The 55,217-nt window shown below is 36.6% G+C and overlaps 1 pseudogene; it reads left to right on the top strand.

Annotated features, from left to right (window-relative positions):
- Nucleotides 1-10,819: 10,819 nt before the first annotated feature.
- LOC138153332 (small ribosomal subunit protein uS5 pseudogene) lies at nt 10,820-11,683 on the top strand (annotated as a pseudogene).
- The last annotated feature ends 43,534 nt before the right edge of the window (nt 11,684-55,217 follow it).

A 55,217-nucleotide genomic window follows, 5' to 3' on the forward strand; every position in this document is an offset into this window, starting at 1 on the left:
TCTCTCTCTCTCTCTCTCTCTCTCTCTCTCTCTCTCTCTCTCTCTCTGTGTCTGTCTCTCTTTTATTTTTTTAACAAATGAGGAAAATGAGGTCTGTAGAGGTTAAATGACTGCAGTTCCCATACATGTTGTATACTACCCCCAGCAAAATATGAGACTATTGAGTAGAGGGACAATGGAGTTTTGTTTTGTTTTTTGTCTTCACATCCCTAGTTCTCAGCATAGTAACTAGTAAGTAGTAGGTGTTTAATAAATATTTTGAATAGAATTGACTCCACTTTCTCACAGGAATTACTATAGCTTTGTTATAGGAATGCTATTTCATTATTTCCTTTGGAAAGCTGATTTATCTAATCACTATGAAAATCAGGATAAGTTTTTTTCTTTCATCCTTATAATTAATTCAATTCTACCCAATTCTACTGGGTCAACTATGTACAAGGTTCTATGCCAGGCATAGAACATAAAGAGACAAAAACAAACAAACAAAAAACTATCTCCACCTTCAAAGAACTTATATAATAATAGCCAGCAATGGTTCAGTGGATAGAGTAAGGTGGGCCTTGATTGAGGAAGATCTGAGTTCAAATGTGGTCTCAAACTCTTACTAGCTATGTGACCATGGGCAAATCACCTAACCCTATTTATGTAAGTTTCCTCATATATGAAATGAGCTGGAAAAGGAAATGGCAAACCATTACAGTAACTTTGCCTAGAAAACCCCACAACTGAAACTACTGAACAACAAAGTACTCATATGATGCTTTAAGGTTTGAAAAGTGCTTTAGAAATATATTTTTTAAAATTTGGTCCTCAAAACAACCCTTTGAAGGAGGTGCTATTACCATCACTATTTTTAAAGTAGGAACATTGAGGCAAACAGAGATTAAGTGACTTGCCCAGGATCACATAATTTCTGAAGCCAGATTTGAACTAAGATCTTCCTGACTCTGAGCCTAGCACTTTATCCACTCTTCTACTTAGCTTTCTATTGAATGAATACAACACCTACACAAATACATAAATGCATTGTACCAAACAATAAGAAGTCATTTCTTGAGGGAAAGAGAATTAGTAGAAGGGATAAAAAGAAAAAGCTATGTACAGGAGGTGGTACCCAAGCTGAAAGAAAGTATTGAAAGAGGCCAGGGATTCAAGAGGAAGGAGAGCATTTCAGACACAGGGGGACCACTTTACAAAGAAATTGAAATTAGAGATGAAATGTCATGTATGAGGAACACTGAAAAGGGCCTGAAAAGCTTGGTAGAAATGAAGTTTAAAATGATCACTGCAAACGGGCAATCTGGTACCTCCTCTTAACCTCCTCCTCTCCAAGGTAAATAACCATATTTGTTATTTGTTTGTCATCTTCAAGATGATCACTCTCTATTATCCCAGTCTCTATTATATACAAAGTATTAATATAATAGGTATTATACAAAATTATATTAAAATGGCAAGAATTATATCTATTAGGACTTTATAATCTCATTACAGAAAATAAGTAACAAGCCTAACATAATCAGCACATATATTATCAAGAATTGATCCTATCTTAATTTCCACAGTTCATTCCCCCCCCCCTTTGTTTCCTGGAGTTCACAATGACTTTATATCTATTATCTTATTTAGTCTCAGTAAATCTTTACTAATCCAATATGGGTAGATATAATTTTCATTATTCTGATGCATAAACAAAGGCATGAAGGATTATTTGTTCAAAGGGGCACAAATAGGTGAACAACCTACATGACTATGCTGTCCAAAACTTGTTACTTAAGCATTAAAAAGAAATGCTTGTGTAAAATTACAATTATAAATATTTATTAGCCAATTAAATTTGGGCCCCAATGGAAAGGTAAGAATAGTTATTTGACATTACAGTAAAGCAGGGCTTTTTCTTCACAATTTTTGGTAAAGCTATTATTAAGGTAGAGAGACCAAAGTCTTGTCCCATGGTGCTGGAATTCAGAAGGGATCTGACAGCATTTTCAATCTTTCAGCATTATAGAAAAATTACCTAAAATAGAAAGCTGATAATGTTTTCTCCTCCCAATAACAGCTGTACCCAAGGTGAGCTTCTAGTTGTCCTGTCCATGTTCAGTATTCTGAGTTTAGGCCTTTTATATCTTGGGGAATTTACCTACCCTTCCTTACCAACTGAATTGAAACACTTTTCACACCATTTGTCAAGGAAATAAAAATTTCTGGTTATGGTTCTGATTTTTTGTAGCACAAAAGTCACTCAATGATCTGGGGGAGATTTGCAGTAAATGTTGATAATGAATTTTTAAAACCAACATATAAGCAAGCTGGCTCTGTCAGTGCTATTATTTTGATGTTTTTGACAAGTTAGTTTCTGATTTGTCATACAAAACAGCTTACTTAGGAATAAGAGGAATGCCAAATTTTCTTTCAGCAGTTTAGAAGCAATTATGGCATAGTGGATAGAGTGCTGGGCCTGGAATCAGAAAGACTCATCTTTGTGAGTTCAAATTTGGCTTCAGACATGCGCTAGCTGTGTGACCCTGAGCACGTCACTTAAATGACAGGTTTGCCTCAATTTCCTCATCTATAAAAATGAGCTGGAGAAGGAAATGTTAAACCATTCCAATATCTTTGTTAAGAAAACCCCAAATGGAATCACATTCAGACATGACCAACCAACAATAAAAGAAGCAACTATAGATAAAGCTTTTGAGGAGTCAAAGTGAAGTCAAGTCAATTAGCATTTATTGAGTAATTATTATGTGTTAGGTACTGTGTTAAGAACTGGAGTGAGTCATTGGATGATGAAGGACCTCTGTCATACAGTTAGTGTCTGAAGTTGGATTGGAATTTAGGTCTTCCTAATTCTAGGCCCAGAATTCTAGCCATTGTGCTATCTAACTGCCTAGCTTAAATAACTAGAGGGAAATTCAGTACTCATAACTAAGTTATACCAATAGAATCACAATTACAAAACTATCTAAATAAAATTTTCAATTTTAGTGTTATACTAATCAAACCACCAAGAAACTATAATAGAGAACCAGATAAAATATTATTAGCATCCATTTGGAGGGAAAATGAATAATCTCAAGAAAAACAATGAAAAAATAATAATAAAGCATGAATGTGATAGGAGCAACATCTACCCACATACTTAGCTCATTTTTAACTAAAAGATAACAGAATTGTCTTCCAGACTCAATTAGTACAGAAGACTAAACATCAATCAAGTGAAATAATTTTCTGGTTGCCTCTGTGTAAAAGTCTAGAACAGGAAGGCCTAGAGTTGTAGAGGGTTGGATGGGTGTAGCAGCAAGCACCCCAAGCATCCTCAGGGTGGCTGCCAACACAGGTTCTTGGATCTGCTTTGTTAAAGGAAAGCAACTCAAAATGGGTTAACAAGCTTACTTTAATCAGTCAAATATGTATCGTTTACCTAGTTCAGGGGAAAAAGGTCAGCACCCCGAACTTCAGAGTATACAGACAGAATTATCAAGACAGAGAGAGATCAAGTAGGCAGTTTCCAAACTGTCCAACCATTACATCCATACCAAATCAACATCTGGGTTTCATCAATATCTGGGTTTTTCAAAGCGGGGGGAGGAGGGGGGGCTCTCAACAACAGCTTCCCAGAGTCCAGATCAAATCACACAACACTTCTCAAAGTGAGCCCCAAAACAAAGCTACACATCAGGGCTTATATAGCCTTCTCCTGGCTCAGAGAATGTAACAACCTTATTGACTCACTGGCCAATCAAGAAGTGTCTACTGAAAAACAAGCCTCCCACCCCAGGCTCCAGGGGCACTTTAGCCTAGGGGCAGGGAAGATCTTAAAAATTTACATTCCCATTACAATGGGGGATGGGAGTAAGTGTTGAAGAGGTGGTCAGATGATCCATGTTACGGATCAGGCAACAATATGGCTAAGTTGAGCCATAAGAGCTCATCCTCATGTGAATCATTCTGGTATCCTTGCTGAATGTCATTTTCATTCTCTTGTTAAGTTTTTGTTTTGTTTTGGGGTTTTTTGCTCATGTTATATACTCATTCCATTTTAATCTTGATCCTGAATCACAATACTAATTGGAGTCAGGTTTGGTCAAGAATGGGAAAATAGCTCTTTAAGATTTCAACCATAGTCATCAAACCTTATGGTACTGGATAAAAAATAGAAAACTACATCAATCAATAAACATTTATTGTTGCTTAGTCATTTCAGTTGTATGTATCCAACTTTTTGTTACCCCTTTTAGAGTTTTCTTGGCAGAGGTACTGGAGTGGTTTAGCTATTTCCTTCTCCAGATCATTTTACAGATAAGGAAACTGAAGCAAACAGGATATAAGTGAATTGTCCAGGGTCACATAACTAGCAAGTATCTGAGGTTGGATTTGAACTCAGGTCCTCCAGATTCCAGACCCAGCACTCTATCTACTGAGCCACTTAGACCTACCATGTGCCATGTACTGTGCTAAGTGCTGGGGATACAAAAGGAGACAAAAGACAGTCTTTCCCATCAAGGAATTTACAGTGTAATGGTGGAAATAAATATACACAGACCAAGGTATATACAGGATAAATAGGAAATAATTAACAGAGAGAAGGAACTAGAATTAAGAGGGGTTGGGGAAGGCTTCCTACAGAAGATGGAATTTTGGGGGTCACTTTTAAAGGAAGTCAGAGGGTAGTCAGTAGTTGGAGTGGAGGAGGGAAAGTGTTCCAAATATTGAGGACAGCCAGAGAAAATGCCTACATAAATGAAACAGACTGGATAAGGCATAATCAGAAATAATTTAACTCAGTAACTTAGTGTTTGATAAATCTGAGGATATAAATGACTTGCGGAGGAGTTCCCTATATGATAAGATTAGCTGGTGAAACTGGAAAGTAGTTTGGCAGAAATTAGGTTAAGATGAGCATTTTATTCCATATATCACAATAAACTCCAAATGGAGATGTGAACTGAATATTAGAGGGATTTCTATAACCCCCCCAAATTAGAAGAGAAACGGAATAAATGCCTTTCTTATTCCATATATCACAATAAACTCCAAATGGAGATGTGAACTGAATATTAGAGGGATTTCTATAACCCCCCCAAATTAGAAGAGAAACGGAATAGATGACTTTCATAGCTATGGCAAGAGTAAAACTTCTTAACCAATGAAGAAACAGAAGCAATCACAAAAGAAAATAGATTCAATTACATGAAGTTGAAAAGCTTTTACATGAAAAAAATGAGACTAAGATAAGAAAGGACTTGGTCAAGGAGGAAAAATGTTTATAAAAATGTATTTGGTAAGAGTCTGATATCTAACATATATAGGTAAATTACACAAATATTTAATAACAAAAGTCTTTCCCATTATAATGGATAAGTGGCCAAAGAATATAATCAAACAACTTTCAACAGAAGATTTGTACACTATTAATTACTATATGAAGATTGTTCAAAATCATTATTAATAAAATAAATACAAATTAAAACAACTCTGAGGTTTCACCTTACACCTAGCAAATTGATGATAAAAAAGATGATAAAAATATACAAATGGTAGCACTGTAAGTATTGTGAAGACAGATATATTATTGGTGGAGCTGCATCCAATCACTCTGAAAAGCAAATTCAAATTATGCTATGAAAATGAGTAAGATATTCATACTTTTTGACCCAAAGATTCTACTGCTAGGCATTTATCCCAAGCAGGTAAATGATTTTTGTTTAAGACAACTTGGAGGCCTTTCCCAAAAGATCAATGGTAAAGCAAGGATTCCCATTATCACCATAACTATCTAACATAATGCTAGAAATGCTAACCCTAGAAATAAAAAAATGGAAATTAAGGGAGTAAGTACAAAGAACGTTATAATTCTTTTTTACAAATAATAATGTAATTTACTTAGAAATCCTCAAAAGGTAACCAAAAATTAATTTAAACAATAAATTCATCAAAGTTGCAGGAAATAAAATAAATCCAAATAAATCATAATCATTCCTGTATGTTAGCAAACCCAGAAGAAAGAGCTAGAAAACAGCTATGATATATTTGGCACTCTATCTATGAAGGTACACCCAGGAACTATATAAATCCAACTATAAAACACTCTTTACAAAAATACAGACCTAATATTTGTAGAAACATTAAATTTTTCATGACTAGGTCGAGCTAATGTTATCTAAATTAACTTAATAATTTAGTGCTGAAGCAATCAAAATGCCAAAGGAACATTTTAGAGAGCTAGGGAAAAAACAAACAAACAAACTTTACAATAAAGGAGTAATCATTAAAACAATTTGTTACTGGCTTATTTTTTTGTCTTTTGTTTTTTGGAGGAGGGAAGGCAGAGGAATTGGGGTTAAGTGACTTGCCCAAGGTCACACAGCTAGTAAGTGTTACATGTCTGAGGCTGGATTTGAACTCAGGTCCTCCTGAGGCTGGTACTCTATTCACTGCACCACCTAGCTGCCCCCTTTGTACTGTTTTAAAACTGGAAAGGTCAATCAATGGAATAAATTATGTGCATAACATAGAGAGAAAGCAAACATTAAAAATGGTGTTCAATAAGTCCAAGTTATTATATATATATAGAGAAAGGGCTGACTGACAAAAACTACTGTAAAGTTTAGACACCAGTCTAGCAGCAATTTGATTTATACTAATACCTCATATCACATACTACAATAAACTCCAGATGGATATATGACCTATATATAAAAGGTCACATCATAAACAAGTTAGTGGAGTAGGGAAGAATTACCTTTCAGATTTATGAATTTAGAAAACTTTTATGATAAAAACATGATAGAATTGCACAAGATAGAGTGGACAATTTTGATTATATCAGATTTATAAATTTTGCACAAACAAATTTAATGTAGCTAAAATTAGAAGGGAAAAGGATGAAAAACTTTGAACAATCTTTAAAAGGTGAAATTTTGTAGCAAGTTTCTCCAGTGAAGGTTTCATATCAAATATGAACACACACACACACACACACACACACACATATGGAACTTAACCAATTTGATGACTAAGAGACATTCCCCAATAGATAAATGATCAAAGAATATGAACAGGCAGTTTTCAAAGGAAGAAATTCCAGCTATTCAGAACTATATTTTAAAAAAATACTCTAAATCACTAATAATTAGAAAAATGCTAATCAAAGTAACTCTGTGATTTCTCTTTCAAATACATCAGACTAACAAAGATTACCAAAGAGGAAATTGTAATTAGTGAAAGAACTGTAGGAAAACAAACACACTGATGCATTATCATCAGACAATTTGGTGTTACGCTCAAGAAGTTACAAAATTATGCATACTTTTTGACTCAGCTATAACACTAGTAGGCCTACACTGCCAAAGAGATCAAAGAAAGAGGAAAAGGACCTAAGTGTACACAAATATTTATAGGACCATAGTAGCCAAAAATTGGGAAACTAACGGAATGTCCTGTATTTGGCAATAGCTAAATGAATTCAAATATTTGAAATGTGAATATTATTGTGCTGTAAGAAATGACAAAATGGACAGAAGAAACTGGGAAGACCTCTATGAATTGTTATAGAACAAAGACAGCAGAACAAAAAACAATTCATACAATGACAATATCAAAGAGATATATGACTTTGAAAAACTTCAGGACTCTGATCAATGAAATGATCAACCAAATGTCCAGAAGACTGAAGAGGAAACGTGCCACTCACCTCTTACCAGAGAAGTGAGGGATTTAAAATGCAGAAAGATTTTTATTTGGGGTATATCCAAGGAGAGAATTTCTTTTGCTAAACTATGCATATTTATGATGAGAGTTTCATATTTTTTTTTTGGATCTTGTTTGTTTTGCATTTGTTTAATGGAGGGAAATGAGAGGAAGTGATTGTAAATGTGAATAAATAACTCTTTTAAAAGATCTCATATACACTCAAACAGGTACAGCATCACTTTTTGTAATAGCAAAGAAACTAGAAACAAAGTGGATAGCTTTCAACAATGTAATGTTGAAATAAGATGTATTACATGAATATTATGGGATATTTCTTTACTGTAAAAAAGAATGTGTTTAATAAATTTTGAGACACACTGGAAGATTTATATGAACTGATACAAAGTGGACTAAGCAGAACCAGGAAAACGATATATACAGCTTCAATGATGTAAATGTAAAGAACAACAATCAAAATCAATGCTATTAAATTGTAATGATCCAATTTGGCTGCAAAGATAAGTCAAATGAATTTACCTCCCTCTCATCTCTGCATAGGTAGTTACTATCTGCATATAATATTAGGCTTTGATGTGTTAGTAAAAAAATCTTTTTAATTCTTTGTTAAAAGCTGTTTCTTTGGGAGAGGAGTGTGACACATATTGGAAAATAAAACTTATAAAAAAACAAAAAAAGAATATTTTTCAAAAGCAAAAAATTATTGACATCAATATTTGGGGTTAGAATTACCTTTTATCTTCAGCCTTCAAAGGGATATATGCCATTAGAGGGATATTTGAGCCGAAAATATGAACTAGTTACTTTTTCTTGAAAAAATTCCTTGACTTTTTTTTTAAAAGCAATCGGGGTTAAGTAACTTGCTCAAGGTTACATGGCCAGTTATTTCTGGGTGTGGTGCTGAGTGTCTGAGCCTGGGATTTGGTCCACAGGTCATCCCGGCACTGGAGCCAGTGCTCTTACTTGCTGAGCCACCTGGCTGCCCTCCTTAAGACTTTTTAGAATCATTTGAACTAATTCACAGCTCCATCAACTGAGTCAGATTTCCTATTGTAATGCAAAAATAAAAATTGCTATAGTAAATTTAAGGGACTTTCAAAATCTAGTTTTTGGGTAGCTTATTTATAACAAATCAAAACATCATTAAATTAAATATCATTAATATCATGTATGATATCATATCATATAAAAAATATTATCAGGACCTGGGATATCCTCAATAAAGGGAATTCTTAGTGAGGAAACTCCCTCCACCCCAGATTTGTAATTTATAATCTTAGGGAGTTTTCTGCTACTTTGAGATATTAAGTCATTTGCCCAGGGTCACACAGCCTAAATGTTTCTGAGATGAAATTTAAAGCCAGGTCTTACTGATTTGGAGGCCAGCCCTCTCTTTATTATTCTATTATCACTCAGATACATAGAAAGATTTGATGAATTTGATAAGCATACCCAAAGTTAACTAAAAGTGAAGGACATGTGATTTGTAAAGGAAATATTTAAAAAAGTGTAATACTGCTAGTAATGGAAAAGCTTACAAACAATATCAATGTGTAATGATCAATTTTATAATTAAGCATGTTATGAATTAGAAATGAATAGGTCATTTATTTAATACTCTTTCCAGGGTCTGAATATTTTTTGACCTACTTCAAAGTCAAAGAAATTATTTGCCTTGGAAAGTTGCCACTGAAATATCTCTTTACTTCTGAACAAAGAAATATTTTTTTTCACTGAAAAACTTCTATCATTTCTTTCCTTTTGGAAATTCATATTCTCCTCAAGTCAAAATACTCACTTGTGAGATGGGTACTGAAATAACAATAATGAAAAAATTCATGGCTTTGATAAAATATTATTACATTAAAAAAATAATAGTAATAACTATTATCCTCTATCATATCCCCAAGAATCTCTTCATTCATACCTCATACCTCAGAAGTACCCTCTGCCCTTGAGGCCCTTTCTTTTGATTAGAGGGTGGAGGGCTACTACCAAGACCTCAGTTTAAGGATGGTGCACAGGTCAGCTATCTCTTCCTTCCAAACTGGATGCATTTCTCTGAACTTTTCCATCATCACAACCTGGCCAGCTACCTTCATCCCTTGCCCAGCCACTTTTCAGTTTCTTTTTATGGTATTTATTATCTCCCCTTTTCTTGAGGGCAGAAACTATCTACCTTTTTGCTTGTTATTAATGTTCCCAGCTCTAAGCACATTGTAGGTACTTAATAAATGCTTGTTGACTAGCTAGTAATAGCTTTCATTTATATAGTACTTTAAGGTTTGCAAAGCACTTTCCATATTTCATCACAATAACCCACAAAGGGCAGGTGTTATTATCCCTATTTTCAGATTAAGAAAATGAGGTTCAAGCAAGTTCTGTGACTTTCCCAGAGTCAGGTAGATAGTGAGTATCTGAAATGGGATCGGAACTCTGGTATCCTGATGTTAAGTCCAGCACTCTAACCTGCTACTACTTCATAGGACCTCTCTCAGTGATACCCTAATGGAATGCAAGCTCCATCACTTCCTACCAAGTTAGAAAGATTTACATGTGTAGGTCTAGCCATGGGCTGGGTACAGGTCATTGGAAGACCAGACTGCTTAATTTGGAGATTCCCATCCCCAGACAGCTGATCACCAAGTGATACATTTTTGGGGTCATAACAATTCATGAAGATTGTCTCCTAAAACATTGGACATGTTATAATCTGTGCTGTTGGGAAAATTATTCACACCACTGAAATCACAGAACTTTAGAAATATTGGAGTTTGTTCTGCAGACAGTAATTTCACAGTTAGTTTCTGCTAAATGCTAAAAAGCCTTAGGAAAATAAGCCCTAAATTATAGATAGACTATTAAAAAAAACATCAAATAGCTACAAATAGTTGTGTTCACTTTTTTTTTCATTTTAGAGAATGGGTCTACTGAAACTATACAGAAAGGACATATCTCTGCTTAGAGTTTTTATGTACCTTTTGTCACCTCAAATTAATCATTTCCTGCTAGAAAGCCAAAGAAAAGATTCAGCCCCATGGGATTACTAAAACTAATGCTTGCTATAAAATGTATTGTACCTTCTACTTCTAGTGAACACCAAATGGTGGACGATGCTGGTGCTGCAGGAGGGGCTGGAGGCCCTGGGGGCCCCAGCGTCAGAGGCTGGGGTGGCTTCCACGGTGGCTTTGGCAGTGGGGGCCAATGTCGAGGCTGAGGCCGTGGTCAAGGTCGAGGCTGGGGCCGTAGCCGCAGGGCCCGGGGAGGAAAGGCCAAAGACAAGGAGTAGGCTCCTGTCACTAATCTGGGCCGGCTAGTCAAGGACTTCTTTTCTCCCTTCCTATCAAGGAGTCTGAGCTCATAGATTTCTTCCTGGGATCTTCATTGAAAGATGAGGTTCTGAAGATCATGCCTGTTCAGAAACAAACTAGAGCTAGACAACGTACCAGGTTCAAGGCTTTTGTGGCCATTGGTGACTACAATGGCCATGTTGGTCTGGGTGTCAAGTGCTCCAAGGAAGTGGCCACAGCTATTCGTGATACTATCATTCTGGCCGAGCTGTCCATTGTTCCTGTGAGACATGGCTATTGGGGGAAGAAGATTGGCAAGCCTCACACAGTACCCTGCAAGGTCATTGGGCAATGTGGGTCGGTTCTGGTGAGCCTGATCCCCGCCCCTAGAGGTACTGGCATTGTCTCAGCTCCTGTGCCTAAGAAGCTCCTGATGATGGCTGTAATTGATGACTGCTACACTTCTGTGAAAGGCTGTACTACCACTCTGGGCAACTTTGCTAAAGCTACCTTTGATGCCATCTCCAAAACATATAGCTATCTAACCCCAGACCTGTGGAAGGAGACTATGTTCACTAAGTAAGTCCCCTTATCAGGAATTCACCAACGGTCTTGTGAAGACTCATACTTGAGTATCTATCCAGATGACCCAGGCAGCTGCTGTGGCAACCACATAGATTTTTTTTTATAAACAAATAAATTGAACTATGCCTGCTAAAAAAATTAAAAAAAAATAAAATGTATTGTATTATGCAAAGAAGTCAGAACAAACATATATCTAACCAATAATGAAGTAATAAAATGTTGATGAATGGGAGGGTTCTTTTGTTTTTAACACTTTAATTTAAAGTTTAGAGTTCCAAATTTTATCCCTTCCCTCCCTTTATGCCCTTCCCCCCTCCCTGAGATGGCAAGCAATTAAGTAAAGTTTTTTTTAAATGCTTTATTAACTTCTGATTTACATCGTTTGTTTCCGCCAGATTTTGAGTTACAAATTTTCTCCCCGTTTTTCCCCCACCCATCCCCCCAAAACAGCAGTCCCACAGGATATCCCCACCTCTGATCTGCTCTCTCCCATATTTTCTCCCATACCCGTTTCAACTTTTCCAGTGGATCTCTATGCCTCAGTGCCTGTATATCTTTTTTTGTTCTTAATAACATGTAAAATGGTATTAATAATAGTATATATATATATACAGACACACACACACACACACACACACATATATATATATATATACATATATTTGAATATTTGATTTTAAAACTTTCAATTCCAGATTCATTCCCTTCCCCCCCTGCCACCCACCCCCACTGGGGAGACAAGCAGTTCAGTATGGGTTGTACATGTGCGGCTAATGCAAAACAATAACATAGTAGATGTACTATAAAAGACTGACTATATTTCCCTCCCTCCTATCCCACATCCCACTTGTTCTATTCTCTACTTTGATCCTGTCCCTTTTCAAAAGTGCGTGCTTCCAACTTCCCTCCCCCCCAGCCTGCCCTCCCTTCCATCATCCCCCCTCACATCCCCTTCCCCCCCTATTCTCCTGGAGGGTGAGATCCCCTATTTAGTGTGTATTTCCCTCCCTCCTCAAGCCAGATTCAATAGGAATAAGGTTGACCCATTCCCTTTTGCCTTCCTATTCTTCCCCTCCATTGTAACCATTTTCCCTTGCCTCATCTGTATGAGATAGTTGCCCCACTCTGTCTCTCCCCATCTCCTCTCATTATATTCCTCTCACCTCTTAATTTCACCTTTAAGTATCATCCCTTCCTGTTAATTTGGTCCCGTGCCCTCTATCTATGTATACCTGTAAACATATATACACACATTCACATATGTATTCATATGCCCGCATACCCTCATATAAAGACATATATATATATATTTCTAATCCCTTCAACTACTGAGAAAAGTTTCATAAGTTACAATTATTGTTTTTCCATGTAGGAATGTTAATAGTTCAACTTTGGCCAGGTGGCTCAGCAAGCAAGAGCACCGGCCCCAGTGCCAGGACGACCCGGATCAAATCCGGGCCCAGACACTCAGCACCACACCCAGAAACAACAACTGGCCGTGCAACCCCGAGCAAGCTACTCAACCCCGATTGCTTTAAAAAAAAATAGTTCAACTTTGATAAATTCCTTATGATTTCTTTTCCCTGTTTACCTTCTCATGCTTCTCTTGCTTCTTGTATCTGAATGTCAAATTTTCTATTCAACTCTGGTTTTTTCAGCAAGAATGCTTGAAAGTCCTGTATTCCACTGAATGACCATATTTTCCCCTGAAACAGGATACTCAGTTTTGCTGGGTAGGTGACTCTTGGTTTTAATCCCAACTCCCTTGACCTCTGGAATATCACATTCCAGGCCCTTCGATCCCTCAGTGTAGAAGCTGCCAGATCCTGGATTATCCTGATTGTGTTTCCACAATATTCAAATTGTTTCTTCCTGGCTGCTTGTAATATTCTCTCCTTAATCTGGGAATTCTGGAACCTGGCTATAATATTCCTAGGAGTTTTCTTTTTGGGATCTTTTTCAGGAGGTGATCGGTGGATTCTTTCAACCTCTATTTTGCCCTCTCGTTCTAAAACATCAGGGCAGTTTTCTTTGAGAACTTCCTGGAGGATGCTTTCCAGGCTCTTACTTTGGTCATGGCTCTCAGGCAGTCCAATAATTTTTAAATTATCTCTCCTGGATCTATTTTCCAGGTCAGTGGTTTTTCCCATGAGATATTTCACATTGCCTTCTATTCTTTCATTTGTTTGGATCTGTTTAACAGCATCTTGATTTCTCATAAAGTCATTAGCTTCCATTTGCTCCAATCTAATTCTGAAGCAATGATTCTCCTCAGTGAGCTTTTGAGATTCTTTTTCCATCTGGCAAATTCGACTTTTTAAGGCATTCTTCTCCTCATTGCCTTTCTGAGCCTCCTTTGCCATTTGAGTCAGTCTGTTTTTTAAGGTATGATTGTCCTCAGTCAGGCTGTTGACTCTCATTTCATAATTTTCTTGCATTGTTCTCATTTCTCTTCCCAATTTTTCCTCCACTTCTCTTATCTGCTTCTTAAGGTCCTCTATGGCCTGGAACCAGCTTGTATTTTCCTTTGAAGCTTTTGGTGCAGGAGTTCTTACTTCACTGATTTCCTCCTGTTCCATGCCTTGCTCCTTCTTATCCCCAAAATAGGAGTGTAATGTTGGAATCTTCTGTCTGCTTTGTTTCCTTTGCCTGCTCATTTTGCCACTCAATGATTTGACTTTTGGGCTTTTTGCCACAGTAGGACTCTGCCACCAGACAGGGGAGTTTTCGTCCCAAACGCTGGGTTTTTCTCAGCTGCTGGAGGTATTAGATGGGTGCCCTCTCTGAGGTCTCCACACGCTCTGGCAAGCTGGACACACACCCCAGGACCTCCACCCTAGACTGCAATCCAGATCCAAGCAGGTTAAAGCAAGAGCGATTACCCCTCAGACTGGTGCTTGGTCCCCTTACACTCTGCAGGCCAGGAGCTGAAGCTGCCACGTGGCGCTGGCAGGCCAGCATCTCAGCAGTTTCTCGCCCCGGGGGTAAAAGCCACGCACTCCCACTTACTGGGTCCCAAAGTCCAGAATGTACTGGCCTCTCACCTTGTCCTTCGCATCTATGTATTGATAAATCTGGAAATGTCCACAGCTGCTGCTGATCTGGAGTCCCTCTGGCTGGCGGCTGGTCAGGCCCGCCCTGGGGCTAAAGCCTCGGTGCGGTGCTGGGCTCGACTCCCAGAGCATTGCGCTGGCCGATTCCTGCCGGCCTGCCGGGCTGTTCTCAGCGGGAGGTTAGCTTCTCTGTGTCATTTTGTGGGTTCTGCAGCTCTAAGTAAAGTTATACATGTGTAATTATGTAAAACTAATTTTTTCATATTAGTCATTTTATACAAGAAGACCTGAATAAAAGAAAAAAGAAAGAAAGTAAAAAATAGCATGCTTCAGTCTGTATTCAAGCAATGTCAGTTCTTTCTCTGGAGGCAGATGGTATGCTTCATCATTAATCTTTTAGGATTGTCTTAGATCATTGTATTGCTGAGAATAGCTAAGTCATTCACAATTCTTCATCAAACAATATTGTGGTCATTGGGTACAACATTCTCCTAGTTCTGTTCACTTCACTATGCATCAGTTCATGTACGCCTTTCCAGGTTTTTCTGAAATCATCCTGGTTCTCATTTCTTCTAGCATAATAATATTCCATTATAATAATATATCACAGCTTTTTTAGCTATTCCCCAGTTGATGGGCATCTTTTCAATTTCCAATTCTTAGCCCCTACAAAAAGAGCTACTATAAATACTTTTGTAAAAATCGGTCCTTTTTCCTTTTTATGTCTTTGGGATATAGACCTAGCAGTGGTATTTCTGGATCAAAGGATATGCACAGTTTTATATAAAACAATATTTTTATACTTTTATTCGTAGTTCCAAATTGCTCTCCAGAATGGATGAAACACTTCACAACTCCATTAGCAATGCATTAGTGTCACAGTTCTCCTATATCCCCTCCAACATTCAACATTTTCCTTTTTTTTGTCATATTAGCCAATTTGATAGGTATGAGGTAGAACCTAAGAGTTGTTTTAATTTGCATTTTTCTAATCAATAGTGATTAAGAGTATCTTTTGATAGACTGTGGACAGCTTTGATTTCTTTGTGTGAAAATTGCCTGTTCATATCCTTTGATCATTTATCAATTGGAGAGTGACTTGTATTTTTTTTAAAGCAATTGGGGTTAAGTAACTTGCTCAAGGTTACACGGCCAGTTATTTTGTGTGGGTGCCAAGCATCTGAGGCTGGAACCGATCCCGGGTCTCCCAATGCCGGGGCCGGCGCTCTTACTCACTGCGCCACCTGGCTGCCCCCAAGTGACTAGTATTTTTTTATAAATTTGATTCAGTTTTCTACATATTTGAGAAATGAGACCTTTGTCAGATATATTTGGTGCAAATTTCCCCCCAGTTTTCTGCTTTCCTTATAACTTTGGTTGCATTGGTTTTGTTTGTACAAAAACTTTGAATTCACCAGAGTGAAAGCTGTGAATTCACACCTTTAATTTTTTTTGAGGGGCAATTAGGGTTAAGTGACTTGCCTAAGGTCACACAGCTAGTAATTATTAAGTGTCTGAGGTCATATTTGAATTCAGGTCCTCCTGACTCCAGGGTTGGTGCTCTATTCACTGCACCACCTAGCCACCCCCACACCTTTCATTTTTAATGCTAGTAATTTGGTTTATCTTTTTTATTGTTTTTTTTTCATAAAACCAGTTTCTAGTTTTATTTATTAATCCAATGGTTTTCTTACTTTCAATTTTATTAATTCCTCCTTTGATTTTCAGGATTTGCAATTTGGTATTTAATTGGGTAGTTTTAATTTGTTCTTTTTCTACTTTGTTTTAGTTGCACACCCAATTCATTGATCTGTTTTTATCCCTCTGTTTTATTGAGGTAAGTAATTAGATATATATTTTCCCCTAAGTACCACTTTAATTTCATCCCATAAATTTTGTTAAGTTGCCTCACTGTTGTGATTTTCTTTATGAAATTAGATTTTGTTTCTATGATTTGTTCTTTGACCACTTAATTTTTATGATTAGATTATTTAATTTCCAATTAATTTTTAATCTCTTACCATTACCCATTATTGAATATGATTTTATTGCATTATGATCTGAAAAGGATGCATTTACTATGTCTACTCTTCTGCATCTGGTTGTGAGTTTTTTATGTCCTAATACATGGTCAATTTTTATTTATTTATTTATTTATTTATTTGCTTTTTGGAGGCAGAAGGCAGGGCAATTGTAGTTAAGTGACTTGCCCAAGGTCACACAGCTAGTGTTACATGTCTGAGGCTGGATTTTAACTCAGGTGCTCCTGTATCCACGGACAGTGTTCTATTCACTGTGCCACCTAGCCACCCCTACATCATCAATTTTTGTGTAGGTGCCATGTACTACTGAGAAAAAGGCATATTCCTTTCTACTTATTCAATTTTCTTCAGTGATCTATCATATCTAACTTTTCCAGAATTTTATTCACCTCTTTAACTTTAACCTTCTTGTTTACTTTTTGGTTAGATTTAACTAGTTCCGAGAGGTGAAAGTTGATGTCCCCCAATAGTATAGTTTTTTTTAATTATGTTTCTTCCTGTAACTCATTCAATTTCTCCTTCAAAAATTTAGATACTATACCATTTGGTGCATACGTGTTTAATGCTGACATGACTTCATTGTCCATGATACCTTTCAGCAAGCTATAATTTCCTTCTTTATCTCTTTTAATTAGATCTACTTTTGCTTTTGCATTGTCTGAGATCATTATTGCTACTCCTGCTTTCTTTGCTTCAGATGAAGCATAATAAATTCTGCACTATCCCCTTACCTTTATCTTCTGTGTATCTCTCTGCTTCAAATGTGTTTCTTGTAAACAACATATATTAGGATTCTGGTTTTTAATCCATTCTGCTATCTGCTTCCATTTTATGGATGAGTTCATCCCATTAATATTTATAGTTATGATAATTTTATATTTTCCTCCATGATATTTTCCCCTTCTTTCTCCTCCTCTCTTTTACTCCCCTCGCTCTTTCCCTACTCCTAAGTGTTTTACTTCTGATCACCATCTTCTTCAATATACCCTCCCTTTTTTCAGTCCCCTCTTCCTCTTCTATTATCCCCATCCCCTTTTACTTCCTTATGGGGTCAGATAGATTTCTGTAGCTAACTGAATGTGTTTGTTATTTCCTCTTTTGGTCAATTTTGATGACACTTTCCCCTCCATTATGACAGCTCTTTTATACCTCTTTTATGTGGGATAGGTTACCCCATTCAATCTCTCCCCCTCCTTTTTATTTCAGTGCAATTTTCTTCTTCACCCATTTATTTTGTTTTTGGAGGTATCATTTCATCAAAGTCAACTTATGTCCATACCTTCTATCTGCATGTACTTCTTCTAATTGCTCTGGAGTAATAAAGTTCTTAAGAGTTACAAATATTATCTTGCCATATGGAAATATAAACAGTTTAATTTTGTTGAGTTTTTTATGTTTTCTCTGTCTTTTTTCTTCATTACCCTTTTATGTTTCCCTTGAGTATTGTATTTGGAGGTCAAAAATTTTTTTTTTTATTCAGCTCTGGCCTTTTAATTAGGAATGCTTGAAAGTCCTCTATTTCAATAAATACTCTTTTTTTTTTTTTGCCCTGATAGGTTATATTCAATTTTGCTGGGTAGATTATTCTTGGTTGTAATCCTAACTCCTTTGCTTTCCAGTATATTGTATTCTAAGCCCTCCCATTCTTTATTGTGGAAGCTGCCAAATCCTGTGTAATCCTGACTGTACCTCTACAATGTTTGCTTTGTTTCTTTTTGGCTGCTTGCAGTACTTTCTCCTTGATCCGTGAGCTCTGGAATTTGGCTATGATCTTTCTGGGAGTTTTTATTCGGAGATCTTTTTCAGGCAGTGAATGGTGGATTCTTTCAATTTATATTTTGTCCTCTGGTTCTAATATATCAAAGTAGTTTTCTTTGGTAATTTCTTGAAAGATGTTGTCCAGACTTTCTTTTATCATGGCTTTCAGGAAATCCAATAATTCCTATATTATTTCTTCTGTGTCTATTTTCTAGGTGAGTTGTTTTTCCAGTGAGAAATTCCACATTTTCTTCCATTTAAATTTTTTTTTAAATTTTTGTTTGATCGTATCTTGATATCTCATAGTCATTAGCTTCTACTTGCTCAATTCTAATTTTTAAGGAATTATTTTCTTCAGTGAACTTTTGTACTTCCTTCTCCATATGGTCAATTCTATTTTTTAGGTAGTTATTTTCCTTGGCAAATTTTTGTATATCTTTTCCCATGCTATTGACTCTTTTTTTTATGATTCCCTTGCATTACTCTCATTTCTATTCCCAATTTTTCTTCTGCTTCTCTAATTGGCTTTGTCTAAAATGAGATTCCATTTTTCTTTGAGGCTTTACATGTAGCAATTTTGACACTACTGCCCTTTTCTAAGTTTATACCTTGATCCTCTCTGACAGCATAGTAACTTTCTATAGTCAAGTTCTTTTTTTGCTTTTTGGTCATTTTTTTCTGCATTTTTTGGTGGCTTGGTGTTTTTATGTGAGAGTTGGGCTCTGGTCCTACACTGACCCAAGTTTTTTGTGCTGAGGCTCAAGGTCTTACTGCTTACTTTCACTGGAGGATAGGTTACACCTCTGACTTGTATAGAGGGGTGGGGTCTCCCTGTTGGCCTCCCCTGAGTGTACAGTTTAGCTACTGGCCTGGCTCAGAGGTGGGGCTGTTGCTAGGTTGCTATGGAAATGGGACTTCTTTACTAACAGGTTCTGGGAGGGAAATCTCATTGCTGAGGGAGAGTTTTTGACTGAGGAAGGGATAGAGAGGATAAGGAGATATCAAATGGACAACTTTGATTATGTAAAATTGAAAATGTGCAAACAAATGTAATTTAAATTATAAGGGAAATAGCTAACTAGAAAAAAGTTTGCAGTAATTTTTTTTTGATAATGGTCTGATATCTAAGATATAAATGACACATTTTATTTTTTAATTTTATTTTAATAATTTAAATCTACATTTTAATTTTATATTGCATAGATTTCTCCTTGTATCCTTTTATCTCTACAACCAGAAAGCCATCTTTATAACAAAGATTTTTTTTAAAAGAGAGAATAAAAAAGAAGAGGAAGAGAAAAAAGAGTAAAATTGATGAATACATAGAAAAAAAAATATGATGTAGTATGTCATGTTCTACACACAAAGCCCAACTGCTGCAAAGGAATTTATCTCTCTTCTTTATGACCAAGTTCATTCTTTGTAATTTCACAATATGTATTTCAATTATTTTGAAGTTGTTACATTTTTCATTTCCATTTTTGTAGACGTGTATATTGTGTTGCTGGCTCTTACATCATATAAGTCTTTCAATGTTTCCTTATATTTATTATGCTTGTGGTTTCTTGCAGTACAGTAATATTCCATATTCATGCACCAAATTTGTTTAACTGTTCCTTCAACTGATGGGCATCTATTTTGTTTCTAGTTAGTTCTTAGCTACCAACAAAAAATTACTACTATCAATATTATAGTGTATATGGAGCCTTTTTTTGTTGTTCAATGACTTCCTTGGAGTATACTACAAACAGTGGAATCTCTGAATCAAAAGGTATTGAAATTTTGGTCACTTTATTTGCATAATTCCAAATTGCTTTCTAGAACTGAAGTACCAAAATAATACAAATATACAAGAACAATTGAAAGGAGAGAAATAGGCAATTTTCAAAAGAAGGAAGACTAACTTAATAATTATCTGAAATGCTAAAATCATTAATAATAAGAAAAATACAAACAAAAAAGACCCTGACTATCTACCTCAAACCCCCTATATTGGAAGAGATGATAGAAGAAAATGATAATGGAAGGGGGAGAATTTTGGTAGGACAGACACAATAATATGAAGGATTATTTAATTGACCAGAACCAGTTACAGAATGTCTATTCATGCTCCAGTGTCTCCAAGATACTTCCTTCACATATTATCAAAATTCTTCAGGAATCAAGCTCCTTAGTATCCTCCATATGGACAGATACCACTTGAGGCACTTTGCACAGGAACTAGATGCCCCCCATTATAATCTCTTTTTTTTTTTTTTTTTGGAGAAGGGAAGTTAAGGCAATTAGGGTTAAGTGACTTGCTCAAGGTCACACAGCTAGTAAGTGTCATGCATAGAGGCCAGATGTAAACTCAGGTTTTTCTGACTGTAGGGCCGGTGCTCTAAGCACTGTGTCACTTAGATGCCCCACCCCCATTACAATCTTAAGTAAGATCAATGTAATGATCGATCAAAGTTCCAGAAGACAGTGATGAAGTATCTTTGTTACCACTTGGTAGAGAGGTGATAGAATATAAATGCAGAATAAGACAGAATGCCTGGCACATAGTAGGTGCTTAACAAATGCTTGAGGTTAACTGAAATTTGACCCATGTGTGAATTTGTTTAGTCTGATTAGTTATAAGGGAAAGTTTTTTTTAATTTTTTATTAAATTAATATATAATGGTTTATCTCTATATATTTGTACAAGACTTTCTATAAATCTTTCAATTTTATTTTCCTGTATGATATTGTTGTTATCACTTAAATTGTTCTTCTTAATCTGTCCTATTCATTCTGCATTAGTCATACAAGTCCTCTTATGTTTCTCTGAATTTGTCCCCTGTGTTTTTTTTAATAGCATAATAATACTGTCACAGCATATACCATAATTTATTTAGCAGCTCTCCAGTGAATAAGTGCTCATTTTATTTTTGGTTATTTGATACAATAAAAAGTAGTATTATGAATATTTTTGTACTATGGGTTCTTTCCTTCTTCCTTTGATTTCTTTGGAATTTTGTCAAGTGGTATATTACTGGGTCAAAGTATGGGTGAGATGGGGAGTTAAGGGGGGGAAGATATCTATACCAAGTCATACATAATAGAGGTTTGTGGTTTCATTTTAAAAAATACCCTTTCTCTATTATTTCTGTTAGGGAAAAATTCTTGTATTTTGATGTTTTTCAAAGTTATAAGAAAAAAAGGAAAACTTTCTTCAAAAAAACTTTCTTTAAAAGAAAGAATGACAGTTAACAGGTAGAGAAAGAACATCTTGGTAATAAATAGATTAATTTTTAACATTCTCTAGATAAAAAGTAAAATGCTCATGAGCATAGCTAACAATGTGATTACATTAGAATTCTATTAGAAGAATGGCAGTTGGAGTTTGTGCTTTGAAGAGAGAACATTTTTAAAAAAATTCCCATTCCAAGATTACAGAAAGATAATACCTCCAGCTCAATAAGTGCTTATAAAGATGCTAGATTATAAGAACTTGTTACTTTTGTAGCTTTCAAAAGCTATGATTTTGATTTTAAAATTAATATTTAACATATTTTTAAAAGTCTCTTTTTATGAATTGGTTTCACTTGTCAGTCTTTTTAATTTCATATTATAATTAATAATCCTGGATTATCTTTAACCAAAAGTTTAATATTTTGTTATAATAAAGACGTATGCAGCATTTGATTTGTAATCTTTTATTAACCAGTTTACAAATTCCAGTTGTTATATTAACAAATACCTAGCACTTCCTTTTACCTGGTGACAATAAACTGAGAAGCAAGTAAAATTTTATTTGGAACCTTAAAACCCTGGTTAAAAAAATTAGATCCTTCCATGCCATTTTACAATGGAAATGTGAAGGAAAAAGAGGGAGAAAAAATTGTTCTTAGCAGTTATAGTTGAGAGAGAGGGATAGAGATAGACAGACACAGAGAGACAGAGACAGAGAGGGGAGAGAGACAGAGAGGGGAGAGAGACTGAGAGAGACAAAGAGGCAGAGACAGAGAGACAAAAAGAGGCAGAGAAAGCAAGTGGTACATTCCTACAGATAGGACAGTATGCTGAATTAGTTAAAGTTCTGGACTAAGAGTCAAAAAGACCTAGATTCAAATCTTGTCTCTAACATTTAGTAGCTTTGTGATCACAAGCAAGTTTTAACCCCTCAGAGCATAGTTTTCTAATCTATAAAGAGAAGAGGTAAAACTAGATGACCCCTCTAATGTCCCTCTCGCTTAAAGTTTATGAACTCAAATTAAAATGAAAACTTAAAATTCCCGAAGAGAAATTTACCTAGCAGTCCAGAATAATTTTTTAATCTGCTTGATAATTCTATAGAAAATATGCATCTTTTCAATACAGTGAACCTTCATAGAAATTTATTTTGCTTGTTTTTCAAACCTAGTTAGTATTTTAAGTGTTGTTTGTACAGTTTTGAAAGAACAGATCACCTTCTGTTTATAGAACTCCTTAAGATTTTCTAAGTATTTTATTCACAACAACTCTGTGAGGCAGGCAATTTCAGTGATATTCCCATTTTACAGATGTAGGAACTAGTATTCAGACAGGTCAAGAAATTTGCCAAGGGTCATGTAGGCAATAAGTGTTAAAACTGACTCTCAAACCCAAGTCTTCTGGCTCTAAGGCCTTTCTTCTTTCTTTTATTTATTATTATTATTTTTTAATTTTGAACTTAAACACTAAATAAAATGGGCAATTTCATAAAGAAAGTAGAACAAAAAAGGATTATAACTGAAACCACAAATCTTTATTACATACAGCTTTCTCCTATGTTCTTTTCACTATACCACATTAACTATAAGTTCAATGTGGACATAAACTATAAAAATAAATAAATAAGTCAATAGCATGTATAAAAGAATTGAGGAAGTATAATGAAAAATAAAGGAATTAACATATCAGTTGACAGTTGCTATTTGAGATTAGAAAGTTGCAATCCTCATTGGGTAGTCCATTATTTCAAATGCTAGGACACATTCTGATGTAATCAAAAGAGTATGATTGGTCTTGAAGTCACAGAGCCTCAGTACAAAGCTTCAACTTTAACACCTACAAACTATATGACATTGGCCATGACACTTAATTTCTCTGTGCCACAATTTTTTCACCTATAAAAGGAGTTAGCAACACAGGTATTGCCTTCCCCATAGGCTTGTTTATAAGGCACTGTAGGAATATGCATTGTCATTACTCTATGTTAGATTCCTGGTTTTTGAAGCCTCAGTTTTCTAAAAGACCAAAAGGTCAAAAGATAACTTGAGCTGTGTCCAGAACTAGTTCCAACAGTTAGTCTGAAACAATTAAGCAAGAGGTTAACTCAGAAAATTCACTCAGGTACTGGAAAGTATAAGAATTTGAGTGCTAATTGCAAAATATTACACACTATTGTATGATGAGGGACAGAGAAGAGGCAAACACCTATAGAAGTTTATGGTCTATGAGAGTGGTTTTGCTTGTCCATGATTTACTTTGAGAACTAATTTAATTGATCACATTGGCAAATTATTTTCATAAATTCTTATTCTTATTAATTTATAATTTATATAATAATTTTAAATAATTAAAATTTTATTTATATATTTATATAATTTTATATAATACAACATATAATATTTATATAATTTATAAATTTAAATAATTATAAAATAATACATTTTATATTATAAAGAATTTATAATTCTTATTTATAAATATATTTATTATATATAATATAATATATAATGTAATATATAATATTTATAATAATTTATAATTCTTATAAATTCATAAAAAGTTGGAAGACCCCAAGAGGTCATCTATTTCAACTAAAACATTCTACTTTTGAAGAGCCCCAGTTTTTAAGTATATCTTCCTTATATTGAGCACAAATCTCTCTTCCCTTTGGGGCAAAACATAAGATATTTAATTCATTTTGAACATGAAAATCCCTCAAATGTCTGAAGCTAGACCTATACATAAATCATACATTCTCTCTATAGAAAATATATCCAGATCCTTCAACCAGTCCTTATGTGAAATGATTTCAAATCCACTCATCATTATAGCTAAATTCCTTTGAAAATACACAAGCATTTAATATCCTTTCTAAAATGTGGTTCCCAGAAATGAACATAATACTCAAGATGTGGTATCACTAGGGCAGAATACATTAGGTCAATAGCCTCTCTGCACATTTAGAAGGGAAAAAATTGAGGTTCTTTTTGAAGAGGAGGGAGCTATTTGTTCTGAGGAAAAAGAAGTTACCCGTCTCCCCCAGGACATAAAAGTACAAATTAGAAGGGCAAGTACAGCCATAGAAGCTGTCAGAGAAAAAAGAGTTGAGTCATGATGGATGGTGACTCCATGCTTAAGGATACTGGAGGTGGTAATTTATCAATCTGATATCAATAATAGAAAGATCTGTTTTCTTCCTGGAGCATATGTATTCAAGATAAACAGAGATTCTCCTAAGACTTGTCAAAACAGGTGACTGTTATCTACTTCTTCAGATCTAAGTACACTGTTGGTAGGAACCTAGAAAATACTGTTAGTGATTAAAAAAAATTCTTGAACAAGAAACAGATCACTGAACATGGACTTTTCTTCACTGCAGCTTATTGAAGGTTAAGAATATAGAAGAGAAAATTGATAAGTGAACAGTTATTTAAGAAGGTGGTGTCTAAGACTGGGATTTTAATTCCTGGATAAGGACTTAAAATATAGAAAAGGCATGCTTCTGGCCATTGATAGAGTGCACCTAACAAAGACTAAGAAGCATGTATTTTACCTAGACTTTGGTCATTCCTATGCAAAGGTCTAAAATAAAAAGGATGTGAAAATGAGAAAATTAAGTGACTTGTCCCAGGTAAAGATAGTAAACAGCAGACCCAGGATCAGAACTTAGGTCTTCTGACTTAAGTCTTCTGATTGTAAAAGCAATGGGACAGGTAGGTGGCATGGTGGATGGAGCACCAGAACTGAAAGCAGTAAGACTTGAGTTCAAAATCTGGTCTCAGACACTTCCTAGCTGTGTGATCCTGAGCTACTTCTGATTACCTAAGTTTCTTCATCTGTAAAATGGGGATAAAAATAGCACATACTTTCTAGGGTTGTTGTGAGGATAAAATGAAATAATAATTGTAAAGTGTATAGTGCTTGGCACCTAGTAAGTGCTATATAAATGTTAATTATCATCATAAAAAGCAATGCCCTTTCTTCTTATTAAAAAAGATGTATTTTGCATTTATTTTGAATGAAAATTTCTCACTATTTTTCTTCTTGTCTTTTGTTAGTACTGTATAGAAATGATAATTATTTTTACGGATTTATTTTGTGTCCCTTTTAGTATGAGTCAGTGAGGCATACTAAATAGAGATCTGTCTTCAAAGTCAAGAAGACCAGGGTTCAAATCCTGCCTCTAACATATATTGGCTTTGTGATCCTAAACTCTAGCTCTCAATGATCCCAGACAACTCTCTAAGATTCTGCATTGGAAAGCAGAATTGGTAGAGTGAATTTCCTCATCAGGATTTTCCTATATAGATTACCATTTCATCTGGGCAGACTATTTGGGAAAATAGAAATGGAAAAGAAAAAAATATATAGGAAGACAAAAGCCATGGACCAAATGCTAACATTGCAATTGTTCAATTAGTTTAAGCATTAGCCAGATCAGCTCTAGCTGACTTCAATGTGGATGGCCTAAACTTAGAATTGTCATTTTCTTCCCCCTCACATTTCATGTGGTTGGTTTGAAAAATAACCTGAGATTCAACTGTAACTTATTTTCATATGGTCATAGCCAAAATAGTATTCTCAATAGTAGATATAAAAGTACCTAAATGTCACTTGTTCTGAGATTTTGTGATGGAGTATCTAATTTTTTTTTCATTCTGAACCTTCATTGTAATTCCTGAGATAAAACTAGAAGAAATGTGAATAACTGTGAATTAATATCAATAGTTTGGGTACCATGAATCATCATCCATCCTAGGGAATAACCTGTGCAAAAAGCCATTCTATGTGTGTGGGATAAGAACCCCTTACCCAAAATAAAATAAGCAGAAATATCTCCAAGTAGAGACAGGAAAGCTTTTATTTTACAATACTTCAGGAAGGGGAAGTCTCACCACCAGGAATGGCCTGGTGGGAGAGGCCAAAGTACAAAGGGCATAGCTCACTTATATACCCCAAATCCCCCTCCCAATTGCTGTCCTTTCATTCCCATTAATCAGGAACTTATCTAATTCTGACCACAAAAATCTGCTTATACAGCAAATAAAATATTAGCAATATCAAAATAGATATGAAAGCAGACACTATTTTATGAATTGTGGGGATTTTAGGACATGGTGACCTGTCTGGAGTTTTGTAACAGGATTTCCAATTTTATATTTGTACAGGTCAGGTGGTGGTCAGTGGAAAACAAGTCTGGGACATCTGGGCCTATGGTTAAATCTTAAGGGTCTGTACTTTCCCCTCCTACATATTAGCTTAGCTTAGCAAAAATTTCAATTTATGACCAGGGAAGTAAGGCAAGGGTCCCAGGCTACTAGCCCAGGCTACTAAGTCTTTGGTACAAATCTGTCTAGATTTTTTTTTTTTTGCCTTTTGGAGGGCAATTGGGGTTAAGTAACTTGTCCAAGGTTACATAGCTAGGTTGTGTGTGTGTGTGTGTGTGTGTGTGTGTGTGAAGTGTCTGAGGCCGGATCCGAACCCAGGTCCTCCTGACTCTGGGGCTGGCGCTTTACTCACTGCACCACCTAGCCACCCCTAGATTTTAGATTACTACCTCAGAAGTTTACACTGTCCCACTCATATGTTATGTCAATAACAATAGCAGTTCATATGTAATAGGTTTTAAAATATTTTTATATCCTCACCATGCCATTTTTTTCTGAGGATATCTCTTCCAAAACACATTCAAACTCATTTTGAGTTATAGGACAAATAAAAGGCATTTATCCCAATAGAAAAAGGGTTAAAGTAGTAGGAAAAATCCTAGAGCAGGGGGAAGGTTTAGGTCCAAGTCCTTTCTTTTTCTCTAAGTTACTATGTGACTTTGAACAAGTTCACTTCATATTTCTGGGACTCAGTTTCCTATTCTTTCCATATAGTTCAACATAGTCATGACCTCTAAGATCCTTTCCAGCTCTGAAATTCTTTATGACTCTAATTTTATGTTAAATCTTGGTACAAAGACTCTCCAAATTCTTTAGCAATAGTAGAATTTTGTTGTACGAAATACTTCAACTGAATAAGCTGTAGATTAAGTCTTGGTCATCTTTTCCTATGATATAAAGATTTTATAAATGGTCTAAGTATGGTATAAAGGGCTTGTTGAAGAGGAATTTACCTATCATTGAGAATAATCAATTTCTTATTGAGTGAAACCACACAACTAACTTTGGTGATAATAAAAAGGATACAGTAGAAACGATGCTCTTAGGGCTGCAGATCTTCAAATTTAAAGAGCTGAAAAGTCTAAGCACCCTAGGATAGATCTATGGCAAAGAAATAAGAGGTCAGTTACAAGGCTGATTTTATTTGTCACTTATAGTATTGCCATGTTATTATGGTGGAAGTATAGTTCAGATTAAGTACAGTTGGTATAGAAGATAACCTTAGCAAGCTGAGGTGACTATAGATATATGAAGACTAGAACCAGTTATCAGAGGTCCAGGGTTCAAGTCCTGGCTCTGTTAGTTACTAATTGTGTTTGAGCAATGCACTTTACTAATCTTGACTTGAGTTTCCTCAGCTATCAAATAAGTGGGTTGGACTAAATGATCTTGGTATCACTTTCAAATCTAACTCTATTGTCTGAATATACTCTAATATTTTATGGCTGTCATGTAGCTATAGCTCTGCTAGATGATACAGAGGATAGAGTATTGGGCCTGGAATCAGGAAGATTCATCTTCCTGAGTTCAAATATGACCTTGCACATTTGCTAGTGGTGTGACCTTGGGCAAGTCACTTCACCCTGTTTGCCTCAATTTCCTCATCTTTAAAATGTGTTAGAGAAGGAAACAGCAAATGATTCCATTATCTTTGCTGAGAAAACCCCAAATGGGATCATGAAGAATTGGACACAACTGAACAACAAGCCATAGCTTAGCAGTCTAGATAGTACTTTGGGTCCTACAAACCGCCACTCTCATGGATTACCAGAAACATTTATCGTGTATCCACTAACATTGCTTTCTAGTTCTCAAGAGTATTTGTGCATTAATCCAAGTTGTATTTCAATGTGTTTTGCTCTCAGCACCATCTACCCTAGCTCAATACTGTTTTAAAAACCATTTAGGCCCACATATACAAAGAAAACTGACACTGGCTAAATGATGTGGTAGGGCTAGGTCTAGAGTCAGGAAGTCTTGAGTTCAAATTCTGCTTTTGATATTTACTAGCTATGTCATCCAGTCACATATTTGTCTCAGTTTCCCTCAACTGTAAAATGGGGATAATGAAGGCACTTACCTTCCATGGTTGTTCTAAAGATCAAATGAGAAAAGATTTGTAAAAACGTTTTATAAACCCTAAAGCATTGTGTATTTATTATGATTGTTTTTATTATCTCCCCTTAGCAACAGCCCCAACCTCAAAGCCACTTACAGTGCAAAGAGACATTTAGAAAACAAGTCAGGAAGACAGACAAGTCACCTTTTAAAAAAACTTTCTTGCCAAGAAATTCATTACCATTTACTAAAATGTTCTTGATGCGTGACTATTTGTAGAACAAAAATATGTTCAGTAGATTTTTCTTACAGGAGCAAGAGATTTGGATCATGCTGAATTTTGCATTTATGCACAAAAACAATTTAAGTTTGCCTCGATTTTACCCTAGCCCTTTCTCTGGACTTTATAGCTTTCTGTCTGATGGACATGTTTAATGCCTTTTCTAATTAATAGCGGTTAGACACAGGCATTGAAAAGGAAATAGTCTCCCTTTTCAGGGAGATTGAAAATTTTACTGATTTTTGAAAAATGCATTTGCCTCTAATTAGGAAGACAAAACCTCTCACATGTTAATGGACATTTTATCTTTTGTGATTCATTCTCTTTCTCCCCTTTAGAACAGCATCTCTGTACAGCATTCATAATCAAGGCCTATAATCCTCTTTAACCAGACCTTTCTATATAAAAATCTGAAGGTCTCTGTCACATTTAATTGATCATAGTCATTGAGGAGACATTCAGATAAATATTTTAATGGAATAAGTAGTTTAATAGTTAATTAAGAATGGCTAGGAGATTAACAGACTGTTTGACTGATCATAGGGATTAGATGAGATGGGAATCAACAACTCTATTTCTTCTAATGAGATGGAAGACTACAAGGCCTTGCCATCTCCCTTGCCAGTACTTCTTAATGTCCTCCAGGCTTTCCCATCTGCCCTCCCTTTATACTCTGCAGTCCCCTAGCTTTATCATCTGATCTACTTATGTAACCTAAGGGCCTATGGAACTTGTCATGGGCCCAACCACTGCACCCTTAGGATCTGGACTTTTCCATCTGCTTAGCAGCTTCTTTCTTTTATGAGTTGTCTCCCCCAATTAGCGTGTGATCTTATTAAGTGTGAGATTGCCTCAATTTTTCTATTTGTCCCTCCAGTGCTTAGTACATTGCTTGGGATATAGTATTGCATTTAATAAATGTGTTGTGGTTGGTTGGTTGGTTGTTGTTGTTTTTTTTACCATTCATTAACATAACAATTGTTAGAGCACCTCAGTTTCCCCAGACAAGAATGCTTGGATATTGTATGCAGTATTTAACATTTTACTCTATGCATGAAATTAATAAAGGAATTAGTGATACATAATAGAGCATTATCATATAGTTATGTATTCACAGCATCTTAGAATCAGGAAACCCCCAAATAACATATAGGCTGCTACAAAACCAGGAGTTCCAGGAAAGACAGTTCAATTTGTTCAATGGCTTATGGCCTCTCTTTCTTTGAGCAATCAAAATATAAAAAATACAGTGCAACTCATGAAATCTAATAAAATCAAATGAAAGATGAAAGAATTCCAGGTCCAGGATTTAATTCTTCCAAGAAGCATGGGGACATGAATTTAGATATAAACAAAAGAACTTAGTTTTCCCTTTTAGTGTACTGGTGTAGGCAGGGGCCTATATCTTTCTAATTCTCATAATGACTAGCACATCCTCAAGGGAAAGAAGAATGTAATAAAGGCAGATTCTAGAAAGGAGAATTTGGCCCCACCATCCTGCTTCTATCCTTCTGAGTCTAGGTTCTCTAGTTCCCATTTCCAGTGGTCTAAAGTAGGGCTTCTGAAACTTTTTCCACTTGCAACTCTTTCAGTGCTTCTTAAACTGTGGGGTCACGGCCCAAACAGGTCTAAAAGGAGTACCATATTCCCCTCTATCTCTACAGCTTGTTCTGCTTTTCAGTTTTATAAAAAAAGGCCACAGAGCAGCAGATAGAGCATAGACATTCAATCCTCTGTTGTATCAGAATCATAGGTCCCAGTCTTGGCTAATTTTCTGACAAGGATAAACCCCGATAACTATCACATTCACAGGCACATTGGGACAGGGCAGAGTTCCAAACTCTAGTCATGGTTAGGCTAGGAAAGAAACCAGGCCTTGATTTAAGCTTTAAAGGCCATGGCTGGAGACAGATAAAGCATCTACTGGTTTTAGAGCACATGGTTATAAGGAAGCAAGAATGTCTGGAAGGGAGGGGACAGACATAGAAAGAAGCTCAAGTACCAAATTCTAAGAAGGAATTAGAAGAAAAAAGTTAGTTAATAAAGCGAAAGTATATCAGTGTCAGCATCAGATAAAGGGGAACCCAAGGAACTACTGAGTAACTAAGGCCCTTTGAATGATCAAGGTGCAAATCTATACTGCCTTCCCATAGCTTATTTGTCAACTAGCATCAGTCATGACTGACAACTATGGTATTCACTAATTGTACAATCATAGGCAAGTCAGTTTCTATGGGCCTTCGTTCCCTTATATTTTTAACATGTATATTCTTCCTTTGATTCTATATGTCTATAACTAATGTAATACCATGACCTACATACAATCAAGATCATGGGTGATCCAAGTAACAATGGCTTTCAGATGTATGGTGAATGGGAGAAGTCTTTAGGCTATAATAACAATTGCATGCATGGAGATAATACAATAATTAGTCTGTAAGCTACTATAATTATGGCATGCATGGAAGTAATATAATCAAATATATTAACAGTGAAATATATTGGAAAAAGATGCATGGCAAGGGCTAACAGATAGATTACACTGATACCTACAAAATGTTAAAAGGCTTATAAGAACCAGAAAGTTAGATACAAAATGCCAAAGAGGGGACATGGACAAGAATTTCTTCGTCATGAATCAGTTGCCCTTTCTGCCTCCTGGAAGGTAGTACATACATCAACAGGATCATGTACCCAAAACGATGAATCATGTAAACAACTAAACTGTTTGGCTCAGGGAGTTCTTATGTGAAAAGTGCTTGAAGATAAATACATGTGAGCTATCATTATTATTTATGATGAAATTTTTAAGTAAGCAGAAAATAACAAAGACAAGACTGAACAACACACTGGCTAACCTATCCCTATTAACTTAAGTTGGGTCAAAGAGAAAAGGGAGCTAAAAATTAGAAGAGTTCTGGCTACAAGAAGAGAAAGAAGAGGTCCCATTATGTTGGAAAATATAGTTAAATAGCACTATGGTTACTATTTAACCATAAATACTAAAGAAATATAGCTAAATGTTTTGTTGCTGAGTTGTTTCAGTCATGTCTGACTTCTTTATGACCCCATTTGGGATATTCTTGGGCAAGATACTGGGGTGGTTTGCCAATTCCTTCTCCAGCTCATTTTACAGATGAGGAACTGAGGCAAACATGGTTAAGTGACTTGCCCAGGCTCACATAGTTAGTAAGTATGTGAGGTCACATTTGGACTTAGGAAGAGTCTTCCTAACTTGTTCCACTAAGCTGCCCCTATGGTTAAACACCAAACACTAAAGTTTACAATTTACCAAACTCAACTTCAGTGGGGTAATTGTCTTTTCTGGGATGTCATGCAAGCTGCCAACAACATATGTACTAACCATACATTGTAATGAGTCAGTATTGAGTATGTGCTATTTTTTACATCAAAAAGCATTTATTATAAAAGAGAGGAATTCTGGGTGACAGTTTATGTAGCACATATTATCTGTTGAAATGTTTCTCCAAATAAAATAATGTCTAGAAAGGCTATGAAAAAGGCTGTTATAATATTTTTGAGGACTGTCATCAGGAACACTCTTGCTTTTGAGTTTTTATAACTCGTGGCTAACAATCAATTGATAAACATTATAAACATTTATTAAGTGCCTACTATGTGCCAGGTATTGTAGTAAGTAATGGTTATGCAAAAGAGCCAAAAGATAGCCTCTGCCCGCAAGAAACTTACCATCTAACATGACTGATGCTCAATAGTAATGACTGGCTAGAACACAGCACACGCTCAATAAACGCTTCTGTGAAATTTTTGGATGACTAGAAAATCAGGCTGAGAAACCAGGAGAAAAATCTGCATTGCACATACATATACACACAAACATGTGTGTACATACATAAATGCCCAATGTAGTATGTAATAATACATGGACTTGTGTGTGCATCTATACATATATGTAATGTGTTGATATATAGACACATATGCATTTGTTCTTTCAAATGCCTTCATGATTATAAAAATTAGAAGTTATTAGAACTATATTTGTCTGGCTTCATTATGAGAAAAAAAAACAAGAGAAACCAAACATCTTTTGTTCATCATTTAAAAACTGAAGTGGGAGCAAAAATATTATTACGCATAGACCACGAATAACAAAAGTAAAAAATATCTGACTGTATGCTAACTTTGAAATGAAGAATAATTGCTCCATTGGCATTCTACAAAAGGTTCAGAGTTCTTAGTAAGCATTTTTCCTTCAGTTACTTTCTATCCAGTTAACTTTGATTCAGTGTATGGCTTTCTCTTTTTCCTTCAACCTAACAAGTTCCTATTGTCATTTCTTCATCCTTTAACATCTTCCTTCTTTTTCCCAGGGGCTACCTCTTTTCCTTTTATCAAATCCAGTCCTCCCAAATCCCTTGACAGAAGTTTTTTTAGTTTATTTTTTCTGAACTGAAATGCTAAATAAAGTGAACATTTCTATATATAGAAGAGAAAAAGATTGTACATGAAACTGCAGATCTGTTATATACAGCTTGCTTTTCTTTTAAAGTACATAATAAAGTCAACCTATAGCTTTCAAAGCTGCCCTGCTTTTCTGTGCTGCTTTCTGGACTTCCTTCTGTTCTCTACATTTTTTTAAAGTTGTTTCACTGACCTTTTTATTTTTTTTATTGGGAGTGGGGGAAAGGCAGGAGGTCACTCTATCCCTGGCACTGTATTGTAGAAAGTAACTTTGCCAATTATGTGACATATGAGACTAAGCAGTTCATATTGTATCTGCCAGGAACAAGTTGTCATTCTCCTGTTGACATATGGTTAAATTATGCACCATACTACCTACCCAGCTATCCATTCCACTAACAAGGACCACGGCATAAACTCCAAATTTTTGAGACAGAAACCATCACACGCTTTCTTCAGGTGATATTTCTCTAATATCTAGTTCACATTTTGACAAGCTGCAGACCACATGGAGTTTATTTACTACCATAGAATCAAAGAATTTTAGAACTGGAAGAGAATACTTATTCCAAACCCCTAATTTAACACCCATTATGATCAAATCTAGAGCTAGAAGGATCCTTAAATGTGTTTAGGTCCAACCACATCATTTTATTTTTAAGTAAATAAACTTAGAAAGGTCAAGTGACTAGCCTAAAGACAATAGTTAGTATGTGGAAAAGATAGAATTTGAACCTAAATCATCTGATTCTAGAACCATGGTCCATATAAGCCACTATATTGTGCAAGTAAATAAAAAAAAGTCAGAAAGATAGAATAATTTACCCAAGATCAGAGCTAACAAATGTTAGAACTGGAAACTGGACTAAGATCTCAGCATTTCAGCCCACAAATCCTTGCACTACATCAACACTGCTGAGGACAAATGTTTTTAACATTCCCACCACTGAGAATTTGTACCATTTAATGAACTAACCACTAGCATTTTTTTCCCTTGCCTTCAGGAGCTGGCCCAAAATAATTCCTTTTAGATTCTGGCTTTTTCCATTTATAAACTATGACCGGCACAGGGCAAACAATAGGGACAACATGATAGATTCTGCTTTACTGACATTATGTGTCTGTATTGCTGTCACTTTGTATGTCATTTTGTCCTCTCATTTATGTGTGATTTTGCACAGATCATATAGGCAAAACTACTCAATTTTCCTAATATGATAGTGATATATGAATATGAGTTTGGACTATAAGAGGGCTATTGTCCTTCTGGCTAAGGTCCATAACAGGGAATAATAATTACCTCTTTATGTTTAAATTGCTCTCTCAAAAGCAAATCATTCCTTTAAATAAAAGGTTCAGCATTGACTCCCCATATTACTAAATTAAAATGTATTGAAATTTCCACAAGTGTGTTTAAACTTCACATGTTCTGCATTTCATACTATGGAATCAAACTCAGTTGACCCTTTCATGTGCTAACTCCTCTAACCACAGCGTAAGTCATTATGTGTAAAACAACAACAAATAATAATTCTTGGAATTAGAAAAGCATTTTTTATTAAAGGAAATTCTTTTAAATAAGAGCATAAATTAAGCACTATAACTATAAGTGCTTTCAATAATTCAGTGCTTCACAATAATTTTTTCCTGCACTTCTTTGAGAAAATTTTTAGGACATGCCAATTTTTATGAGAATGTGCAATACATCACAATAGTTAGCATTTATATAATTCATTAGAATACGGTCTAATTTTGGTCAACCTAAACCTGTGAGATAGGTATTACTATTATTCCCTTTTTGTGGATGAGGAAACTGAGGCCCACTGAGGTAAAGTGTGTTGTCCAGGGTCACATAGCTAAGAAGCATCTGAGGAAGGATTTGAATTCAGGTTTTACTAACTTAAGTTCAGTGCTTTATGCACTTACCTTATTCTTATGAACTTACTTATTCTTCAGTAGAATAACTAACAATTATCAAAAGTAGAATATATGAAATCATATATACAATATTAATGAATCTCAAATAAAGTAGAAACAATGACTTATACATGGGCTTAATATCTTGGATAAATGAATACAGAGAAAATCATTTTACCAACAAAGGTAAATATACATAAACTTAATCCCTAGACTGAAGATAAACTGGGAAGAACATTTAATATGAAAGTAAATATTTATTTATTTCATACACATTTCCCATGCTTTTGATAGTTCTGTGTCCTTTTCTAATTTTGACAGTTTTATTTCTCCTCTGGATTGTTCTTTTTATCAGTAGATGCACGTAAATTTTCAGAAAGACCATTGAATTTAGTGTCATGGAACCCAGGTTCATCCTCCTGGGGCAATTAATTTCACCTCCACAGGCCTCAGTTTGCTTATCTGTTAGATGAGGAGATTGGACAAGATAATTTCTTGGATTATGGCTCTGGTTCTATGAAGACTATTTTTCAACATTTTATTTTTTTAATTAATAAGAATTCATTTTTCCTTTTTTCCCAAATTTAAGTGAAAAGAAATAGATTGTCACATAACCAATATGCCTAGGGCAAAATGAATTCCCACATTGTCCATGTCCAAAATATATATCCCTAGACATAAACCTAGGTGAAGATCAGCCAACGACTGGTGTCTTGAAAAGCTCAAGACTAGACTTCTAACCCTCCAACTACACACAGCTCAGCTGAGCTCTGCAAAGCACGTGTCTTTATAAAATAACAGAATCTCAGAGTCCTTCTAGTCCAATTGTGAAGCTCTGGGATTATGGGATTCTATGGACTGAGTTAAGTCATTTATAAAAATGTTGAAAGTCATCAGGCTAAACAGAGATCCTTGGGGAAATCCATTGGAGATCTCCTTCCAAGTTGACATGAAACTAGTTTTTGGGTCTGGTCATTCACTCAGTTCTTAACCTAGCCTCTAGCTATTATCCTCATCTCTCCATCTTGATCCACAAGAATAACAAGGGAACTTTTGTTAAATATGTACTCCCTTCTCCAGCATCTCTCTCATCTGCCAGACTAGTAAATCTGTCAAAAGTAAAAAGGATACTCTGGTGGGACCTGTTCTTGAAGAAGCCATGTGGATGTTGCTGTTTCTTCTAGATTTTTATTAACTATCCTTTTACAAAATAGCATGAACAATGGAGAGAGAGCCAGCCTCACAGACAGGAAGACCTGAGTTCAAGTTCTTCTTTTGAAGCATATCTTTCTATGCTCTTAGCAACTCTCTAATATTATAGGGCACAGAGAAATTGCTCACCTGTCTCAGCAGAGGGAATTTCTTCACTGGGGAGGTTCTATTTCTTTTTTTTTTTTTAAGCAATCAGGGTTAAGTAACTTGCTCAAGGTTAAATGGCCAGTTATTTCTGGGTGTGGTACTGAGTGTCTGAGCCTGGGATTCAATCTCCAGGTCATCCCAACACTGGAGCCGGTGCTCTTACTTGCTGAGCCACCTGGCCACCCCTGGGAGGTACTATTTCAATAAAATCACAGGTCCTGTATCTATCTCTTCAATAAATACATGGTAGAATTTTCCCAGGAATCAAAGCCAAATTCCCTGGCTTATCATTTTTCAGAATCTATGCTTTTCCCTCTTTTTTTTTTTTTTTTGAAAAGAGGAACAGCCATGCTGTAATCCTGTGGCACCCTTCTATCCTCCATCATTTTTCAAAGGTCACAGATAATGGATGAACAATTACATCTGCTCTTTCTTTCAACACTCAATCAGACAGTACATTTGAATCTGTTTTGTTGAACTCTATCAGATCAGCTAGGTGTTTCTTACTATCTCCCCATTTATCCACTGTAAGGATCCATGGCATTTTTTTTAAGCAATTGGGGTGAAGTAACTTGCTCAAGGTTACATGGCCAGTTATTTTGTGTGGGAGCCAAGTATCTGAGGCTGGAACCAATCCCACGTGTCCCGACTCCAGGGCAGGCACTCTTATTCACTGCACCACCTGGCCGCCCCAATCCACGGCATTATTAATAATCTTTTTTTTTCTGTCCTTTCCAATGCAAAGATCATTCTCTAAGTGCCTGCAGCAGGATTTGATCTCAGGTTTTCCTCATTCCATCATTATCCACTGTGTCACCACTCTGCCTAATAGCTTCATCAAAGTAGCATTATGCTAACAATTCCTAAAAGTTCATTACCACTTCTATATATTACTAACAAAACCCAAAATGCAAGAATAATAAGAGAAATTCCAGTGAAAATGAACATAAAATAAATAATATATCCAAGGGTAAATCTACCAAGACACATGCAAGATTTATACCAAGCACTCTTAACAGAAATAAAGGAAAAATTAATTGCAAACATATTTAGTGGGGGTGGCTAGGTGGTGCAGTGAATAGCGCTGGCCCTGGAGTCAGGAGGACCTGAGTTCAAATCTGGTCTCAGATACTTAACATGTATTAGCCGTGTGACCTTGGGCAAATCAACCCCAATTGCTCTGCCCTCCCCCCTCCAAAAAGCAAAAAAACCCCACCCATATTTAGTGCTCATGATTGAACCAGCACAGTATAATATATTTACAGATATAATACTATACTATATTACAAAGGAGATACTTTATAAAATTGGAAAAACAATGACAAAATTGATTTGTAATAACAAAAAGAGAAATAGAACATAGTGTTACCATACCTAAACCATATTATAAATAAGCTTTATCAAAACTAATTGGCGTTGTTTAAAGAATAGAAAGGTTGATTAGTAAAATAGACTAATGAACAAGAATAAGAGGCAATAGAAAATACTAACTCAATATTTGAAAAACTCAGGGCTTCTTAACTTAGAAAGATTTTCAGTGAGAAAACCAGAAAGCAGTTTGGCAGAAAATGTTTCCATAGGCATTTTACACCATGCACTACAATAAACACCAAATGAGTACAGAAACTGAAATTTAAAAGTGACATCAAAAACAAAACAAACAAATGAAGGACAAGAAGAGATACTTTTCACAACTACAGTTAGAATTCTTGGCCTAAAATAGGACAATTAGGTAGCACAGTGGATAGAGTGCGAGTCTTGGAGTCAGGAAGACCTGAGTTCAAATTTAGCCTCAGACACTTAGTAACTGTGTGACCCTGAACAAGTCACTTATCCCTGTTTGTCTCAGTTTCCTCATCTGTAAAATGAGCTGGAGAAGAAATGGGAAACTAGTATTTCTACCAAGAAAACCCCAAATGAGGTCACAAAGAGTCCAACATAACTGAAATGACTGAGCAAGAAAAAACTACAGAAAGACAAAACCACAGGAAAGACAAAATAAGTCATTTTCCTGAATAAAATAAAAAATCTTTGACATGGACAAAATCAAAGATCTTTGAATAAGAAAAACAACCATTGAGTAGGAAATTATGTGCACAAACATTACTGATAAAATTCTACTATCCAAGATATAAAGGAATTTACACAAATTTGTTGAGTCATTTTGGACTTTTTGTGATACATTTTGGGATTTTCTTGGCAAAGATGTTGAATGCTTTTCCATTTCCTTCTCCAGCTCATTTTAAAGATGAAAAACAAAGGCAAACAGGGTGAAATGACTTGCCCAGGGTCACACAGTAAGTATCTAAGGCTAGATTTGAACTCAGGTCTTCCTGACTCCCAGCCGGGAGCACTATCCACTGTGCCATCTACCTGCCCTATTTTACACAAACACATAACACAGAGCCATCAGCAAATAAGACAAACAAAGCATATAAACAGTTTTAAAAGAAAAATTGCAACTTATAAATGTCCATGCAAAAGCCTGTTTATTGACTGACTGTTCCAAATCACTAACAGTAAGATAGATAAAAGTAAAGAAACTCAAGAATTTTAAGGACTACAAAAGCATTATAGGAGTTGATATAGGAGAAGCAACAGTAAGACAAGCATACTAATATATCATTGGTAGAGTTCAAATCAGTCCAACTACTTGTATTTTAATTTGCAATTATGGAATAAAAACACCAAGCTATTGCTATTATACTAACAGTATCTATTCTATATAATGCTATACTATGCTATATACTCCACTATATCACACTATTCATACTCTTTGACCCAGTGATGCCACTGGAGGACACATATCCCAAAGAAGTCAAAGATAGAAATAAGGATATGTTACCTACCAAATACTCATAATACTTCCCATGGTAGCAAAGATTTAAAAATAAAATAGGCACCAAAAATTGGGGAGTGATGGAACAAATTGTAATGAAATATTATTATGCAGTAAAAATGTCAAATATGAAAAATTCAAAGAAAAAAAGGGAGATCTATATAAATTGTTGCCACATGAAATAAAGCATAACCCAAAGAACAATAAACCCAGTAATTTTAGTAATGTAAACTGAAAGATCATTAGTAGGTAGCCAAATTCTAAGTAACAAAGAGAACATTAATAGTTCCAGAGAACTGGTGGTGAAGCATAACTTCCTCTTCATGTGAAGAGTTAAGGGACTCCTAGGGAGGAATGCTGTACAAATTGTCAGATACATTACTGGACATCTTTGGTTGTCTATCTTCATAACAATGGGAGTTCAATTTGGAGAAAAATAAAAATAAATGACTGTTATATAAAAATGAAAGTCATAAATAAACTTAAAAAATAAAAACACTGGAACACAGCAACTAAGACTTGCCTTCATTGAACCAGTGCCTCTCCCTCCCTTGGTCAGGAATAGAGAGAAAGATCCACCCTCAAAACAGTAGGAAGGCAAAGAAAGGAATGACCACCAGGTATTAAGGGGAAAGTTGTTCTCCAGGAAGCTAGCCTCTCTAGGATTCACTTTGATTCCATCCTAAATCAAAATGCATTGAATACATTAGGCTTTATAAGAAGAAAGTCAAATAGCAAAACGCAAGAGCAGCTAGGCTAAATTACTCCTAAGATAAACTGCAAGGTTTCGGAGGCAGGGTTGTTTGAGGGCAGTCCCCAGATGTGTTCAGCTGGAAATCTATTGAAATGACCATACCTCCAGGGCATGGCTAATTTATCTAAAATTTCTACACTAGCACCCCAAGGTACATTGAGCTACCTACCACACTGAACCCTAGACTATGCCTGCCTGCTGTCACTAATCTCCTAAAATTACTACATTCATTGATTGACATGTATGTAATTAGCAAGAAGTATATTTGTAGTCAGGGCTCTTTTCTTTATATGTAAAAACCACTGCTGACCCACTAAAGGCTGACAACTGCCAAAGCACTTGAGTGTTTACAGTCAATGATATAGGAACCAAGAAATTCCTAAAGAGGCTATTGCACAGAAAAGACCCTGCTGACTAAAACAGTCCATTAGGCTATTTCAAGTTTTGACTTCTTTAAAGCATCTTGGCTAATAATAAGAAACTAACTTCAAGAAAAGGAAAATGAAAAAAAAAATACTCTTTAAAACTACACCACTAGGGGCAGCCAGGTGGCTCAGCGAGTAAGAGCACCAGCTCCAATGTCGGGATGACCTCGGGATCAGGTCCAGGCTCAGATACTTAGCACCGCACCCAGAAATAGCTGGCTGTGTAACCTTGAGCAAGTTGCTTAACCCCGATTGCTTAAAAAAAAAAAAACTACACCACTAGACATGATATTTAGACACTGGTAGATTGTAATTCCTTCTAAATCCAAATGGACTTCACCAATCGTCTGAAAAGTTAGAAGGCAATTAAGCTCCTCAAGAGTTCATGATGACTATGCTTTCTCAAAATACTGTGGCAAGAAACAAATGACAGTCAGCTCACCTTTGAGTCATTTCAATGGTCTGATTGAATGTAATGTATCATTGGGGAAAAAAATTCTTCAGCAGTCACATGCTTGGGACTGGCAAAATTATTTCTGCTATACTTAGTGGCTTGAAATCAAACCTCTTCTGTGAGGAGTAGAACTAAGCCCTTGAAGATGCAGCTGCCTTGAATTTGTAGGTCAACAAGAGGTAATAACTATATCCTGCCTCCATGTCTTTGCCTGGCAATGCTCCCACCTCTCACCTCTGTCGCTTGGAATCCTGAGCTCCATTGGAGGATCAGGTTAAGTGTCAGCTCTGGTATAAAGCATTTCCTGAACATTCCAAACTCTTGTCACTTCCCCAATTACTTTGTACATTTTCATATTTACTTATCTGTGTATATGCTTTCTCCCTCCTCCCACTCCATGTAAACTGATTGGGGAAAGGAATTGATCCAATTTTGTCTATATATCCCAGATACCAAGTATGTTGTTTAGTACAGAGTAGGAGCTTATTAAATTCTTACTGTATTAAATTGAATTGGCTGAATCCTATCCATGTATTTCAACTGATTTTTGCTGTTCAACTTGCCAAGGCTATAAGTTTAGACTTGGGAAGTCATATACAGACAGCTCTGATTAAATGAGGGGCCTTTAAAAGTTATTCAAAATCTAGATCAGATTTCTAGAATGAAAGGAAAGCCAAAATTTAACAAACAAATCTGAATGCTGTTTTGAATGTCAGGTGCAGATAAAGTGTAAGCACAAAGGACAGTGGGACCTAAGATACCAGACTTGCAATGGGCTCTCTTTAGGCTCTGAAGCAAATACATAGATGGGGATGACAGGTTCCATTTTCACTTACTGCTTGGCAAAGATAGATGACAAGTGGTAGATGAATGAAAGAAAGTAGCCCCAATCCTGGTCATATACAGTATATCCCAGTACCTCTAATATTAAATGTACTTTTATTACAATATGACTCTATGTATATTTGCTAAAAATTATCAAGAATCTATCAAAATTACATAAGCCCAGGGGGATTGAATGAATAATGATGGAAGACAAAATGCATTTAAGAAGAGTTATCTGAACTCTGAATTACTCTTATATAATAATGTATTATACATTTAAGTAATATGTTAAAATATACATTTAAGCATATGGTATAGAAATTAACTTTCAGGGATATTTTACTTTTCTTGTGGCAGCTAGGTGGCACAGGGGGTAGAGGACTAGGCCAGGAGTCAGAAAGTCTTGAGTTCAAATCTAGCCTCAGAGAGAGGTCTATAACCCTGGGCAAATTACTTAGCCTCTGTTTGTCTCAGTTTCCTCGTCTGTAAAATGGAGATAATAATGGTACTTACTTCCCAGGACTGCTGTGAGGATCATATGAGATAATAATTATAAAACATGTAGTACAGTCCCTGGCATATAATAAGCATTATATAAATAGTAGTGTTCTTTTACTTTATCTACTATGCCTATGAGAGGCAGCTTGATATAGTGCAGAGGTGTTGAATTCAAGGCTTATGGCCCCTTGTGTGCAGCTGGAGCCAGATTAAAATGTAACTGGGAAATGTTCAAGAAAATAAATAATGCAGCATAGATGTTGTTAACAAGTCATTTAATCTCCCAGCGCTCTAGGCAGCTCTCTGAAACAGAAAAGGTGCAGAAAAGGTGCCAGCCTGCCTTGATAAAGGGAATTTTCTCACCAAGAAATTCCCTATACCATTGAAGTCAAAGGTCTGGTCCAGTTAAAATAATGCATGTGTTTTAGGGTTTTTTTTCCCTTTCTTATATCACTGCCTATAGAAATGATTAATATTTTATAGAGTAGCCACACTATTCAATTGGTCATTCAATAAACACTATGCAAAACTGCTAGGGACACAAAGAAAGGCAAAAGATAGTCCCTGCTCTCAAGTAATTCATAGTCTGATGGAATTAAACAATTATTAAACACATACTTATGGAATGGTCCATGATTTCCCAGATTTACACAGAGAATCATGGAATTCTAGGGCTGGAAAGGAACTCAGAGGTCATTTCATCTAACTGTATTATTCTACAGATCATAGATTTAGACCTGGAAGGGACCTCAGAAATGTGTCCAATCTCCTCATTTTGTGGGCAAAGCCCAGCAACACAGCTAGTAAATGGAAAAGCTAGTACAAGAAAATCAGTTTCCTGAATTCCAGTTCAGCACTCTTCCAATTATAATGAGGTCTGCTCTGAGACATGTAATGTTGAGGCTGTGAGGGTGTTGTATAACTCACAGGAAGGCAGAATGGACATCTCTAGCCTTTTTTCCCTCAAGGGAAACTTTAATTCCTATCAGGAAGGGAAGCAGGAGGTTGGAGACAGAAACTTGGCCACTCTGCTCTCCTCAGAGAGAGAGGGTATCAAGCCAGAATTATATTTATCTGCTCCTTTAAATGTTATTATTATAGGGCAGGGGTGGGTAACCGGGGGCCTCAAGGCCACATGTGGCCTTCTAGATCCTCAAGTATGGCTCTTTGTCTGAATCCAAACTTCCTTTAGTAAAAGCGTTTGTTCTGTGAAGTTTGGATTCAGTCAAAGGGTCATCATACTTGAGGACCTAGAGGGCCACATGTGGCCTCAAGCCTGCCGGTTCCCCACCCCTTGTCTAGGGGATGTGGTTTTCAGGTTCACACTAAACTTCTGATTGTAATGTATTTGTGGGGAAAGAAGGACTCCAATCTTCATATTCAAGACTTGAACCCTTTCTAACCAAATGCCAGTTACACAATGAATATATATAGGTAGTAGCAAAGAAACGCACTTATCTCAGTTAATTACAAAAGAGAAATCAAAGAGAAAGTATACATGGGAGTTTATTGTATATGCCAGATAATATACAGTAAAAGAGTGCTCCCATTGGGAGTAAGGTAATTCAGAGAGACAGAGACAGTGACAGATAGAGAGAAAGAGCCAGAGACACGGAGACAGAAAGAGAGAGGGAAAATGGTAGATCTTACACAAAGGGAAATCTCTAATGTAGCAAGGTAAGGAGAGGAATGTGATGGAGATTACCAGCTCCTCTCATATGAACTTGTCCCAGAATCTTTTCCTTTAGCTATCTAAAACTCTTAGTATTGTTCATCTCTCTTGAAGCTAGAAGCCAGAAGCACCTGACGCAACCACAGCACCTGAAACTCAATGAGACTGAAGAGCCAGCAGAGAGTTATCTTCTCTCCCCTCTCAACTCCACCACACCCCTCACACATTAATCTTCATCAATGAAGAAAAAGTCCCATATGAATGGGAACTTTGGGGCTTGGATTACACAACTTCTGTCATTTTCTTTAGAGTTAGCAGAAAGGAAAGAAACTATAATCATCCCGTACATGAAGTTTTTGAATTAACTTCAGATTTCATTGACTTGTATTTTCCCAGTCCTCCATTAATAGAATCATAAAACTTTACAGAAGAGACTGGAAGTCCAGAAAAGTTAAGAGATTCACTCAAAGTTACATTTAGCTAGGGTGTGAATAATTGAAAGCTGATTGAATAACTATTTAGTGCATGTGTATGAGAGTTTCTACAACCATTTATTTCAAGATTCTCAAGAAGAAAGACAGGAATCCTAATCATAACAATTATTGTGGCATCTATCTTGCTACTCTCAATAGTCAGCAAGACCCTGTCCAGAAAACTTCAGAACTGGCTACTGACCAGAATTGACAATGGCACACTTCCAAAATCATAAAGCAACTGTCAGCAATCCCATTGTTTACTGTTTTCTCATCAGCCCACTTCAGCCAAATATGTATATCTGTAGGTTCAAACCCTGCGCCATGCCCCCAACTCTGAGAACAATTTTATTCCTCATTAGGGAGCACATATAGAGCCTCAGTCCCAGGACACCTTTGGTTTTGTATTAATCTCTATTCTAGGTGATAGCATTCTATACCCATGAACCATGGGGCCATGACTAAGGGAGCCCTCTTTACCTCCAGGTTCAGCATAGAGTATTTTAGGTTACCATGTTTATCAAAAGAATACTGATCATATGGCAAGAACTGTAAATCAAATAGTAAAGTAAATAACAACAGGAACTGTCCCTATATGCACATACAATCTCTCATAGATTCCCACAACACTAGGGACACACTGTAGACAATTTAGACTGCATTTATTGTCGTTATGCAGGCAGTTTTCAGTCGTGTCTTACTCTTTGTAACCCCAACTGGAATTTTCTTGGCAAAGATACAGGAGTGGTTTGCCATTTCCTTTTCCAGCTCATTTTGTAGATGAGAAAACTGAGGCAAACAGGGTTAAAGTGACTTGCCCAGAAGTCACACAGCTAGTAAGTATCTGAGGCCAGATTTGAACTCAGGAAGAGAAGTCTTCCTGACACGAGGTCCTGTGCACTATGGCGCCACCTAGCTGCCCAAGGGTTTTGTTTGCCTTCAATAAATGGCTATACTTCATCAATGCTCAGAGGAGTCAAACATTCAGGTCTGCTTCTGAGTGCAGTCAGTCCAGATTAAAGTGTAACAGGGAAACATTTAACAAAATAAAAAATACAATAAAACACGGATAAGATGTGGCCCATTGTTATCCTGATCTACAGTTTGGTGTCCCTCATTTCTATTTGAGTTTAACCCTACTACTCCATACTACCTCTACAGCTGCCATTCTCTTCTGTCTTCAAAGCTGTTGCTAATTTCTTCTCTGCACAGCTGCTGCTGTCCTCAGGTAAGTCTTTTCTCAACTGACCTGCTGCTATCTATTACAGTCCTATGCAGATGCTGGGGTTTTTTTTCCCCTAAAAATATTGTTATCACCCTTTGTGACAGATCCTACCTCCCCAAATGCCTAATCAACACATGTACAATGGTTTATCAGGCCCAAAGCTGCACTCCATTGGAACAGGGGGGAAAAGTCCTTAAGGAAGGAAATAAGCACCTACTATTTACCAAACACTTTACAAACATCATCTCATTCGATCCTCACAACAGTCCTTGGAAGGAAGTACTGTTATCATTTCCATTTCATAGCTGAGAAAACCAAAGTAAACATAGCTTAAAATGTCTTACCCAGTATCATATTTGTCTGAGGTCACATTTGAACTCGGGTCCTCCTGTTTCTAAGCCTAGCCCCCTACCTACTGTACCACCTAGCTGCTTCAAGCCAAAGTCTTTTCCAACTATACTTATTTACATTATTTACATTTGCATATTACAATTATCCCTCAGGGAGAAATTCCTTACCATCACTTGATATCTATGTTGGAGTGAATTTATTCGTTTCAAAGCCCATTGGTTACCTTTGCTCTGGATTCTTGCACCTATACCTGAGTTTTGGTCTTCATGGTCTCCCACTCCCCCCAATTTTTTTTTGAAAACATTGTAAATCATAATTAATGCACTAGGCATAGTTTGTAGGTAAATGTCAAAAATCCCTTAATTCACATTTGTAGGATCACAGGTATATTATCTCAGGTACAGAGGCTAAAGGCAGGTACATAGTAATATAAAATTGCATGTAATAGACCAAGCACAGAAATCATATGCAAAATATGTCACATGTTAGGGTTATATACAAAGTACATATCATGCACACTGGTGGGCATACTCATTACCCTTAGGACATTGTGTATCAAGTCTAGTGACCAGATGAATAATTCTAGAATTTCTATGATGATTGTATAGCCTTTCATCCTCACACCTACTGTGTGTATTCGTGATCCTACTAGATCCAGGAATGGCCCAGGCTGGATACTAGAGTATATAACCCTTAATGAACTTTGGGTCCCTTGCTTTTTTGGGGACCTGCATTGCTTGAGTATTAATTAGGATAGAAGGGTTTTTGGATTTAGGCTTCCCCCATCTGGGTAGATTATGCCCCTCAAGTTAGTCAGTCTTCTTTAAGGACAGGCTTAGTTAGGTCAGTTTTGTCAGGCTTCTCTATCCTCAACAAGGCACCAAGAAGTTTCTACTTCATCTAGCTCTTGATCTAAATTTCCCCCATATATACACCCTTGTCTGGCAATAATTGTCACAGTGTGAGGAGTTAGAGCCTCATGCAGTCATTTCTCACTCTCTTTATATGGCCAGTCCCTCTGCTTCTCCAATTATATATCTCTTTGATAATGCCTTTTATGCTCTTTATTTTATGGTTTCAGTAAAAATTCAATCCAATTTGACAAGCATTTTAAGTGATTACTATGCACAAGGCACTGTAGTAGGCAAGAAGGATACAAAACCAGAACAGAAAACAATTCTTGCCCCAAGGAACTTTGGTAGGACACAATCCATCTAGTAGTTTATCTGCATATCTCAAATTTAGAGTACCAATAGCTAAGTTAACATTATACCCTTTAAAAACTTCATGATTCTAAGAAGCTTCTTCTCCCTTTCTACCACTCCTCCACCGTTACTACACAGGTAGAATAGGGCCAGCACTGAGGATAATTTTGTTTTTTCTTGGATTCATGGGTTATTGTGGTCAAAAGGCCAATCACCTAATGGTCAGTCTACTGGAAATGAGCCTCTCCATATTTAGGACTTAGCTTCAGAAATCAGATACATAATGAGACCTTACATAAACCCTTTCAAACATGACAGCACCTGGCATTGCTTGCAAGACCCCAGGGACACCTCCATACTACAATGGGGCATCAAGAGTAAGATTTTATGACCTTTAACTCAACTGACTTGCAACACTGGCCAGTTTCCCTCCTGTCTTAGTCCTAGCATATCTGGTCATGCATTTTTCTGTTATCTCATTGAGTGGTGAGCCTGTGACAACCTCTTTTTTCCCCAGAATGCTATAGAACAGTTTCTAATCCTTCTGAGTTTCAGAAAGCAGAAACTCTGCCCCCCCCCTCCCAAATCATTGACACCTGGCCCAAGTTTACCTCATTTAGCACCAAAGCCTTCCCTGCTTCCTTCTACTAACAACAGCAGATATTCCCATAGTATTTTAAGGTGCACAAAGTAATTTACATACCTTACCTCATTTGAGCCTCACAACAGCCTTGTGAAGCAGGACTTATTATTATTCATATTTTACAGATGAATCCATTGAGGTCTAAAGATATTAAACGCTGGGCCCAGGGATCATTAAGTTAGCTGAGGGGAGATTTGAACCCAGGTCTTTATTCCTCCATCTTTAACATGCTATCCATTATACCCAGCTGCTTCTTCTAAAGCACAGAAACTTGCCTCTATTTCTCTTGAACTAAAGAATGCTTCATTTGTTTCACCCCAAGCAGACTCCATGGCTTTATCAGAACACATAATAAATACATTAAATCATATTTAGTGTAATTTACTTGCCAGAGATAACCAGATTCAGTACCACTGATTCTGTGGGACCACTGTAAAATATGTCATCTTTTCATTGCCTTGCTTTTCTCAAAATGTGACTTAGTAAGCAGGATAAGAGAAACATAGAGCTGTAACAAGATTATCAGTACTATCTATATCTTACCTGTGCTTCCTGTCCCCAGGGAAATCAGAGATGAGAGGAGTAAGAGAGTGCCTGCTATTCTGACATATTTGTTTAAGAACACAGTTCCAATTGCTTGATGCTTCTGACCTTTGTCTTCCTGACCCTGTGCAATACCTGGTCGCCTTTCTTAGTGTAAGGCAGCCCTAGGACCAGACCTTGGTTCACTTACTGACTTTAATACATATTACCTATGTGGCCATCAACAAATCAATTCACCTCTCAGTGACCCAGGCAACTTTCTAAGACTCTAAATTATAGCTGACTTGCTGATATGTATTGGGCAGAAGATTTTTCCTCACCAGTAGTAGTTCCTTAGATAGATGAAGGCACAGGTCTGTACTGAAAAGAAAAAAAAATCACAAAAGAGGCTTAGGCTGAAAAATATTATGATTCTGCATTATGCATTCTTGAACTGCATGTTTGAGAAGGCAGTGGGATGCAGTGAAAGATTAAGAATCAATGGACCTGGGTTCAAATCTCTGTTCTGTCAGTTATTATATATGTAACCTTGAGCAAGTTACTTAGTGTCTTATGGCCTCATTTTTCTGATTTGTAAAATATAAGGGTTAGACACACAACAAACACACACACACACACACACACACACACAAAACCACCACCACCATCATCATTACCACTACCACTAAGAACACTTTGCCCACCATAGGCCTGAAGCAAGAATTGTTGACTGACAAAGCCAGAAGGAAACTGTGTAAGTGTTAAACTGTTACTTCATCTCAGGATGGGTTTTTTTTAAGGATTTGGAAAGATCTACTGAAATCTAATCAGCTTTGAAAGCCTATGTGAGTTTGATGGGATGCCAATAACTAGATCCAAAATATTTCTCATGCATAAAAAACTCAAATAAGATAAAAATGCACTTCAGCAGTATAAAGATATGACTACATTTACTCATATGGCAATAGAAAAGAAGAAAGAAAATATACTACAGACTATGCTCATCACATTTCTCTTTTCCTTTGAGTCTGACTTTCTAAATTTGAAGCTATGAATAAGAGGTAAAAGAATGAGTTAAATTCCCTGTCCTCTGAATTCTGCCATCTGCTATTTAGAATTATGTAAAAGGAAAGGCATAGAGAGAGCACAGCAACCAGAAGTTCTCCTACTGTAAATATTCTTTAAATATTTTAAAAAAATATTTGCCTTAAATAGAAAGTATGTGGGATGAAAATAAATGTTGAAAGTTTAGTCATTCACTTGACCATGATAATAAAGCTCTGATGCATTTTTAATAAAAAAAAAAGTCCCCTCAGATGGGATTTGAGCTCAATGCTTTTGAAGTCTAAAACATACAATGGAGTTCTTTTCCTTCACTGTTGTAGTTTTTTTCTTATGAGTAGACTCAACATGAACTTTTTTAAAGCCACCAAATATAAGACCTGAAAAGTTTTCGCTTAATTCCCCAGATTTTCAAAATGTCGGTAAATGGCACCTTTGCATGATAGGTATTTATAAAAATAAAATTTCAAATGCAAACTTTTACCCATTAGTCTGCCTTTTTCACATATTTCAGGGTCCCAAAGTATGTACACATTGGCTTGGTTTTGCTTTTTGTGATTGTAAGCAGACAAGTGAAGGTCAGTGATGAGTGAAGAAGATCAGAAAGGACAATCATCCACACAGAGCGGAAATCATTTCATTTTGTTGATTGCACCCAGTCAAGCCTCAGCCTTGGATTGCTCCCATCCTCCACCCTCATTCCTATACATATGTACTGAACCAAGATGGAGAAAATCATGCAGTGGTCCTAATTGGGTTTACCACAAATTTATATTACACAATCTCAAGGAGACCCTTATTGCTGCGAGGCAATCCTTCCTACTTTACCTTCCTTATCAACTCAATACCCACTTTCCAAAGTGTCTTATCCAAACCTTTTCATCTCTTCTCAAATTTCCCATTGCCTCCCTTCCCCCCACCCTCTCAGCTGAGAATCTTGCTTCGTATTTTAAAAAATTGAGGCCATTTGTCTTGAGCTCCTTGTTCCTCATCTCATATTACTGATATGGTTCCTACTACTATCTTCCTCCCTCACTCCTGTCTCACATTATGAAGTGACCTTACCAAGGCTAACCCCTCTAGCTGCATAAGAGATATTCCATCCTGTCTCCTCCAGCAAATTATTCAGTATGTCATCTCCACTCTTTCATTATTTTCCATTTCTCCCTGTCAGCTGGCTCCTTCTCTACTGTCTATAAACATGCCCATGACTCCTCAATCCTCAAAACCCCCTCACTTTGATCTTTCTTTTCCCATTATCATCCCATATCTCTTTTGCCTTTTGTGTCCAAAATTTCTGAGAAGACCATCTGCAGTAGATACCTCCACTCTCTCCTCTGACTCTCTTCTTAACCTCTTAGAGTCAGGCTTCTGACCTTTCTCTCCAAAGTTACCAGTGATCTCTTCATTGCCAAATCAAATGGCCTTTTCTAATTTCTCCTTCTCCTCAAACCCTCTGCAACCTGTTGATCACCCTCTTCTTCTTAACAGTCTCTTCTCTCTAGGTTTTCAGAATATCACTTTCTCCTGATTCTCCTCCTACCTATCTGACCACTCCTTCTCAGTATTCCTTGCAGGACCCTCATTCAGGTCATGACTTCTCACCATAAGGGTCCCATGGGGTTTTGTCCTAGGCCCTCTCTTCTTCTCTCTCTAGGCTACTTGACTTGTTGATCTTATCTCCTATGGATTTAATTACCATCTCTGTGCTGAGAATTCTCAAATATACCTGTCCTTCCCCAGTCTCTTTGCTGATCTCCAATCTTGTATCTTTAACCAACTTCTAGATATCTCAAACTAAATGTACTATAAATATTTTAAACTCAACATGTGTGAAGCCAAATCCATTGATCTTTCCCCCAAACTCTCTCCCCTCTTGCCTTCCCTGTTATTTTTAAGGGCAACACCAACCTCTCTGTCACTCAGGCTCACACCCTAAAAGTCATCCTTGACTCCTCACCATCTTTCTCCCTCCAGATCCAATCTGTTGCCAAAGCCTACTGGTTTCATCTTTGCAACATTTTTCTAAAACCCAATCACTGAAAAGGAAAATTTGAGTTCTTTATCTAAGGATTTAATGAGTGGTTAGCTATTGATCACTTTGTGTTCAATGACTCTCCATTAAAGCAAAATAGAAGCTTAGAGTAATGGTCAGCTTTAATAAGGAGGGAAAGAGACAAAGGGAGAAGAGGAGAGACAGAGACATAGAGACTGAAACAGAGAGACATGGAAGCAGAAAAGAGAGAGAGAGAGAGAGAGAGAGAGAGAGAGAGAGAGAGAGAGAGAGAGAGAGACAGAGAGAGAGAGAGAGAGAGAGAGAGAGAGAGAGAGAGAGAGAGAGAGAGAACAAGCCCATAAAAATATCCTGTGCAGGCTTCTGACCTTCAAAAAGGTTTCAGAGTAAATTTGTGGCTGAGTTCTAGAAGAATTACAGAAACTTTTCTACTGGTTCAGAGAAAATTAAGACAATATTAAGGGAAGAGACAATAGGGTAAGCCTTGCTATTTCTATTTTTCAAATATCAATTTCTTTTGTTTTCCAATTTTGTTTTAGAGCATAGAGTTAACCAGTTTAGTTTTTATTTTAATAAGGAATTTATATATTTAAGAGTTTGCACACAAGGGCTACAACAAAATAAATGGAAAGGACAAACACAAAACAATAGAAAATGAGTGTTATAAAGTTTTAAAAAACAAACACAATCCAAAAGAAGATATATGAGAACAGGCTTTATGCCTTTGCAGAACTATGGGGGATTGTGAGGGTGGGGAGAGATCAACAGGTGTCAAACACTGTATATTGCATATAATGTCCATTTTTTTCAATGAATTGATCTTTTTTCTTTTCCTTTAATAAAATTCTTTGTTATAAAGGGATAGCTCACTGGGAGCAGGAAGGAAGAGGGATGGGGGAATTTAGGTGATGCAAAAACAAAAGATATGAATAATTTTTACTTTAAAAATTGCATCCTTATTATATTGTTATTGGCCCTGCTTAAAGACATCTTTATCATTTGATCTCTATTCCATTGTACAGAACACCATCTGGTGGCAGCTACTCTGAACTCCAAGAACTAAGATCTTAGATAATTTCAGTGCCAGCTAATCTCATGATGAATAAAAATTGTGTCATACGCTTGCATTGGGTTGGCACTAAATGATTGCATTCTAAATAGAGGGAGCAAGTACTCAGGTTCCACTAAGATGGGCAGGGTGATCAATACCTTGGAACTTTCTACACAGCATAGGAAAAAAGTGCTATGCTCCCTTTAGCATTGGAAGAAAGGTGCAGCTTTGGTTTAATTTAATTCAAAGATGCATTGAATATACACCCTATGTAGTAAATTAGTCCTAGATTAGGATAAAATGGCATGGCTTCCTCAGAGTCCTTTTGTACTTTCTGATTCTCAGGGGATGTGTCTTCTAGGCTCATCAAGATCTTCACATAAAGATGGTAGAATAGAAGCAGGACCTCCCCGATGCTCTGGCTCCCACCTTCCCCAATCCATGTAAAACGGGGACTCTAAACAAACTTTGGAGTTGCAGAACCCCACAAAATGGCACAGAGAAGCTAACCTCCCGCTGAGGACTGCCCAGCAGGCCGGCAGGAATCAGCCAGCGCACCATTCTGGGAGACGAGCCCAGCTCCATGCCAAGGCTTTACCCTAGGGTGGGCCTGACCAGCCGCCTGACAGAGGGACTCCAGCTCAGCATCAGCTGGGGCCGTTTCCATATTTATCAACACATAGATGCAAAGGACAAAGTGAGAGGTCAGTGCAGCCTGGATTCTGGGACCCAGTTAGTGGGATTGCATGGCTTTTGGACCCGGGGCGAGAAGCCACTGATACTTTGGCACAGCCAGCCAGTGGCACATGGCAGCTTCAGCTCCTGGCCTGCAGAGTGTAGGGGGACCAAGCACCAGTCTGAGGGGTAATCGCTCTGCTTTAACCTTCTTGGATCTGGATTGCAGTCTAGGGTGGAGGTCCTGGGGTGTGTGTCCAGCTTGCCAGAGTGTGTGGACACCTCAGAGAGGGCACCCATCTAATACCTCCAGCAGCTGAGAAAAACCCAGCGTTTGGGATGAAAGCTCCCCTATCTGGTGGCAGAGTCCTACTGGGGCAAAAAGCCCAGGGGTCAAGTGACTGAGGGGCAACATGACCAGGCAAAGGAAACAAAGCAGACAGAAGATTCCAACATTAGATTCCTATTTTGGGGACAAAAAGGAGCAAAGCATGAGACAGGAGGAAAACAGTGAAGTCAGAACTCCTGCACCAAAAACTTCAAAGGAAAATACAAGCTGATTACAGGCCATAGAGGACCTTAAGAAGCAGATAAGAGAAGTGGAGGAAAAATTGGGAAGAGAAATGAGAACGATGCAAGAAAATTACGAAATGAGAGTCAACAGCCTGACTGAGGAAAATAACACCTTAAAAAACAGACTAACTCAAATGGAAAAAGAAGCCTCAAAAAGGCAATGAGGAGGAGAATGCCTTAAAAAGCTGAATTTGCCAGATGGAAAAAGAATCTCAAAAGCTCAATGAGGAGAATCATTCTTTCAGAATTAGATTGGAGAAAATGGAAGCTAATGACTTTATGAGAAATCAAGATGCTGTTAAACAGATCCAAACAAATGAAAGAATAGAAGGAAATGTGAAATATCTCATGGGAAAAACCACTGACCTGGAAAATAGATCCAGGAGAGATAATTTAAAAATTATTGGACTACCCGAAGGCCATGATCAAAGTAAGAACCTAGAAATCATCCTCCAGGAAGTTCTCAAAGAAAACTGCCCTGATGTTTTTGAACCAGAGGGCAAAATAGAGGTTGAAAGAATCCACCGATCACCTCCTGAAAAAGTTCCCAAAAAGAAAACTCCTAGGAATATTAAAGCCAGGTTCTGGAATTCCCAGATTAAGGAGAGAATATAACAAGCAGCCAGGAAGAAACAATTTGAATATTGTGGAAACACAATCAGGATAACCCAGGATCTGGCAGCTCCTATACTGAGGGATCAAAGGGCTTGGAATATGATATTCCAGAGGGCAAAGGAGCTGGGATTAAAACCAAGAGTCACCTACCCAGCAAAACTGAGTATCATGTTTCAGGGTAATATATGGTCATTCAGTGGAATAGAGGACTTTCAAGCATTCTTGCTGAAAAAACCAGAGTTCAATGGAAAATTTGACATTCAGATACAAGAAGCAAGAGAAGCATGAGAAGGTAAACAGGGAAAAGGAATCATAAGGAACTTATCAAAGTTGAACTATTAACATTCCTATATGGAAAAACAATAATTGCAACTTATGAAACCTTTCTCAGTAGTTGAAGGGAATAGAAATATATATATATATATATATATATATGTCTATATATGAGGGTATATG

Source organism: Petaurus breviceps, unplaced genomic scaffold, assembly GCF_028583685.1.
Source record: "Petaurus breviceps papuanus isolate PSGF00001 unplaced genomic scaffold, PetGlider_PUasm1.0 90977, whole genome shotgun sequence".
NCBI lineage: Eukaryota > Metazoa > Chordata > Mammalia > Diprotodontia > Petauridae > Petaurus > Petaurus breviceps.